The 72,089-nt window shown below is 34.5% G+C and overlaps 1 protein-coding gene and 1 pseudogene across 1 annotated transcript; both read right to left on the bottom strand.

Moving 5' to 3' along the window:
- Window positions 1-22,741: 22,741 nt before the first annotated feature.
- LOC107648065 (transcription factor bHLH14-like) lies at window positions 22,742-24,817 on the bottom strand. The gene has a single exon (XM_016352084.3). It carries the CDS (start codon window positions 24,480-24,482, stop codon window positions 23,001-23,003), a length of 1,482 nt encoding a protein of 493 aa, XP_016207570.1. The 5' UTR covers window positions 24,483-24,817; the 3' UTR covers window positions 22,742-23,000.
- Window positions 24,818-48,110: 23,293 nt separating this feature from the next.
- Window positions 48,111-48,842, bottom strand: LOC110263710 (putative E3 ubiquitin-protein ligase RHC2A; annotated as a pseudogene).
- Window positions 48,843-72,089: the final 23,247 nt, after the last annotated feature.

Genomic DNA, 72,089 nt, shown 5'->3' with positions numbered 1-72,089 from the left:
GGCTACCTTCCATCCTTCCAGTGAAAACTATGCTCACGCGCTCTGTCACAGCACGGCTAATCACCGGTTGGTTCTCGATCCGGTTGGAATAGGATTTACTATCCTTTTGCGTCTGTCACTAACGCCCAGCCTTCAGGAGTTTGAAGCTCGTCACAGTCATTCAATCCTTGAATCCTACTCGGAATACCACAGACAAGGTTTAGACTTTCCGGATTCTCATGAATGCCGCCATCAGTTCTAGCTTATACCACGAAGATTCTGATTAAGGAATCTAAGAGATACTCATTCAATCGGATATAGAACGGAGGTGGTTGTCAGGCACACGTTCGTGGTTTGAGGAGGGTGATGAATGTCACAGATCATCACCTTTATCACAGTTAAGCGCGAATGAACATCTTAGCTAGGAACAAGCGTGTTTGAATGGAAAACAGAAATACTTGCATTAATTCATCGAGACACAGCAGAGCTCCTCACCCCCAACAATGGGGTTTAGAGACTCATGCCGTCAGAGAATACAAAGTTTAGATCTAAAAATGTCATGAGATACAAAATAAGTCTCTAAAAGTTGTTTAAATACTAAACTAGTAGCCTAGGGTTACAAAATATGAGTAGACTATGATGGATGATGCAGAGATCCACTTCTGGGGCCCACTTGGTGTGTGCTGGGCTGAGACTTAAGCAATTCACGTGCAGAGGCCATTTGTGGAGTTGAACGCCAGTTTTTATGCCAGTTTGGGCGTTCAACTCCAGCTTTTGATCCTTTTCTGGCGCTGGACGCCAGAATTGGGCAGAGAACTGGCGTTGAACGCCAGTTTACGTCATCTATCCTTGTGCAAAGTATGGACTATTATATATTGCTGGAAAGCCCTGGATGTCTACTTTCCAACGCAATTGGAAGCATGCCATTTCGAGTTCTGTAACTCCAGAAAATCCACTTTGAGTGCAGGGAGGTCAGAATCCAACAGCATCAGCAGTCCTTTTTCAGCCTAAATCAGATTTTTGCTCAGCTCCTTCAATTTCAGCCAGAAAAATACCTGAAATTACAGAAAAATACACAACTCATAGTAAAGTCCAGAAATATGAATTTTTCCTAAAAACTAATAAAAATAGACTAAAAACTAACTAAAACATACTCAAAACTATATGAAATTATCCCCAAAAAGCGTATAAAATATCCGCTCATCACAACACCAAACTTAAACTGTTGCTTGTCCTCAAGCAACTAGACAAATAAAATAGAAGACTAATAGGTTGAGAAGCAATAATATCTCAGAGTTTTTTTTTTGCATGAAGCTCAGATTCTAATTAGATGAGCGGGGCTAGTAGCTTTTTGCTTCCGAACAGTTTTGGCATCTCACTTTATCCATTAAAGCTCAGAGTGATTGGCATGTATAGGAACTCAGAATTTAGATAGTGCTATTGATTCTCCTAGTTCAGTGTGATGATTCTTGAACACAGCTTCTTTATGAGTCTTGGCTGTGGCCCTAAGCACTTTGTTTTCCAGTATTACCACCGGATACATAAATGCCACAGACACATAACTGGGTGAACCTTTTCAGATTGTGACTCAGCTTTGCTAAAGTCCCCAATTAGAGGTGTCCAGAGTTCTTAAGCACACTCTTCTTTTTGCTTTGGACCTTGACTTTAACCGCTCAGTCTCAAGTTTTCACTTGACACCTTCACGCCACAAGCACATGGTTAGGGACAGCTTGGTTTAGCCGCTTAGACCAGGATTTTATTCCTTTAGGCCCTCCTATCCACTGATGCTTAAAGCCTTGGGATCCTTTTTATTTGCCCTTGCCTTTTGGTTTTAAGGGTTATTGGCTGTTTGCTCTTGCCTCTTGGTTTTAAGAGCTTTTGGCTTTTTCTGCTTGCTTTTTCTTTTTCTTTCTAAATTAATTTTTTTTTTTTTGCAAGCTTTGTTCTTTGCTGCTTTTTCTTACTTCAAGAATCATTTTTATGATTTTTCAGATTATCAATAACATGTCTCATGTTCATCATTCTTTCAAGAGCCAACATATTTAACAGTCTTAAACAACAAATTCAAAAGACATATGCACTGTTCAAGCATTCATTCAGAAGACAGAAAGCGTTGCCACCACATGTTACTAATTAGAATTTTTCTTATTAACAACTCGAAATTTTATTGCCTCTTATTCAAAAGATCTACTATTTTATTCATGTTTGCTGATGATGAGAAAACTAGACTATAACTTAATTGGGGATAAAATCAAACTAGATACTAATTACTACTAATGATCATGTAATGAAGACACAAACATAGATAAGCACTTAACATAGAGAAAACGAAAAACAGAGAAAGTAAGAACAAGGAACGAGTCCACCTTAGTGATGATGGCATTTCCTTCTTGAGGCACCAATGATGTTCTTGAGCTCTTTTATGTCTCTTCCTTGCCTTTGTGGCTTGATTCCTAGTGATTTTTGGTATTTCTATCCTCAGTTGCTTCCAATAATTATGTGGAGGGAAGTGCATCCCCTGAGGTATCCCTTGATTTGCAGCCACATGTTCTACCACTGAGCTATAGATCCTTCACATAATTGTTTTACCACACCAAACTTAGAATGTTGCTCGCCCTCGAGCAAAAGAAGAGGGAATAGATGAAAAAGAAGATGTGGAAAGAAAAAACTAGGATTATGAGGAGGGAAGATGGGGATCCTGTGGGGTCCACAGATCTTGAAATGATCCTGTGAGGTCTACAGATCTTGAGGTGTCAAGGCATTTACATCCCTGCACCAATTTGGGCATGCAAAATGCCCTTGCACACAACTCTGGGCGTTCAGCGCCAGGTTGGTGCCCATTTTGGGCGTTCAATGCCCATTTACTAGCCATTTCTGGCGTTGAACGCCAGAACCATGCTTGTTCTGGGCGTTCAGCGCCAGGATGTTGCCCATTTTGGGCGTTCAGCGCCAGAACCATGCTCTGTTCTGGCGTTGAACGCCAGACAGGTGCTTCCTCCAAGGTGTGATTTTTCTTCTGCTGTTTTTTTTTTATTCCGTTTTCAATTTTTACTATTTGTTTTGTGACTCCACATGATCATGAACCTAATAAAACATGAAAAACCATGAAAGTAAATAAAAATTGGGTTGCCTCCCAACACGCGCTTCTTTAATGTCCTTAGCTGGACCTTGCTGAGCTTTTAATCTAGCTTCAGCCTTGAGCATTCTTGCTCAATGTTGCCTTCTAGATAATGCTTGATTCTCTGTCCATTGACAATGAACGTCTTATCAGAATCAATATCTTGAAGCTCCACATAACCATATGGTGATACACTTGTAATCACATATGGTCCCCTCCACCGGGATTTCAGTTTCCCGGGGAATAGCCTGAGTCTAGAGTTAAACAACAGAACCTTTTGTCCTGGTTCAAAGATTCTAGATGACAGCTTTCTGTCATGCCATTTTTTTTATTTTTCTTTATAAAGCTTGGCATTTTCGAAAGCTGTGAATCTGAATTCCTCTAGCTCATTTAGCTGGAGCAATCGTTTTTCTCCTGCTAATTTGGCATCAAACTTTAGGAATCTGGTTGCCCAGTAGGCCTTATGTTCCAGTTCCACGGGCAGGTGACATGCCTTACCATACACGAGTTGGTATGGAGAGGTCCCTATAGGGGTTTTGAATGCTGTTCTGTAAGCCCACAGAGCATCATCCAAGCTCCGTGCCCAATCCTTTCTACGGGTATTTACTGTCCATTCTAGGATTCTCTTTAATTCTCTGTTAGAGACTTCAGCTTGCCCATTGGTTTGTGGATGATATGGAGTGGCCACCTTGTGGCGAATTCCATACCGAACCATGGCAGAGTAAAGCTGTTTATTGCAGAAGTGAGTGCCCCCATCACTGATTAACACTCTAGGGACACCAAACCTGCTAAAGATATGTTTCTGGAGGAACTTCAGCACTGTTTTAGTATCATTGGTGGGTGTGGCAATAGCCTCAACCCATTTTGATACATAGTCAACTGCCACCAGAATATAAGTGTTTGAATATGATGGTGGGAAAGGTCCCATGAAGTCAATTCCCCATACGTCAAACAACTCAATTTCCAAGATTCCTTGTTGAGGCATGGCATAACCATGAGGCAGATTACCAGCTCTTTGGCAACTGTCACAATTACGTACAAACTCTCGGGAATCTTTATAGAGTGTGGGCCAATAGAAGCCACATTGGAGGACCTTGGTGGCTGTTCGCTCACCTCCGAAATGGCCTCCATATTGAGATCCGTGGCAATGCCACAGGATCCTCTGTGCTTCTTCTCTAGGCACACACCTACGGATAATTCCGTCTGCACATCTCTTAAAGAGATAAGGTTCATCCCACAAGTAGTACTTTGCATCAGTAATTAATTTCTTCTTTTGTATCCTGTTGTACTCCTTGGGTATGAACCTTGCAGCTTTATAGTTTGCAATATCGGCAAACCATGGTGCTTCCTGAATGGCGAATAAATGCTCATCAGGAAACGTCTCAGAGATCTCAAGAGAAGGGAGGGACGTCCCTTCCACTGGCTCTATCCGGGACAGATGATCAGCCACTTGGTTCTCTGTCCCTTTTCTGTCTCTTATTTCTATATCAAACTCTTGCAGAAGCAATACCCATCTGATGAGCCTGGGTTTTGAATCCTGCTTTGTGAGTAGATATTTAAGAGCAGCATGGTCAGTATACACAATCACTTTTGATCCTACTAAGTATGATCTGAACTTGTCAATGGCGTAAACCACTGCAAGTAGTTCTTTTTCTGTGGTTGTGTAATTTTTCTGGGCATCATTTAGAACGCGACTGGCATAATAAATGACATGCAGAAGCTTGTCATGCCTCTATCCCAATACTGCACCAATGGCATGATCACTGGCATCACACATTAGCTCAAATGGTAATGTCCAGTCTGGTGCAGAAATGACTGGTGCTGTGACCAGCTTAGCTTTCAGCGTTTCAAACGCCTGCAGGCACTCTGTGTCAAACACAAATGGCGTGTCAGCAGCTAGCAGATTGCTTAGAGGTTTTGCGATTTTTGAAAAATCCTTTATAAACCTCCTATAGAATCCTGCATGCCCCAGAAAGCTTCTGATTGCCTTAACATTGGCAGGTGGTGGTAATTTTTCAATTACCTCTATTTTTGCTTGATCCACCTCTATTCCCTTGTTTGAGATTTTATGCCCAAGAACAATTCCTTCAGTCACCATGAAGTGACACTTTTCCCAGTTTAAAACTAGGTTGGTTTCTTGGCATCTTTTCAGAACAAGTTTCAGGTGATCAAGACAAGAGCTGAATGAGTCTCCATATACTGAGAAGTCATCCATGAAGACTTCCAGAAATTTTTCCACCATGTCAGAGAAAATAGAGAGCATGCATCTCTGGAAGGTTGCAGGCGCATTACATAGCCCAAAGGGCATCCTTCTATAAGCAAACACTCCAGATGGACATGTGAATGTTGTTTTCTCTTGATCCTGGGGATCCACTGCAATCTGGTTATAGCCTGAATAGCCATCCAAAAAGCAGTAATAATCATGACCTGCTAGTCTTTCTAGCATCTGGTCTATGAATGGTAAAGGAAAATGATCCTTTCTGGTGGCTGTATTGAGCCTTCTGTAGTCAATACACATGCGCCACCCTGTAACTGTTCTTGTAGGAACCAGTTCATTTTTTTCATTATGAATCACTGTCATGCCTCCCTTTTTTGGGACGACTTGAACAGGGCTCACCCAGGGGCTATCAGAAATGGGATAAATAATCCCAGCCTCCAATAATTTGGTGACCTCTTTCTGCACCACTTCCTTCATGGCTGGATTTAACCGCCTCTGTGGTTGAACCACTGGTTTGGCATTATCCTCCAATAAGATTTTGTGCATGCATCTAGCTGGGCTTATGCCCTTAAGGTCTCCTATGGACCACCCAAGAGCTGTCTTGTGTGTCCTTAGCACTTGAATAAGTGCTTCCTCTTCCTGTGAATTTAAAGCAGAGCTTATGATCACTGGAAAAGTGTCACCTTCTCCCAGAAATGCATATTTCAAGGATGGTGGTAGTGGCTTGAGTTCGAGTTTAGGAGGTTTTTCCTCTTTCAGAAGAAAGTTCAGAGGCTCTTTCATGTCCTCTGAATCCTCTAAATCAGGCTGAACATCTTTAAAGATGTCTTCCAACTCTGATTCGAGACTCTCAGCCATGTGATCTCTTCTACCAAAGAGTCAATGAGATCAACTTTCATGCAGTCTGTTGATGTGTCTGGATGCTGCATGGCTTTGACAGCGTTCAACTTGAACTCATCATCATTGACTCTCAGGGTTATTTCCCCCTGTTGGACGTCAATGAGGGATCGTCCAGTTGCTAGGAAGGGTCTTCCTAGAATGAGAGTAGCATTCTTGTGCTCCTCCATTTCCAGCACAACAAAGTCAGTGGGAAAGGCGAATGGCCCAACTCTGACAATCATGTCTTCAATCATGCCTGATGGGTATTTAGTGGAACCATCAGCAAGTTGGAGACATATCCGGGTTGGTTTAACTTCTTCAGTTAAACCAAGCTTTCTGATAGTGGATGCAGGTATTAGGTTGATGCTTGCCCCAAGATCGCATAAAGCTGTCTTGGTGCAATCACCTTCTAGTATGCATGGTATCAGAAAACTCCCAGGGTCTTTAAGCTTTTCAGGAAAGCTTTTCAGGATGACTGCACTGCATTCTTCAGTGAGGAGAACTCTTTCTGTTTCTCTCCACTCCTTTTTATGACTCAAGATCTCTTTCATGAACTTGGCATAAGAAGGTATTTGCTCAAGTGCCTCTGCAAATGGAATCTTTATTTCAAGAGTCCTTAGATAATCTGCAAAGCGAGCAAATTGCTTATCCTGCTCTTCTTTCCGGAGTTTTTGAGGATAAGGTATCTTGGCTTTATATTCCTCAACCTTAGTGGTTAAAGAAGCCTTTTTAGAGGGGTTGTTATCAGCACTTGTGTGTGTCTGATCCCTCACTGGCAACTGAGTGCCAGAGTCAGAAGCTGGAGTGATGTTAGACGCCAGCTCACTGTCTGTTCCTGGCGCCTGAACGCCAGAAATGTGCCCATTTTGGGCGTTCAACGCTGGATTCTGCCCCCATTTGGGCGTTCAACGCCAGATTCTTGCCCATTTCTGGCGTTGAACGCCAATTCTGCCTTGTTTCTGGCATTGAACGCCAGTTTTGGGCATGGTCTGGGCGTTCAGCGCTAGCCTTCCACCTATTTTCTGGCGTTTTAGCGCCAGAATTATTTTTCCCTGGGCTCTTACTGTCCTCAGGTGAATCTTTGATGGGTTGCTCATTTCTTGAATTTTTGATGCCTTGAGGTGGGGTATTTAATGTTTTCCCACTTCTTAATTGAACTGCTTGGCATTCTTCTGCTATTTGCCTTGATAGCTGCTGCTTTGTTTGCTTAAACTGTTCGTCCATATGTATATTAGCTATCCTTGTCTCCTGTAGCCTGTCCTTGAATTCAGCTAGCTGCTTTGTTAGAAAATCCAATTGCTGATTGAATTCAGCAGCTTGTTTTACAGTACTGAATTCAGCAGTTACTGTTTTAACCTCTTCATTCATGGAAGGGTTGCTGCTTAGGTACAGATGCTGATTCCTGGCAACTGTATCAATGAGCTCTTGAGTCTCTTCAATTGTCTTTCTCATATGGATAGATCCACCAGCTGAGTAATCTAGAGACATCTGAGCTCCTTCTGCAAGCCCATAGTAGAAGATGTCTAACTGAACCCACTCTGAAAACATTTCAGAAGGGCATTTTTGTAGCATCTCTCTGTATCTCTCCCAGGCATCATAAAGAGATTCATTATCTCCTTGTTTAAAGCCTTGGATGTCCAGCCTTAGCTGTGTCATCCTTTTTGGAGGAAAATACTGATTCAGGAATTTTTCTGTCAGCTGTTTCCATGTTCTTATGCTGGCCTTAGGTTGGTTATTTAACCACCTCTTAGCTTGATCTTTTACAGCAAATGGAAACAGTAATAGTCTGTAGACATCCTGATCTATTTCCTTATCATGCACTGTGTCAGCAATTTGTAAAAATTATGCCAGAAACTCTGTAGGTTCTTCCTGTGGAAGACCGGAATACTGACAACTTTGCTGCACCATGATAATGAGCTGAGGATTCAACTCAAAGCTACTAACTCCAATGGAGGGTATGCAGATGCTACTCCCATATGAAGCAGTAGAGGGGTTAGAATATGACCCCAGAGTCCTCCTGGACTGTTCATTTCCACTTATGTCCATGATGGATAAAGGGATATAACTTGGATTGATTTACCTTTTTATTTATTTTATTTTATTTATTTATTATTTTTTTTATTTCGAAAATAAAATAAATTAAAATAAAATAAATAAAAATAGGTGAAGATTTTCGAAAAAATGAGGAGAGAGAAAGTGGTTAGGAAGTTTTGAAAAAGATATGATTTGGAAAAGATTTTAAATTTTTAAAAAAAATCTGAAAATTTTTTTTTTATTTAATTTTCGAAAATTTGTTTTGAAAGTAGAGAGAAAAGATATTTTTGAATTTAGTGAGGAAAGAGAAAAACAATAGGATAGCACAAGATTTAAAATTTTTAGATCTAGTGCTCCTTGTTTTCGAAAAATTTGGAGAGAAAACACCAAGGAACACCAAACTTAAAAATTTTAAGATCAAGACCAAATCAAAATTTTCGAAAATCAAAGGAAATCAACAGGAAAACACCAAACTTAAAGTTTGGCACAAAATTTAATAGAGAAAATATTATTTATGAAAAAGAAGGTTTTGAAAAGAATATAAAAGACTCTAACCCAATTACCAAGAACACAGATTAACGCTCTAGCCAAATGAGTTATGGAAATTTTCAAAAATTTTAAGAAAAATCAACAAGAAAACACCAAACTTAAAGTTTGGCACAGGATTTAATAGAAAAATGATTTTTGAAGAAGGTTTTAAAAATATGATAGCCAATTACCATGAACATAAACACCACGTTCTAACTAACTGAGCTATAAATTTAAAGTGTTTTAACAAGGGATAAATAATAAAAGACTCTAAACCAAAAAAAAGAGAATTTTTTTCTAATCTAAGCAACAAAATAATCCGTCAGTTGTTCAAACACGAACAATCCCCGGCAACGGCGCCAAAAACTTGGTGCACGAATTGTGAATCACACTTTTCACAATGCGTACCACTAACCAGCAAGTGCACTGGGTCGTCCAAGTAATACCTCACGTGAGTAAGGGTCGAATCCCACGGAGATTGTTGGTTTGAAGCAATCTATGGTTATCTTGTAAATCTTAGTCAGGAAGTCAATTATGTTTATCAGTTGAATTGCGAATAACCAAGAGAGCATAAATTAAAGGTTACTTGTTGTGCAGTAATGGAGAATATGTTGGAGTTTTGGAGATGCTTTGTTTTCTGAATCTCTGCTTTCCTCTGTCTTCTTGTTCATGCACGCACGTCCTCCTATGGCAAGCTGTGTGTTGGTGGATCACCGTTGTCAATGGCTACCTTCCATCCTTCCAGTGAAAACTATGCTCACGCGCTCTGTCACAGCACGGCTAATCACCGGTTGGTTCTCGATCCGGTTGGAATAGGATTTACTATCCTTTTGCGTCTGTCACTAACGCCCAGCCTTCAGGAGTTTGAAGCTCGTCACAGTCATTCAATCCTTGAATCCTACTCGGAATACCACAGACAAGGTTTAGACTTTTCGGATTCTCATGAATGCCACCATCAGTTCTAGCTTATACCACGAAGATTCTGATTAAGGAATCTAAGAGATACTCATTCAATCGGATATAGAACGGAGGTGGTTGTCAGGCACACGTTCGTGGTTTGAGGAGGGTGATGAATGTCACAGATCATCACCTTTATCACAGTTAAGCGCGAATGAACATCTTAGCTAGGAACAAGCGTGTTTGAATGGAAAACAGAAATACTTGCATTAATTCATCGAGACACAGCAGAGCTCCTCACCCCCAACAATGGGGTTTAGAGACTCATGCCGTCAGAGAATACAAAGTTTAGATCTAAAAATGTCATGAGATACAAAATAAGTCTCTAAAAGTTGTTTAAATACTAAACTAGTAGCCTAGGGTTACAAAATATGAGTAGACTATGATGGATGATGCAGAGATCCACTTCTGGGGCCCACTTGGTGTGTGCTGGGCTGAGACTTAAGCAATTCACGTGCAGAGGCCATTTGTGGAGTTGAACGCCAGTTTTTATGCCAGTTTGGGCGTTCAACTCCAGCTTTTGATCCTTTTCTGGCGCTGGACGCCAGAATTGGGCAGAGAACTGGCGTTGAACGCCAGTTTACGTCATTTATCCTTGTGCAAAGTATGGACTATTATATATTTCTGGAAAGCCCTGGATGTCTACTTTCCAACGCAATTCGAAGTATGCCATTTCAAGTTCTGTAACTCCAGAAAATCCACTTTGAGTGCAGGGAGGTCAGAATCCAACAGCATCAGCAGTCCTTTTTCAGCCTAAATCAGATTTTTGCTCAGCTCCTTCAATTTCAGCCAGAAAAATACCTGAAATTACAGAAAAATACACAACTCATAGTAAAGTCCAGAAATATGAATTTTTCCTAAAAACTAATAAAAATAGACTAAAAACTAACTAAAACATACTCAAAACTATATGAAATTATCCCCAAAAAGCGTATAAAATATCCGCTCATCATTCATCAATGAACTAAGTAATCTGGATCAACTGATATTACCTCAGAAGAGACAGGATCCTGGAAAGTTCATAATACCCTGTACCATAGGCACCATGATCTTTAAGGCTCTATGTGACCTTGGTTCAGGAATAAACCTCATGCCCCTCTTTGTAATAGAGAAACTGGGAATCTATGGGGTGCAAGCTGCTAATATCTCACTAGAGATGGCAGACAGCTCAAGAAAATAGGCTTATGGACAAGTAGAAGATGTATTAGTAAAGGTTGAGGGCCTTTACATACCTACTGATTTCATAGTCCTGGATACTGGAAAGGAAGAGGATGAATCCATCATCCTAGGAAGACCTTTCCTGGCCACAGCAAGAGCTGTGATTGATGTTGACAGAGGTGAAATAGTCCTTCAATGGAATGAGAACTCCCTTGTGTTTAAAACTCAAGGATCTCCCTCTGCAACCATGGAGAGGAAGCAGAAAAAGCTTCTCTCAAAGCAGAGTCAACCAGAGCCCCCACAGTCAAACTCTAAGTTTGGTGTTGGGAGGCCACAACCAAACTCTAAGTTTGGTGTTGAACTCCCATATCCAAACTCTAAGTTTGGTGTTGGAGAGTCTCAACAAAGCTCTGCACATCTGTGAGGCTCCATGAGAGCCCACTGTCAAGCTATTGACATTAAAGAAGCGCTTGTTGGGAGGCAACCCAATTTTTATCTAACTATACTTTTTCTTAGTTATATGTCTTTGTAGGTTCATGATCATGGGAAGTCACAAAATAAATATAAAAATTGAAAACGGAATCAAAAACAGCAGAAGAAAAATCACACCCTGGAGGAGCATCTGTCTGGCGTTCAGCGCCAGAACAGAGCATGGTGCTGGCGCTGAACGCCCAAAATGGGCAGCTTCTGGGCGCTGAACGCCAGAACAGGCATGGTTCTGGCGTTCAACGCCAGAAATGGCATACAAATGGGCGTTGAACGCCCAAAATGGCCACCAACCTGGCGCTGAACGCCCAGAGTTGGGTACAAAGGCATTTTTACATGCCTAATGGGTGCAGGGATGTAAATCCTTGAACACCTCAGGATCTGTGGATCCCACAGGATCCACTCAGGATCTGTGGACCCCACAGGATCCCCACCTACCTCCACTCACTTCTTCTCACCACTTTCTTTCACACAACCCCATAAACACTCTCCCCCAAAAACCCTTCACCAATCACCTCAAACTCTCTTCCCCATCACCTCTTCACCACTCACATCCATCCACTCTTCCCCATAAACCTACCTCATAAACTCCACCTACCTTCAAAATTCAAAACCAATTTCCCACCCAAACCCACCCATATGGCCGAAATTTAACCCCCCCTTCCTTCCCTATATAAAAACCTCCATTCTTCATCAAATTCACACAACACACCCCTCTACACCCTTCTTGGCCGAAACCACATCTCCCTCTCCCTCTCCATATTTCTTCTTCTTCTTCTTCTATTCTTTTGTTTATTGCTCGAGGGAGAGTAATATTCTAAGTTTGGTGTGGTAAAAGCATAACTTTTTTGTTTTTCCATTACCATTGATGGCATCTAAGACCGGAGAATCCTCTAGAAGAGGGAAAGGGAAGACAAAAGCTTCCACATCTGAGTCATGGGAGATGGAAAGGTTCATCTCCAAAGCCCATCAAGACCACTTCTATGATGTTGTGGCCAAGAAGAAGGTGATCCCTGAGGTCCCTTTTAAACTCAAAAGAAATGAGTATCCGGAGATCCGACATGAAATTTAAAGAAGAGGTTGGGAAGTTCTAACAAATCCCATCCAACAAGTCGGCATCCTAATGGTTCAAGAGTTCTATGCCAATGCATGGATCACCAAGAACCATGATCAAAGTAAGAACCTGGATCCAAAGAACTATGTTACAATGGTTCGGGGGAAATACTTAGATTTTAGTCCGGAGAATGTGAGGTTGGCGTTCAACTTGCCATACATGGAAGAGAACGCACGCCCCTACACAAGGAGAGTCAACTTTGATCAAAGGTTGGACCAAGTCCTTATGGACATATGTGTAGAAGGAGCTCAATGGAAGGTTGACTCCAAAAGCAAGCCGGTTCAACTAAGAAGATTGGACCTCAAGCCTGCAGCTAGAGGATGGTTGGAGTTCATTCAATGCTCAATCATTCCCACTAGCAACCGGTCTGAAGTTACTATAGACCGGGCCATCATGATCCATAGCATCATGATTGGAGAAGAGGTGGAAGTTCATGAGATTATACCTCAAGAACTCTACAAGGTGGCTGACAAGTCCTCCACCATGGCAAGGTTAGCCTTTCCTCACCTCATTTGCCACCTATGCAATTCAGCTGGGATTGACATAGAGGGAGATATCCTCATTAAAGAGGACAAGCCCATCACTAAGAAAAAGATGGAGCAAGCAAGAGAGCCCAGTCATGGAGCTCAAGAGGCGCAAGAAGCTCATTTCCATGAGATCCCTGAGATGCCTCAAATGCACTTTCCTCCACAAAACTATTGGGAGCAAATCAACACCTCCCTAGGAGAATTGAGTTCCAATATGGGACAACTAAGGGTAGAACATCAAGAGCACTCCATCATGCTTCATGAAATAAGAGAAGATCAAAAAGCAATGAGGGAGGAGCAACAAAGAAAAGGAAGAGACATAGAAGAGCTTAAGGACATCATTGGTTCCTCAAGAAGGAAACGCCACCATCACTAAGGTGGATTCATTCCTTGTTCTTATTTCTCCTGTTTTCGTTTTCTATGTTATGTGCTTGTCTGTGTTTGTGTCTTCATTACATGATCATTAGTAGTAGTAACTATGTCTAAAAGTTATGAATGTCCTGTGAATCCATCACCTCTCTTAAATAAAAAACTGTTTTAATTCAAAAGAACAAGAAGTACATGAGTTTCGAATTTATCCTTGAACTTAGCTTAATTATATTGATGTGGTGACAATACTTCTTGTTTTCTGAATGTATGCTTGAACAGTGCATATGTCTTTTGAAGTTGTTGTTTAAGAATGTTAAATATGTTGGCTCTTGAAAGAATGATGACTAGGAGACATGTTATTTGATAATCTGAAAAATCATAAAAATGATTCTTGAAGCAAGAAAAAGCAGCAAAGAACAAAGCTTGCAGAAAAAAAAAATAAAAGTAGGCGAAAAAAAATAGAAAGAAAAAGAAAAAAAGCAAGCAGAAAAAGCCAAAAGCTCTTAAAACCAAGAGGCAAGAGCAAAAAGCCAATAACCCTTAAAACCAAAAGGCAAGGGCAAATAAAAATGATCCCAAGGCTTTGAGCATCAGTGGATAGGAGGGCTTAAAGGAATAAAATCCTGGTCTAAGCGGCTAAACCAAGCTGTCCCTATCCATGTGCTTGTGGCGTGTAGGTGTCAAGTGAAAACTTGAGACTGAGCGGTTAAAGTCAAGGTCCAAAGCAAAAAAAGAGTGTGCTTAAGAACCCTGGACACCTCTAATTGGGGACTTTAGCAAAGCTGAGTCACAATCTGAAAAGGTTCACCCAATTATGTGTCTGTGGCATTTATGTATCCGGTGGTAATACTGGAAAACAAAGTGCTTAGGGCCACGGCCAAGACTCATAAAGAAGCTGTGTTCAAGAATCATCATACTGAACTAGGAGAGTCAATAACAATATTCGAAATCTGAAGTTCCTATAGATGCCAATCATTCTAAACTTCAATGGATAAAGTGAGATGCCAAAACTATTCAAGAGGCAAAAAGCTATAAGTCCCGCTCATATGATTGAAGCTCTGTTTCATTGATAGTTTGGAATTTATAGTATATTCTCTTCTTTTTATCCTATTTGATTTTCAGTTGCTTGGGGACAAGCAACAATTTAAGTTTGGTGTTGTGATGAGCGGATAATTTATACGCTTTTTGGCATTGTTTTTAGTATGTTTTTAGTAGGATCTAGTTACTTTTAGGGATGTTTTCATTAGTTTTTATGTTAAATTCACATTTCTGGACTTTACTATGAGTTTGTGTGTTTTTCTGTGATTTCAGGTATTTTCTGGCTGAAATTGAGGGACTTGAGCAAAAATCAGATTCAGAGGTTGAAGAAGGACTGCTGATGCTGTTGGATTCTGACCTCCCTGCACTCAAAGTGGATTTTCTGGAGCTACAGAACTCGAAATGGAGCGCTTCTAATTGCGTTGGAAAGTAGACATCCAGGGCTTTCCAGCAATATATAATAGTCCATACTTTGGCCAAGAATAGACGACGTAAACTGGCGTTCAACGTCAGCTTTCTGCCCAAATCTGGCGTCCAGTGCCAGATAAGGATCCAAAACCAGAGTTGAACGCCCAAACTGGCACAAGAACTAGCGTTCAACTCCACAAATGGCCTCTGCACGTGCAACACTCAGGCTCAGCCCAAACACACACCAAGTGGGCCCAGGAAGTGGATTTATGCATCAATTACTTACTCATGTAAACCCTAGTAGCTAGTTTATTATAAATAGGACCTCTTACTATTGTATTAGACATCTTTGGATTACCTTATGATCCTTTGATCACGTTTTAGGGGGGCTGGCCATCTCGGCCATGCCTGGACCTTCACTTATGTATTTTTAACGGTAGAGTTTCTACACTCCATAGATTAAGGTGTGGAGCTCTGCTGTTCCTCAAAGATTAATGCAAAGTACTACTGTTTTCTATTCAATTCTTCTTATTTCGCTTCTAAGATATCCATTCGCACCCAAGAACGTGATGAAGGTGATGATTATGTGTGACGCTCATCATCCTTCTCCCTTATGAACGCGTGCCTGACAAACACTTCCGTTCTACATGAAATAAGCTAGAATGAATATCTCTTAGATCTCCTAACCAGAATCTTCGTGGCGTAAGCTAGAATGATGGCGGCATTCAAGAGAATCCGGAAAGTCTAAACCTTGTCTGTGGTATTCCGAGTAGGATTCAATGATTGAATGACTGTGACGAGCTCCTAACTCGCGATTGCAGGGCGTTAGTGACAGACGCAAAAGGATAGTAAATCCTATTCCAGCATGATCGAGAGCCGACAGATGAATAGCCATGCCGTGACAGGGTGCGTGAGCATATTATTCACTGAGAGGATAAGATGAAGCCATTGACAAGGGTGATGCCTCCAGACGATTAGCCGTGCCGTGACAGGGCATTGGATCATTTTCCCGAGAGATGACCGAAAGTAGCCATTGACAGTGGTGATGTATCACATAAAGCCAGCCATGGAAAGGAGTAAGACTGATTGGATGAAGATAGCAGGAAAGCAGAGGTTCAGAGGAACGAAAGCATCTCCATTCGCTTATCTGAAATTCCTACCAATGAATTACATAAGTATCTCTATCCCTATTCTATTATATAATATTCGAAAACTCCATTATCACTTTATATCCGCCTGACTGAGATTTGCAAGGTGACCATAGCTTGCTTCATACCGACAATCTCCGTGGGATTCGACCCTTACTCACGTAAGGTATTACTTGGACGACCCAGTGCACTTGCTGGTTAGTTGTATCGAAGTTGTGACAAATTATGAATGTGTAATCACGATTACGCGTACCAAGTTGCTCACGTGCCAGGAATAGTTTGAGCCTGTACATCACAATTTTGTGCACCAGGCGTCATATGTTCACGAGGTGTATCGTATGAGTGAGGTGTTCAACGTTTACAAGGAGGGGTTTCTCCCACCTATCCCTGAAGGACTATGGCCTCCATATGCTGGGCCTACCATCATTCCTGACCCTAATATGCGGCGTGCAAAGGAAGGTCGTCCAAAGGCAACCAGGATCCGTGGAAGTATGGATCAGTCTCAGGAGAACCAGCCGAAGCGATGTGGACTATGCCGTCAGCCTGGGCATACGCGGAGGAACTGTCACCAGCGAAGACAGAGTGGTGGAGGGGATGCGTAGATCTCATGTCGTGTATTATGCAGTCTATGATGTTTCAGTTGCATCAGGGTCTAGATAATGTTAGTAATGTATGGTTGGTTAAGTCTGTGACTGTCAACATGTTTATCTATTGCAAAAATTTCAGATGAATAAATTCCTGTTATTTTACCTATTAATGTATCGTTCATATTGTGCATTATAATATAAACCGTAGAGCTACATATCAAAGAAGCTGAAACCGGTCAAACTGATTGGTCAAAAGAAAAATAACGTTTAACATAAGTCTGAAAGCCATAAACACTAAGTAGCATGCTCAATACATAAAATAACAAAGTCCCTAACGGACAGGAACATATAACATAACTAATCAGAATCCTCGATGGTGTCACTGTCATCATCGTCGAACTGGCCAAGCAGGTGACCTCCGGTACCACACAAAGGAGGACGCCTCACACGCCTAGGTCTGTGATCTGCCGCTGGTGCTGAGGGCTGTGCGGGAACGGCGCTGAAAGCAGAGGCAGGTGTCCCTCCTAACGCAAACCATGGGTCAGACGGAGAAACTGCAGGCTCGTTGAGGTCCACTGCCAACTGAGCCTGAACATCGTCACTCCTGGGCTGCTGATCAGCAAACTGGGCATGCTCCTCAGGCATCAGTGGCCTATAATGGGTATCATCATCATCCCTAAGCATGTCTGCTATGTCCATGTAGAACTCGGACTGAGTAACAGGATCATCAATGTCTATCCCGACAGCCGCGGTAGTAAACTCAGAAAAAGCATGTGGGCTAACGTTCCCAAACAGCTGAGAGCTAGTACCCACCTCGAACGTCGGCCGATCCATAGCTGATGCTGATCCAACTACCTCCTCACCGGGCACGTGATGACTGCCGTCCCCCTGCTCGGATGGTCCTCTGTCAGGCGCACCTCGACGGTTAGGCCGCGCAGGTGGCCGTCTGCCTCTACGTCGAGGAACACGGTAGTCCACTGCATCCCCAGGCTCAGCTCCAGGAACATCCTCCTCCAAACGGTCCGCAAACTCCCTCCACTTGCGATCGGTGGTCCGGGTCCCTATACGGCGGCACCGATCGACTCGTCTGTTATCTGGTCTGTCATAAACGTGCACTCTAGGAGGTGCCTGCGACGACCCTCTGTGACACGCCTCCTCAGTCAGCACAATTGGCCTCGGATCCTGAAATGCTACATCTGGGGATAGGAACCTGTGCGCCACACGGCACCACCACTCCAGGTACTCTGCTGATGGACCAGGGTCGATGACTCGATCGACCCATATGACTGACCGAAGCCTGTCCTCCCAATGCTGGTGCCACTCCTGATAATATGAAGGAAACCACCGGTCCCCACCCCTACCATCCTTCGAATGTAGCCAATCTATGTTCAGAGCTGGCTCTGGGAGATGCTGAACACCGCCGAACTGGGGTAGAACCCTATCGACCTGGTGCCACTCGATCGCAGCAAAATATATCAGGCTAGTGACGGCCGTCCATAGCCGTCGGTGCTCGTCAGCTAGTATCTCCGGATGAATGACAGCACCAACATCAACAGAAGAATAAGGCTCCCACACAAACTGCATAGAAACAGTAAGAGTTTGCTGAGACAGTGACATTTAACAAAAACTAGTACAGGTATCAGTAATAAATAAATGACTCACATCGTGGGCACGCAGCCGATCCAGTGCAAGGCGTGCGGAAAGTAATCTCTGTGCCCCTGCATCGTTCCTTGGCACAAACTCATCCCACCTACAATTTTAATTGAAATGATGTCAAAACAAACCATAACACATGATGTATTTAAAATTTATTAACGGATAATACTAAACCCTACCTGGAAGCAAGAGGAAACCGGAACCAGTCAAAACCAGTGGGCCTCAGAGTGGGAAACCTCCAGAAAATCCAAGACTGTAGTAGCTGTAGCGGCCCAGCCAAGTTAACGACGTTCCTGTTTGTACCACGACAAAGACACCTATACAACCATGCCAGTGCAGCGGAGCCCCAGCTATATCTGCCCAAGTCGTCCAACGATGCCAAATAAGGCAACCAGCGAAGGTGAACCCTGTTTGCGTTCTTGTCCGCAAACAGCTGAGACGACAACAGCATCAGGATATAAGCGCGTGCGTATACACGCACGGTCTCATCAGTAGCATCTGCAGGGAGAACCCGGAACCTCTCGTGGAACCATGTGTAGCACACTGTCATCTGCTTGACTTTACTCTGTGGAGGTAACTCCCCGAACAACTCCCGAAACCACACCCATGCTGGTCTACCGTGTTCCATCAGATTCTCAAACTCAGTCAAGCACCCACTAACGGGCACACCATCAATCGGCAAACCCAGCTGATACGCAACATCCTGTAAAGTAATGGTGCACTCACCAAACGACATATGGAACGTGTGGGTCTCCGGACGCCACCGCTCAATAAATGCGCTAAGGAGAGACTCATCAACCCAGAACCACTGACTGTTTAGCCTAGCCAGATGATACAAGCCGGCAGTCTCCAGATACGGTATAATCCGGTCATGTAAGGGCATATTCTGCTGCCTCCTAACGGCGCTAATAACCCTACTAGGCTGCAAAACGTGGGTAACAAAATCCCTTAACATACAACCATTACAAACAACATCAAACATAATTTTCGTAAAAATTATTAGACTCGTCACATTAAATTCATTGATTCTCTTAGTGTGTAATACACTGTGAAGCTACGAATACTATGCACTCATTATAACAATATAAATACAGGAAAAAAATATTATTCAATAAAATATTTACATTTATAACAAAATATTTTAGAAAAATACTATTAACCAGACTTACAACATAAATAAGCATAATAAAATATGCATTATTCAGTAGACAATATTAATAAATGCCTCACATTTGGATTGACAGTAACCATAATAATATCAATATTTATGTAAATAACATTAATCAGAATAACAATACAAATAAACATAATAAAATATTTTTACTAACAATATCCCTAATAATATCAATTGCTATATTAGTATGAATTTTAATAACAATAATAACGACAGTAACAGTAACTAACCTCTTCATCGATATATCCTGCCACGTGAGCGACGCCATTTAGTCGGTACAAGCGATCCTCACCCTCCATTGGCTCCACCACCCACTTCTCCTTTAAACCTCCAAAGTTTTGCCAAATCCTCTCAACACAACAACAACTTCCTTTTTTCTTGTTCTTTACCAAATGATCCGTCCTATCCTTCCACGGATTACTTATATAGCCACACACACATAAACCGTGGTGACCCACAGGGTTTTATGTGCAAACAACTTTCTTCATAAACCGTGGTGTGCACGCAATTTCTCCTTAGTAAACCGTGGTGACCTACCACGGTTTACACTCTATTTTTTTCAACCTTAATCCGCTGTGGGTCTCCACGGTTTACGCACGTTTTGAAACCGTGGTGGGTTGCCACGGTTTACATAGAAATGGCTTTTTGCACATGCAGGTAACAAGAACCAGTTTTGCACATTCAGGTAAACGTTTTCTCTAATCTATTTATTTAAGTAACTTGCCCTTTTTATAAGTTAAAAATAAAAAAGTAACTTACGAACCTATTCAAATGGATTCTTAGTTTTTGTTTTCCATTATAAATGTAATGTTTCTCTAATTCTTCTTAAAAAAATTTGTCTTTTAGTTTCTTTTTAAGAGTCCAAACAATTAATTTCCTTGATTATTTAGCTAATACTATTTAATTATTATATTCAAATTTTGTGAAATGTGCAAAATTTTTATCTACGATCTAGGTTTTTTTATAAGTGTTAAAAACTTAAAATGTATGGAAATTTAAAAAAAAAAAATCAAAGCTGATGATAGAACATACAATAGTTTTGATCTTTTTGGGGCAGAATCCAAAATTCAATCCCAAGAAGGACAGCATAGAACATATAGAATTGGTGAATTGTTAAAAAAAATGCTATATATGTGCGTGTAAAGGATTAACACCTAATTAATTATAAGATATTTAGGTGTATTTATACGTATTAATATATTTTTAAAATATATTTTATATTTTAATATAATTTATATAAATAATTAATTTGATAATTAATTTTTTTATAATTTAATACGAATGATTTTTAAGAAAAACAGAATAATTTAAAATATAATTTATACAAATAATAAATTTTTATATATATTTAATACAAATAATTTTTAAAAAAGACAGAATAATAATTTAGTACCTATATTAATATTTGATTAGTATTTATTTACGTTAAAAATATATACACAGTCACGCGTGTTCATTATTTATTTGTTGTCATACAAAATTTTAATAGATATAAAAGTATATTTTTTTTTGTGATTAGATATAAAAATATATAAATACACATAAAATATATTTTCACCTTTTCAGCGTATTTTTTTCAAAGCTGTGACATTAGAATTTTTTATTTTTAATATTGGAGTGGTAGTGGTATTTTTTTAAAATGTGAATGGTTGGGGTATTATTCTCAAATGTGGAATCATTTAATTAGAGAAATATAAATTGGATTGTCCGATTTCTAAAGATACACAAATCGGACCGTCCGATTTATAAAGATACACAAATCGAACCGTCTAATTTGTAAAGGTACAGAAATCGAACCGTTCGATTTGTGTTAAAAAAATTAAAAAATTTGAGTTACAAAAATTGGACCCTCCAATTTATATATTTTCTACAATTTTAAAAAACACCTAAAATTACAATGTTAAAGTATATCACAACTTTTACTTCCATAAGACCGTCCAATTTGTGAGAGGTACACAAATCGAACCGTCCGATTTGTGTTAAAAAAAAATTAAAAATTTTGAGTTACAAAAATCGGACCCTCCAATTTATATATTTTCCGTAATTTTAAAAAACACCTAAAATTACAATGTTAAAGTATATCACGACTTTTACTTCCATAACCAAAAAAAATTAGCGGTGACATGATTATGAGCCAGATGTTTTTATTTTTGTCTCTAATTATTTTAAAAAATTCCAACTTTATTCCTTAACATAACCCTAATCTCTCTCTCTCTCTCTTGTTGTTGTCATCGCCTCCACCTCTCTTCTTCGCGTCTGCCTCTTTTCCTCCTTGCATCTCCATTGCCCGTCGTGTTTTTCATATCCGCACTGCCTCAACTTCGCTGCATCCACCTCCGCTGGCTCAACCTTCACTTTCTCCCTCTCACCTTCATTTCTTTTTCTTTTTAATCCCTTTTTCAATTTTTTTTCTTTTGAAAATAACTTTTGAATTGATTATTGAAATAGAATTGTTAAAAATAATTTGGTTTTAGACTAATGTTTCTTGTGCATTATCACCGAACATAATAAAAAAATACCGTTTCTTTATGTATAAAGACAATAAGCAAACACTGCATATAATAACAACACTACATAACATGGCAGACCATAAACACTGGAATAATAGAGACAAGAAAGAATATGGTCATTTACAAAACACTCATGGCAAGCGAAGCAATACAGAGGATACTCATGCGATCTCAACTCATCAATCAATAAATTCTTAAAATTGAGGTGTAGAAAAAAATGGAGTATTATTTAAGTATTCATTTAATGAATATTGAATAGTTATTTATTATAGAAAGCCGCAATCTCAAATTGAACAATCTTATCTCATTTTTCAGACATTGAATTGAATTTGTCCTTAAAAGCTTGTTGCTTAAGTTTCTTTTGCCATTAGTATAACTTTAATTTTCTGTCATGCATTTAATAAGTCAACCAGTTCTCTCAAGAGTATTAGTCACGTGTTCAGTACACATGTTTAATTTGCATGACGACGATCACAGTAGTACAGTTTATATATCAAAATTTTCTAGGGGTTGGTTTCAGTTTACAAAAAATGTTTGGTAACCAAAGAAAATCAGCCAAAAACAGCCATAGTTTGTCTTATTTAGTATTCATTAATTGTTACGACAATTAATAAATATTAAATAAGACAAATTATTACTGTTTTTTATTAATTTTTCTTTGTTACCCAACATTTCCGCAGTTTATATACATTCACTCATGACCTTTAAACACCATTTCCAAGGGAAAAGAATGAAAAACTGCATAGAGATCAAACCAGATTAGATATTTGAGACATAATAATTACGTAATTAAGTGAAAGAAATAAAATCCAAGCATTCGTCATACGATATCCAAAACGAACCACACCCAAAATGAAATAAATGGTTAAAAAGAAGAAGGATAAACATTGAAGATGTCTAGTAGCTAGAAAGATCATTATTACAATTTAGACGTACAAGTAGGTAGGTAGGTAGGTAGAGACAAAACTAAATAATAATGACCATAATCATGAAGAACACGAGGGCCAAGGCCGCAACAGAAAAGGCAACAAAACATAAGACAAAACGAAGCAGAGAAGTAGGTAGACGTGATCGATGAGTTCTGAATATTGTGATGATACTTTCTTGTTTGCTTACTGATTATGATGATCCAATAATCTGCTTAGAATGGCAGATTTAAGCGCTTGTTCAGTTCTCATCGTGATCCCTTCTGGAAGCTTCACAAGAACGTGTTGGAGCATGATGCTGCTCTCGTTGACGCACCAAATGCTTCCATGCTGCACTTGAAACTCCAATTCCCGCAATGCATTCAACAGTTTCGCACCAGGGTGGGTCCCACTCTCCGACTGAACCCTCACCATCGCCGCCTCTTCTCCTATCATCTTCACCTCCACCTCCACCTCGACCTGCACCTCTGCCGCCTCATTCTCGTTATTGTTTTGGTCCACGGAGGAGGTTGTGGTGGTGCTCTGGTTGTCCATGCTGTCGCCAGTTTCAACCTTCACCTTCTTATTATTGTTGTTGATCGATGACTCCTTCTGAACCTGAGTCTCTAACTCTTCGATCTTTGCCTTCAGCTCGTTGATGTAAGACACCGCGTCGGAAAGCAAAGAAGCCTTGTCCATCCTTGACACGTTTGGAACCACCGCCCTCAGAGCATAGAACCGGTGGTTGAGCTTCTCCCTCCGCTGCCGCTCTGCCTCCACGTGGTTCAGCGGGGTTTCACGCCCTATCCCTGGTTTCCTCCCTCTCTTCTTCGGCAACCTCTTCTCTGCTGCCGCCATTGGTGCACCACAGTCCGAGTCTGAATGCTCCGAATCCACGAAGGACGATTGACGCGATGATCCAAACTTCCCCATTGACGAGTGATCCTTATTCTTTTTCTTGTTGTTGAGTGCCTCCGTTTCCTTTCTCTTTCTGACGGCATCTTCTTCGTGTGAGTTTTCTTCTTCTTGAACGCCGGCGATAATGCCAATGTCAGCGAAGGAGATGTTCTGGTCGTCGAAGAACTGTATAGGATTGAGTTGCTGGTGTTGCGATCCAAAGAGGGACTTGGTTTGTTGAAGGAGAGTCCAGTTTTCAGTGATGAGATCGTAGGAACCCATTTCAAGAACGCCATCTGTGGTTGGAATGTGTACGAGAGTTCGAATGCCATGCATGTAAGCTTCTTTAGCTCTGTCACAGTCGCAGAATTGAAGGTCCCCGTTGAGCCAGATGGGAGACCCCGAACCAAAGGCCTTCCCGGGTAGCGAAGAATATGAAGCTTCGCCCATAGGAAAGGTGCGTGTCAAAGACATCACGTAGAACCATTCTCCGTCATTGTTATTGTTGCTGTTGTTGAACTTTCTGCATCTGTCCGTCGCTGAAATGGGGTAATGAGGAATAAGTCTCGGGGAGGAGGCGTCTTTGGCGCCTTGGAAATGGCCGTCTCCCCAGGAGAGGAAGAGATTGCCATTGTCGTCGTTGGTTGTGTGCCAGAAGATGCCATAGACCCACCATTCTGGTAACTGGTTTTGGAGTAGGAAGTGAAGCTTTTGCTGAAGGGTTGGTGTGTTTTCTTGTGGGATAGACACCAGAGAAGATGATGAGGAGGGAGAGATTATCATGTCCTCCATAATTTGATTTGATTTGATGGCTTCTTACAACAAATCAGCAACAAGCGTTTAGAATGTTTGGAACAGAATGCGAAAAATTACAGAAAGCAGCAAATTAAAATGAAGGTGGCTGGTTGAGAGTGGAGAGAAGATTATAAGAAGGGAAGAGGTAGAAGGAGAGTAAAGTAGGGTAGATCATCAAAGGGTAGGTTTCATCCATGTCAATGGCGGCAATTGGGTCCAATTGGGTGTCACTATTGGCCACCACAAGCACGTGAAAGGAAAGCGAGGCGCTTGAGTATGGGTATGGGTATGGGTGTATGTGTATGTGCATGTGTATGTGTATGTGTATGTGTATGTGTATGTGAGCGAGTGACATACCATCGATCGACAGGTTACCCGGCCAAGTTATATATTATTATTGCCTTGTAGGGTATCACTGTCTTACATGAATCAATGAAATAGCCATGTTTACAATTATGTTCATGCCATGTATAGTAGTAAATGTGGGATACATACAATAATTAAGGAGTTAAATCAAGTATTTACTTCTCCCGCTATTACTATGTCGCATTAACTGCCTTGTCCTTTTTCGTATCAGAGTACGACTATGATGGGAATTAACAACCGGAGTCCGGATACCACTTTCATGGCGTTATACATCGGAATCAAACCTTCTATCTTTTGTGCTTCAATTTGCTCCACTACTTCAGGTAACCACAATCAATTACAAATTTACAACTATATATCAACAAAAGTAAAAATTCATATGTAATTATTTTCACATAAAAAATTAGGGTAATGTTAGGTAGACAAAAAACAGACAGAATTTGTGTTATTTAGTATTAATTAATTATTATAACAATTAATGAATGTTAAATAAGACAAATTATGGCTGTTTTTGGCTGATTTTCTTTGGTTACCAAACATTTTCAAAAAATTAATAGTTAAAAAATATTAAATAATTTGATTTAATGTATATAACTAAATTATCTTCTAATAATACTCAGTTACAAGATAATTATATGCTGGTTTTTCATTTATAATGCCCAATTTTCACTTATGTATGTTTCAATAATATAATTTCATCACGCCAGGTCATACTAGTTTATTCAGGTTTTAGTTTTTGCCTTTTTGGTGACTATTATTCAGGTTTTAATGACTAGCCAGGAATTGGATCAAAAGTAGTCACATTAGGAGTAGGAGGGAATTCAGTCGTTTAGTTATTTTTACTACTCTTCCTATTTTATCTTCAAAGCAAGAACCTCGTTACGTTTTCATGGGTTTATTAACTCTTAATTTAACATTTTGTTACTGTAATGCTAGCAAAACAATACGGTCCTGTTATACATTATTTTTTGTATTCTTTTTTGTTTTATATATATATATATATATATATATATATATATATATATATATTATCATTGTTCTTTTTATTGATGTTGTTGTTGTCTTTTTTTTTTATTTTTTTCATCTTTTTTCTTCTAGTGGTTATTACAGTATTTTTTAATTTTTAAATATTTTTTATTCTTATTAAGAGAATGAAATAAGAAAAATGATGAAAAAGTAAAAAAAGAAGAAGATAAAAAGAAAAGATAATGATGATGAATAAGAAGAGGAGAAAAATTTTTGAATTGTATAGAATTTATAAAAAAAATAATACCATAACACATGAAGTTTCTTAATTTTCAAACCAAAATTTATTAACCATGACATAGGTTTTTGTTGAAATTGTGAAGCAAGAATTATAAGAATGTGAAGAAGATGATGATCATGATAATAACGCAGGAAGAAAAATTTTGAATTGTGTAAAATTGTCAAAAAAATAACACCAAAATATTTTAACCGTGCACAAAAAATTTCTTAATTTTTTCTTAATTGTGACATAGGAATTTTTTAATTATGGCACATAAATTTTTTAACCGTGTCATTTTTAACTAAACGATGTACTTTTTTTATCATTGGACTAGTTGGGTGGTATTAAACTCATATATAAGACGTCTCTGGCTATTCCTGTATTATTTACAACAAATTATTTTTCAGTTTAAAAATATATTTGAATGTATTTCATTAGTTGAATGAGTTAAGGTTTTAAACTTGTAATTTTTTAAAAATTTCTTGTGTCATTTACCAAAAGTTTTTGTGTCGTTTCTTATTAAATAATATGTTTTTATTATCACTAAATTGATTGTGTGATATTGAACTAATATATAAGAAATTTAGCTACTCTTGTGTTATTTGTAATAATTTGATGCGTCTTTTGAGTTTAAAATAAATTTAAACATATTTTATTGGTTGAGCAAGTTGGTTTTAGACGTGTGATCTTTTGAAGATTTTTTTTGTGTCATTCGCTAAAAATTGATGTGTTATTCATAACAAATTTCTATGTCATTCATAAAAAAGTTCAAAGGTGGTGGTGATGGTGGTGAAGTATATTTTTTGTCCCTAAAATTTATTAAAAGTTTCAATTTTACTCTTAAATTTTAATTTTGTCCCAAAAATTTTTTATTTGTATCAAATTTATCTTGAAACGTTAACCGCGTTTAAATTGTTACCAGTCGTTAGTGACATGGCAAAAATCATGTTTAATGTGAAAAAAAAAAGTAAAATCTCCAAAACACTCCTATATGAGTTAAACAATTTGTCTTCCTTTATTCAAAACTCTTTCTGAGATTTCTTTTCCTCTCATTAGCAACGAAGAGGAAGAAAAGTGGAAGAACAAAGGCAGTTGAACAAACTTGGAGGGAGCACTCGCTGCGCCATTCCTTTCAACTGCTATGACGACGTTGCAGAAGAACTTTGGTGGTGACGCCGTTGAAGCTAGCCTAGCGACGTTTCTGGGAGAGAAATGTTGAGTAACCTATGACGCCATTCATTTTTTGACGCGGGAGCAGAGACTTTTATTGCCGGTGAGGAGTAGAGAGCAACAAAGATAAGGAGAACGATGATTGCAAGACTAGGGAGAGCTAGCCACTGGTCAACAACAAAATACTGATGGACGGCGACGCAAGCATTGTGAAAAAGAGAGCTAGCTGCCATTCTGATCAAGGATTCTCTTCAGGTAGGCCACGATTTTATTATTAAAATTGCAATGTTTGAATGATTAGGGTTTGCTTTTTTCATTTTTACCACATTCTGATTGCTATTTAGGGTATTTGTGTAATGAGGAACTGTGGGTTTCAGTTTATCTAAAAATGCAATATTTGTATGTTCTATTTTTTTATTTAATAAATTACTCTATTCTAGAAAACTTTTTTATGATGGCAGAAATAGATGATTTTTGTATTAAGGTTCATCATAGGGGTAGATTTTGTAGTGATAAGAGTAAACTTAAGTATGTTAATGCACTACAAGAATTACGGTAGATAGCGACGGAAATTTTGCGGCAGTTTTATAAAACCGCCGCAAAAGGACAACTTGCGGCGCATATAGCGGCGGTTAGGGGGTTGGGGCTGCAATCAGGCCTTCATTTAGCGGCGGATTTTCTCAAACCGCCACTATATTTTAATCAGGTTTGCATTTAGCGGCGTCTTTTTGAAACCGCCGCTATATGTACCACCAGGTGAGTTCTTGTTTTACATTTTGCGGCGGTTTTGTTTAAACTACCGCAAAATGCGTATTACCACATATTTCAATGTTTTCTTTATTAATAACCATCTGGGTAAAATCTAGTTAAGTAAAGACTACTATCTTAAGCTACATATGTTTAAATCATTGTTACTTAAACTCGTAACACTTTTTCTATATTCGTTTTACGTAAAAAAAAAATTCACAAGTTAAATAAGCTATATATGTTAACTCATGTGAACAAATTTACCAATAAGATTTTCTTGTTTACTTTATTGGCATTTAAATTTGCATTCAAACATGGATGTAAAAGAAGAAAATAAAATCATACTTTGAATTTATAAAGTTAAAATAAAGTTCTAGAGAGCATAAATCAAAGTTACACCTCATTGAAGTTATGCCTTACTAAACCTAAATCAAGAAACTCTAAAAGTAGATAAACATGTACAACTGCGACCCAAATCATTAAATTAAGGGAATCAATGTAACTCTTATAATAAAATATCAAAATTTCTCTCCAACATCGTATTGACCTGGCGAAAAATACTCTGTCAAGAATCTATGGGCTTCACATTTTACAGGATCTGATATTTCATCTCCATACCACCTTTTGTTCAGATCAAAGCACCTTTTTTAATATGTATATCATCTTGTGTTTGTTGGTCTTCTAAAGTTTCATTGTCTTCTTTCGGAACCTTATTGAGATCAAACTGCATGGATTTGTCAACTGCAACAGATAAGATATCATCTAAATTGTCTTCTGAATCAAACTCTTCTCCATCTAGACTGTCAGAAACTATTTCTCCAGAATATTCAGCTAAGACTGAAAATATCAACATGCACAAAACAAAATGAGTATACATATAAGAAACTGAGAATTCCGAAGTCATTAAATACTGACTTAGAAAAAAAACCAAATGACAATATGCTAAGACAATTTTAAAACTAAACACAAATTTTCGACAATTACCATCTCTCTTGTTAGTAGTTTGGGAAAATTTCTTAAACAGAAGCTCTGTAGCAATTGTTGTGCTTGCAGAGGATGACAAAAAGTCCTCAGTTTTCACCACCGTCATGTTATGTTCACTAGTGTTTTCAAAACGTAACACTAGTGAAATTATATTGAATAATAGATAGCAAGATTATCAAAAATGCAGCCCTAAGAAAAACAACAACTGAAACAGCATTAAGGATTTAACGTAAACTAACTTTTCTGTATTAAAATCGTTGAAAGAAATGAAAAATCTACTTTTACTCATGAAAATTCACAATAACATAAATATTTAACTACAAATAAAAACTACACAAGTATAAAGTAACCAAAGAAAACAATGTACAATGTTGAGTTTATTTAACTTAGTTTATGACAAAAAGATTCTTTTTAAATTACATTAAAATGCTTCATATAAGCATCACGTGACATCATCGAAATTCTCTGAAGCATTTTCTATGAGGTCTTCTATATCATCCTCCCTTGTCAACAGTAAATCTCCAATGTCACCTTCCGCTGACATGTTCAACCCTGGCTGTGGAGAAAATCGAACTTCAGCTTCTTCATTCTCTTCTCCCATGTCATACAAATCCCGTGGTTTCACATGAACCACAACACTCTATTCCTTAACTACTTCATCATCCACATAGTATACAAGCTGAGCTTCCGATGCCAATATGTACGGTTCATCTTCTTCTCGATTACCAGTGTGTATCAGACGAGAGAAATTAACGCTGGTAAGCCCCCAAATGGTCTTGTTTGATGCCTCTACTGGTAGTGATATCAGCCCAAACACATTTGAACAAAACCACTGTGAAGGAACAGCTATAATTCAATTTAATTATATCTACAATTTTCCTGTAATACAGAACACCACCAACAGCCACTTTATTATCATGCATGCTTGCATAAATTCTTGTATTAGATGATACATATACTCCACTATTTTGTGTTTTCAGCCCGTTCTCCTTTGTGATAGTTCTAAACTTGTACCCGTTAACATTGTACGCCCCAAAATATCTTGCCTGAATCATGGGACCGCACGCAAGCAACTTCAAGTCTTTCGAATGAAGCGTACTTTCCATAGGAACCTGGAACCACATAACATTCATGCTTTATATTAAAATTGGTTTTCATATAGTACTAATTCCAGGCTAAAAACACATCGGTTAGGTTAGTATTCTGTCAACCTCATGCTTGAACCACCGAGAAAATTCTGCATGGACGACACTATCTATCTTAGCTTGCGACCTTGTCTGATGATGCAAGCTTCGCTTTGTCTTTTCCCTAAATGTACTTTATGGGAGAAAAGAAAATTAGTCCAACTAGTCATTGGGAGAAAAGAGTTATATTGGTGTTTTAGAAATACATGTGTATACTTACTCAACAAACGGAACCACGGCATCGCAGTTGACTAGTACATGATGATGAGCTTGATGTTTTTCTATTGGAGTGAGTTCAAAATGCGAAACAGCCCCTAATGCCTTTCCAATAGCTGGGAACATACTTTCCCCTGAATTATGAAGAACATCAATGGGCTCATCATCAACTCGCCCTGGTCGGTTGATTCTAGTCTCAATATTATCCAAATATCTAGAACAGAAAGTCAGGATTTTCTCAGATAAATAGTCTTCTGCAATTGAGCCTTCTGATTATGCCCTATTACGAACATATTGCTTTAGACGTCCTAAATACCTTTTTTTTATAAATACAATAAAATGCTTAGTATATACACAATTAATTCAACTGAGTGTACTAAAGGGGTTTATCAACAAGCTAACCTTTCTATTGGATACATCCACCAACAAAACTAGAAAATGGATTAATACAGACAGATTTACAGACGGATTTAGTCTTTATTACAGATGGATTTTTGGTTACCGACGGATTTTGTCCCTCTGTAAAAGCCCCGTCGGAAATTATTTACTGACGGATTTTTTTTCCGTCAGAAAATTACAGACGGATTTTTACCAGTTACTGACGGATTTTTCCTCTGTAAATTTTCTATCCATTTTCCAAAGGCGACGAACTTTCCGACGTATTTTCCGTCTGTAATTACAGACGAATTTTCCGTCTATAATTACAGACAGATTTTCTGACGGATTTTTCATCTGTAATTACAGAAAGATTTTCTGACGGATTTTCCATCTATAATTTGAACCTTGAAAAATCATCTCACACTATGATTACAGACAGAAAACCCGTCTGTAAATCCGTCGGTAGAGTAAAATAGAAATTTTTTTAAATTTTTTTATTGCAAAATGAATACTTTAGGTTTATTTTTTAAATTTCCTCCATCAAACACACTGTAAATTGAAAAAAAAAGAGGCCAAAAATCATATAGATAAATATAATATTCATTACATGATACCTATAAAATTAGATGTTATTTTTCAACATCATTGGCCAATATCTCACTATCTCAATAAAAAGATACCCAAAAAAATAAACCATTGACAGAACTATAACTATTTACATTACTCATTGACACTACTAGTTCCTTCATTTTCAACAATTTAAACAAACAAGATTTTATATTGATCCTATTCCTTTTAGATTGCATGATGGTGACTTGCTCAGAGCCATTAACAAATACACCTCCTAGATCTCCTTGTGGTTGTGTGGCCACTTCAAGTTAAACTCCACATCAGCATTGCAATATACAAGTTCTTCCCTTTGGTTTTCAAGCTAGTTGAGGAAATTGCAGCCAGTCTTTTGTTGAGTCGTAACCAGGTTCGCATTGTTGGAGCTAATGCAGCAAATCATCAACTAGAGAAAACCACTGTTCTCTTAAATTTGGTGCCTCAAGGAGTTAAGTTTGATGATACAACAGCATTCTTGATATACAAGAAATTCTCACTGATGCTTTCTTTTTTGGCACAAGAAATTCTGGCACAAAGAGTCAATATTATTAACGCAGAGAGAGTATTATTAACGCATCCGAATCTTAGTGATTAAATTAATGTGTTATGTACCTCCTCCAAAGGCTATATCAATTGATAGAATTCCCACATGCTGCACAAAAGGTTTATAATCTGATCCTCCACCACCTAATCTTCCAATCACATACTGATCACTGGCCAATTTGTTGAAACTAAAAGCATAGTAAATTGCATGCTTCTACTTTACTAATTTTTTGACAGTTGCAATATGCTTACCAAAGGAGAGATGCCAGAACTAGTCCAAGCTTCATAAAGGCTCTGTGATGAGTTATCTGGGTCTGTGACCTAAATACGAGTCAATATTTAACAATAGTTCCAGGTGCAGATTTCTGTGAATCAGTTGCTCCAATTAGTTTTTGGCCATAAGTTATGACTCCTTCTCCTTCCCAAACATGTTTCATGAATTCAAGGGAAAATCATACTAGCCTAGAAACAATAACAGGGCCAGAGCTTATATGACAGAGCTTAATTGAAGATGGTGACAGGATAATTTTGACTAACCAAAAATGCAGTCTCATTATATGACCTTAGAACAGTAACCACAGCCAAATCAACGATCATCAACGACTCCAGGAGCCTCTAATTTTCTAGATTCAGGCCAAATCAAATACAGAATTTTCACTACTCAACAACAATTCAGCAAAGCTAGCAGCAGAAAATTCAATAATCACATATCTCCAATTTTAGAATTCATATTCAGAATATAAAATTGCAAAATTAGAGTCTACAATAGCAAAAGCTTCAAAATCAGCAAGGAATCCAAAACTTACAGAAGAAGTTCACATCAAAGGAGAAGAAGGAGACTCGTCAGATTTCAATTTTACATTTTAACCTCAACAACAAACAAAATCAATAGAGCTGGCAGATCGAGCAATAATTCAACATTCATCTTTGTCTATTTATGCAAAAAACGAAGAAGAAGCAACAGATTTGGCTGAAGAAGAAGAATTAGCTTTCAATTTTGAATTTCAACCAGTATAATCAAGAGCAATTTCAGTTCGAGTAGGATTCCAAAATTCAATTCCAAAACTGCAATCAAAATTAGCTCTCATTCCAGAACACACAAGAAAAGAACACCTGGATCTAGTGATCTACATTTGGCGCATTTGGAGGAAACGGCTCGGGCCGAGCTGAGGAGGAAGTTGCTATCCAGGGCGGCGGAGTAGCAGTGGAGGGGTTGAATAATGTATTACATCAATTTCCTAAACCTGCAAAATTTAGACCAACAATTGATAACTAAAAAAAGTTCTGAATAGGAAACAAAAAGACAGCACGATTTAAGGCAATAAATAGCTCTTACCATTCAAAAGACAAGTTTTCTCCCCGGTATCTTTGTACTGACGGAGACATTGGTTTAGACGAAAAAGATAAGGCAAGACAAGCACTAAAGGGATTGCAACAGAGTGACTGCCACACACAGATGAAGATTATATACATCGATTACAAGTACAACATGAAAATGAAGATGAAGATGAAGATGAAAACTAAAATGAATTAGTGTATTAATCAAGTCCTATTTAGAGGATTCACATACTCATTAAGAATTGAACAAATGTTGTGCCTTGTGCGGCAAAAGAGGTCAATGTTATCCTGCAACTGTTTATCAAAGAACACTATCATTATTGCAGCATGGATTCAGAAAACAACATTATATACATCACATGAGAATGTAAACAAAGGTCACATGAAAAGAAAATAAATCCAAAAGCATAAAACCACTTGCAGAGAATGTAAACAAAAGTCACATGAAAGGAAAATAAATCCAAAAGCATAAAACCACTTGCATATAAATTCATGCTTAATTCATATTACACAAATAACAAGTATTTAGTCTTTTCCCATAGTAATTTCTAATAAGCTTAAGCTCTAATAACAGCTATATATTAGAATCAAGGAGAGAGAGAGAGAGAGAGAGAGAGAGAGAGAGAGAGAGAGAGAGAGAGAGAGAGAGAGAGAGAGAGAGATAGAGAGAGTTCATGGCTCAGGTTTTCCATGAAAAACAACTTTTGACGCCATATGTGAATGTGATGATTTCTTTTACTTAACATTTTCATCTTTCCTAAACATGATATCAATCAATTATCTATGAAAAAAAACCTAGGTTGGTGAAATGCCACAAATTTATATTTTAGACACTGAACTAGTTAGTAACATGGCTTAAGATTATAAAGATTTGCAAAGAGCTGCAACTATTTATAATCAGCAATAAAATAATAGAATGGTTCGGTTGAGTAGTTCACCTTGTAACTAGACAAATTGTTTGTGATTTGATTAAATGCTTGAGCATTCTGCTCCATGAGTTTCCTCAAAGGACCACAAATTCCTGATAGTACACAAGGAAGAAAGCACTTGATGAAATAAGGATAATGATCCCCCGTGACATTAAAAGCTGGGGTCAGGGCAAGAATCTGATATTACATAACCAAGTACAATAAATAAGTAAATAAAGAATAACCAAACCAAAAGAATAGTTTCTTATTGTACGAAAAAATAAGGACGAAGTAAGAATATCTTAGCATTTCATTCACCTGATACAAACTAAAGGCTTACCAGAAAGTTGTCTGAATATAAAAGATTACTGAATAGTAACTACAGTGAATTACACCGTAGAACACCATGAAGATATTGAATCGATAAAGAATGAGTAATATTAACAATGTGAACTATGGTATTGCAATAGAGTGACTGCCACACACAGATGAAGATTATATACATCGATTACAATGAAGAAGAAAATAAAAAATAGAGAGAAGAGAATACCAGTTTCAGAGGCTATGAGGAATAAGAGAATCAAGCATGGAAGTAAGAAGGAAGATTTTGCCATTCTAAAAGTAATTAGTTGTGGCTTTGGCATGAGTTTGAGTGAAGTAAAGAAAGATGAATGAGGATTGGGTAGTGTAAAGTGGATGGGATGGTGTTACTATATATATATAGTTCAACAACGGTGAAGCTACTTTGTGGTTGTGGATACCCAACAACTAGATAGTGAATCACAACAAGCAATTTGTTTTAGTTTTTCATGTCCCAGCCTTGGATATTTATAAGGAAAGGAAAAATGGACCATAGTTCAAAAAGACTAACTACAGTTAGAAAATGTCAAAAAACTCACGACAATGAAGTCACGGTTACAAAAGACTACAAAAGCTCAAGCACTAGTTTTTACATGGTGCTCCTTACTCCAAAGAACCACAAATTAAAATATTAGTAAATTTGTATATTATTAAGCGTACCAACATAAGCATTTATTATCATGGCATGCAATTGTGTCATTCAATCCATGTAGTTAAACCCCAATTAGTGAAGAAAAAATAACTCACAAAAGAAGGATTTGATCCATTGTAAGCAAGAACAAGAACAGCTCCTTCACCCCTGTAAACCCAGTTAGCTGCATCTTCTTCCCTTAGAGTTTCCTCCATCAGTTTTCACCTGGAAAAAAACTCTCATTTTTAGTTCAGGCATTTTATCAAACATCAAGAAGACACCCAATGAAAAGCTTCAAAAAAACCAAACTTGAGTTCAATTTGAAGAAGGAAACTTGTGAAAAAACAAAACGGTACCTCTGATTTGTCAGCGAAATACAGAGACAAATCCATACACATTTAACAATCAAAGCCTTTCTTAATGATGATGACGAAACTACTTTTTCCGAACAATCAAAGCCGGCATCCACTTCGTTCCAGACAGAAAACCCTTTCTTAATATCATAAAATTCATAGTCTGCATGTATTTAAGGACAAGGTATAATATATGTAGCTATAGTAATATAAGAATCTAAAAAGCAAATAAAAACTTTAAGAAACTCATCAGTCATCATCATGATATATATACCTTTAATAGTTGAAATTGGTTCGATGGAGAGAGTTTCATAAAAAGGAAGTGAAGGGTAACACTCCATGTCTTGTCTTGAAAACTCGTGTGCCCAACATTCCAGTGGTGGATATTCGTTACTGTTTCCACTGAAATATAGACTGAACATAAATAAATGCAGCATAGTGGCAAATAATTCACACAAAAAAAAGTATATATAGAGTGTTGTAACAATTTAATCTAATTAGATTACCTGGAATAATAGTAATAATCATAATCATATAAGGAAAATTGAATGGGAAGTGGGAAAGGATATTCATCTATTTGTTGAGGGTTGAAGAAGTAGTTGCAACAAGCCATGGAGATGATGATGAGTGATGAGGGAGAGAATTGATGAAGCGAGGGATATAGTAAGTGAGTGAGGGATATGAAGAGAAGTTGGCAATATATATACGTATAATGATGAAAAGAGACAAATCCATACACATTTAACAAGAAAATAGTTTATCACCTTGAGAAATGCTACAATTCATATCCAAAAAATTTGGAGAGGTAAGTTGTCTTCTCATAACTTTCTGTCTTCACATAAATTTAGAGAGGTAAGCTATCTTCACAGAACTACTAAATAATTAATAAAGGAGAGAACATTTAAGATAAATAAGGATACATAAATTGAACTAGGCAAAGCAATTACAACTAGATGCGAATACAATATACCTCTAGTACACATATCTGCGCAACATTATCACAAACTGCCTAGAAACCAGAACTGCATCCAAAAGAAAGAAGCCCTTGTCAGTGCAACAGCAATTTCTAATCCATATTGATTTAGGCACCACCTAACTGAGCATCAATTCAAGACGTCTCACCTTTACCAGATTTGCCCACAATGGATGCAGCAAGTACAACCTATATAGGTGAAAAAAATTCAGAACATAAATTCAAAGTTGTATAAGATAATTCAAGCAAATAGAAAGAAAGACTGAAGTATTCCCCAACCCAGTTAAATGCATCATTTTGCAAAGGAATCCAGCACTGCCCCAACCTCACAATTTTGGCTACGCTCAATGGGCAAGTAACTTGCATATAATCTAATTCATCACCAATTTTGTACGAAATAGAATTTACAGCAACATATCATAGCTAAATTTGAGGAGAAAGGGAAATAACACCGGGTATCATAAGCTAAATCAGAAGATCCAACAGTAATCTTGAAGAACATTCAAATACAAACCTCACCATGAATAGATCTCAATTATAAGGCAAGTGTGTACAATTACACAACACGAAGTCCATGTAAATGTATCATAGATTCAAATTACATGCACATATCAAAATTGTAGCTGATAGAGAAGCCTAAAATAAATATCGAAGTACGGGATTGTGAGGAAACAAAAGGATTGCCATGTCTGCGTTCGATCTTTGAAATGACGGAAGTGATTATTGTCTCAAATTGAATCTGACAAGAAAACAAAGTCCGTAACAGTGTTAGGAGCCATGAGATCAGATCGTGAGACGAGAAGAATGTGCAGTGAGGGAAAGTGAATGAAGAACTCGAAGAGAGAATACAGAAAAAAAAAGAGAAATAGAGGTTACCGGAATGCGATCTGAAATTCAGAAGCGCAGATCTAAATGGAGGGGACTGAAACACAGCTCAAACAGAAGCAGAAAAATGGAGCTCGTAAGTGATGGAGCTTCTTCGTGGACGGAGCGATGGGGAGAGCGGCGGCGGTGAAAGAAGCTCCTGCGATGGGGAGAGCGTGGATGGAGAGAGGAAGAAGCTTCTGCTAAACTTGTGTGGAGTGTGAATGGATCGAGAGAGGGTAAGATCTGAGCTAGGGTTAATGTAATATTTTTGACGGAAAATTTAAATTACAGATGAAAAATCCGTCTGTAATAATTTGATAAAACGCAACATTTTGTCTATTTAATTACAGACGGCAAATCCGTCTGTAACTATTTTTCACGGAAAAAAATTAATTTTTTCGACGAAATTATAGACGGATTCTCTTTTCCGTCTGTAATTTATACTAATCCATTTTTTTGTTTTTCGACAAAAAATCCCTCTGAAATTCCCTCTGTATTTCCGTGGGATAAAATTCGTTGGAAATATCCGTCTGTAATAACTAGTTTTCTAGTAGTGCGATAATGTACTGGTCCACCAAGAGTAACCTCATCAACGAGATGCACCGTGAGGTGAACCATGACGGTGAAGATGGATGGAGGAAAAATTATTTCCATCTGATACAGGGTTTGCACAACATGATTCTGAAACTCAGCAAGCTGCATAGGGTTTATGGCTTTCCCACAAAGTTCTCAGAAAAATGATGACAAATTTGTAATCACATTGGACACCAGACTCAGAAGTGCATTCTTCACCAAAATTGGGAGTAATTGTTCCATCAGAATATGGCATTCATGACTTTTCAACCCAAATAACTTGCGTTGTCGCAAATCAACACAACGAGCAATATTGCTAGAGTAGTAACTATCTGGAAAGACCACATTCTGCAAAGTCTTCAGGAATACATCCTTCTATGAATTCGACATCGCAAATATTGCAGAAGGATATTTATCACCTTCCCCTAGCCATAATTCAGGCCTTATGCCCATGCATTGTAAATCTCTACGAGCTTTAAGATTGTCTTTTGATTTGCCGCTATCGTTTAGGATAGTGAAGACCACATTGTCACACACATTTTTTTCTATATGCATCACATCGAGGTTATGACGCAACATCTGATCCTTCCAGTACGAGAGGTCAAAGAAAACACTCTTCTTTTTCCAATGCGAGTCATCTTCATCATCCGCATCCTGGCCATTACGTCTTTTTTTGGATGTCATAGTAGAACTCTTCCCAAATGAAACGTGCACATTAGACTGTTGTCTCAATACATCTGTTCCGAATAACTTCTTTGGTGGATCTCTACCTTCGACCGGCCCGTCAAATCTATTCCGGTCTAGTCTGTATTTGTCTCCCTGATTCAAAAAGCAACAATAGCCCATGAAACACCATTTTTTACTGTCTTTCAGCCGATGTGGCTTAGCATCTAAGTTACACGTAGGACAGGCTTACCCACTGTGCGTATTCCAGCCAGATAGGTTTCCCAATCTTGAAAAGTCACTGATAGTCCACATTAGTGCCGCACACATCTTGAAAGTGTTTCCCTGTTTGGCATCATACGTTTCAACGCCATCCCATAATTGCTTCAACTCATCTATCAAAGGCTGCAAGTAAACATCTATCTCGTTACTTGGCATTTTCGGCCCGGGAATAAGCGTGGATAGAATGAAAGATGTCAGTTTCATGCAAAGCCAGGGTGGAAGATTATACGGAATAAGAATCACAGGCCAGATGGAATATTTTGTGCTCATATTCCCAAAGGGATTAAATCCATTGCTCGCCAAGACTAGGCGAACATTGCGCGGATCCGTCAAAAAATTAGTATACTTTGCATCAAACTTTTTCCATGCTTCAACATCCCTTGGATGCCTAAGGAAACCATCATTATTACACGCCTGTTTATGCCGTAACATATCACTTGATGTCTTGCTGCACATGAATAACCGTTGCAACCGTGGTATGAGAGGAAAGTAATGAAGAGTCTTGGCTGCTATAGGTTTTCCATTTCTCTTCACAGGTACGTTGAGCCTAACAATAGAGCCCTTTTTAGTCTTCTGCTTCCATCTTGAACACCCACATTTCTTGCACCTAGTCAAGTTCTCATCATCACCTCGGTACAGCATACAATCATTTGGACAAGCATCTATCTTGGTATATTCAATACCCAACTTTCTTATTGTCTTCCTGGCTTCATACACTTTCTTTGGAAGTTTTGCTTGTTCGAATGTGCCCTGCAGTAAGTCAAGAATCATGGACATTGCCTTGTCACTGACACTGCACATACACTTGATATGATAAAGCTTCACTAAGAATGATAACTTGGAGTGCTTTGAGCATCCGGGATATAACTCCTGCTCTCCATCTGATAGTAGATCGTTAAAATCCCGCACCGCGCGACTTGGATCTTCATATAAGTACGGTAACACGTTTTCATCATCTTCTGCATGTTCGATTGTTGTGATGTCCTCACTCCCATGTTGCATCGTGAAATTGAATGCCTCGTTGACCATTTGGTGCATTTGATTCACTTGGGATATCAGATTTTCATCCACTCGTCCCAATCTGGATCTCTCTTCAACCGGCTTCTCACCATGACGCAGTCAAATAGTATATCCAGGGGGAAATGATCGTAATAACAGATGATCGTATGCATCCTCTATTGTTTGCATAAGTTGAAACCCGCATTTAGGACATGGACACTTTATCATGCCATCGGAGGATGCATTCGCAAACACAAAGTCTAAAAAATTGTTCAATTCTTGCCTATATTCCACACTATTCCGTGACTTTGAAATCCAGGTTTTATCAATATCTAGTATAGTATCAAAATATATCGAACTAATTAATAGTGGCATAAGAAAAGTGAGAAAACAAACTTGTAAAAATTTTCCTCCATCAGAATTATTACGATTTAGTTTTAGCTAGCAACTTAGGTTTAGCGAATTATAGTTGATATGAAATTTAGTGAGGTTTGCACAATATAAAAAATATCTTTCCTTCACTTACTACTATTTTCATAAGAAAAATTGTGACGAATAATACTTAAATAAAATACAACCACATATAGCCTTATTAGCACTTTTTATAGTTTTGGCATTGTTATTATTTAAATTTTTGTCAATGTACTTTAAACTGAAGAATGTGTAACTAATGTCTTTATTAAATATTTTAGGGTAAAGTATACTTTTTGTCCTTAAAGTTTGGCAAAAATTTTAAAAATACCCCTAAGTTTTATTTTGTTTCAATTTTGTCCCAAAAGTTTTCGATTTGCATCAAATATACCCTCGACGGCTAAATTTTCAAAAAAATTTAAGACCAATCTAACAATAATGCATGAAAATTATGCTTGATTTGCTTGTATTGAGGACTGTTCTTATGAAATTGTTGTTGAATTGGTCTTAAATTTTTTTAAAAATTATCCGTCAGGGATATATTTGATGCAAATCGAAAACTTTTGGGATAAAATTGGAACAAAATAAAACTTAGGAGTATTTTTAAAACTTTTATCAAACTTTAGGGACAAAAAATATACTTTACCCAATATTTTATTACTTCGACTTGTTTTAACTAAATTATTGTTTAGGTGTCATGCAATTTGGTCAAACTTGTTTTTATTTTATGTTAACTAATATTGAAAAAATTAAATATTAAAATCCAATAATGATTCTATTGTTATTTTAAAAGAAATTATAAATTCAAATCAATAAATTATATTTTATTGTCAGTCACTTTCTAATTTAGAATAAAAGATTCCCTACGATTCCAATTTAGATTTCTCAATTATTAGTTGATTATCAGATATTATATATTTTTTTATTCTATACCATTTTTAAATATACTTTAACATATGTTAAATAACATAAAAAAAAAAAGGTGATTCATCTCCATCATTATATATAACGTATATTTTAAATAAGTTAGTAGTTAGAGATTTAATTTTACTATAAAACTAAAAAAATATAAAGAACTTAAACTAATAGAAATATAATAAAATTCTTGCCCACAAAACAAAAAATATAACCACTAATAGAAAAAATAATCACAGAAGATTAGAAATTCCAAACGCGTTGCCTTTCGTGAATTTCATTTTAACTTTGGACCTTTTAATCATCGTCACGATATCTATTTTGGTTGAAAATGATACTAAATATGCGGGTTGATAAAAAAAGATCAAACGAGTATAATTACTTTTTTGACCTTTATTTGTTATATTTTTTTACAATTTCCTTCGTTTGAAATAATCATTAAAATTCAGCGTTTAAAAAGTTAATGCTTTTATTTATATTTTCAAATTAAAAATCTAAATTTAACAGTTGAAATTAAAATTAAAAAAAAAATAAATCAGCTTAGGTTATCTGTTATGTGTAAACAAAAAATAGTGTGAGAAAAACCAAAAAATTGACTGATAATTACATTTTTGACCAAATTTTAAGATGATAGTTATAGTTATCATTGTTTAGTAATTGGAATAAGATGAAAAAGTGAAAATTGGACACCAAACTCTCTTATTCTCTTTATATATTGTTATAGAAATGGTTTGAGAAAGAAAAAATTGAACAAAGTCAATATTCAATGGATTTTTATAATTTGCAAAAATTATTATACCATAATTAGTTGTAGTTGGTTTTATATTAAATAAAAAGATAAACTTAACCATAAGAAACCACTTCAATGCATCAAAAAAAATTTTACACATGTAATAAGACATAACTTATTCTTTAGAAACAGTGTTAATTATTGTTGCAGATATTTTTTTTATTTACATATATTTTTAAAAAATAAAATTAAAATAGTTCATCAGAAATAATATTTTTTTGTTAAATTAAATTTAGACATAATTCCATTTCTCTTCAAATTATTATCATACTATTTTAATCATAGTTATAAAAACCGAATCGGACCGGCCAGTTCAACTGAGTTAACCAGATAACGATCACTAGAACGATTCGATTCGTCTAAAAAACTGTATAACAAAAAATCGGTAAAAAATCGGTCAAACTGGTGGTTAACCGGTGAACCAGCAGAATCGGTCGATTTTTTTAGGTCTTGCGGTTTGATAAATCCCCCAAAACAGCGCTGTTTTAATTTTTATAAAAAAAATCCCCTAAACCTATTGGACTACTCGAAAGCTCCGCACTCCTCCAGGCCCCCACCCACCTCCTATCCTCTCTGAAAATTAAAAGGATAAACAAAAAAACCCTAGCCCCCATCCCCGTACCACAGCCACCGCCCACCACAACCACCGCAGCCCCCACAGCCCTGCAACACCGCGTCGTTGTCATTGTCGAGCGCGCTCTCTCTGTGTTCGTCGGCGTCATCTGGACATCGCAAGCAGGGTTGAAGATTCCTCACCGTCGCCGTTGTCGAGCTCTATCTTCTCCTCGCCGTCGCCGCTAAGTTTTCTCTTATCCTCACCGTCACCGCCGAGTTTTCTCTTCTCCTCGCCGTCACCGTCGAGCTCTCTCTTTGTCGCCGTCAAGCTCACTCTCTGTCTCTCTGTCCCTTCCTCTGATTAGCTTAAACACTGCTTCTTGAGTTTGTTTTTTCTAGTTTTGTTGATCTGTTGTTAATAATATTGAATTACTGATTGAGTTACTGGGGTAGTTCACTGATATTGAGTTGCTGAGATTTCGTTAATTTCTGATTATTCTGAGTTGCTGAGATTGCCATAATAATATTATTGATTATTTTTCTGATGTCTCTCTGTCCCTTCCTCTGGTCAGAATTCAGCATTAAGCACTGTTTGTTGAATTTGATTTTAACTTTTTGCTTGGTTTATTCTGTTGATTTGTTGTTAATAATACTGTTTGAGTTGCTGGGTTAGGTTACTGATTCTGAATGGTTGAAATTTTGTTAATTTTGTTAAATTTTATATGCTATTGTGAACATGTTTTTTAGTTGTATATTTTTTTTGGTTAAAAATTTAATTTATCAAGGGGCGTTTATTATGATTTAGACTGAAATTAGAAAAAGTATAAAATGAGGTTTGAAATAGTACATACATGAGACGCAGAAAAACAATGTTACTTACCTGGTTGAAGATCCATATAACTGGCTGTTAGTGTAAAAATTAAGGCCTTCAAAAAACTGGAAAACAAAAAAAACAGATTCATCGTGTGAAATCAAAACAATTTAATTTGAAACAGTTTAAAGTAGCATATAAATAAATCTTTAGAGAGAAACACAAAAAGAGGAGAACCAGATATGTGAGTGATGCTTTAGAAATAATTTGTGCTGAACTTGTGTAAACTGATTTTATTGCTTATCAGTAAAGTTTATTTAATTGAAATGGCACGTTTATATATCTTTGATAAGCACAGATTTTTATAACTGATTAGTTCAACAAACATTTGAAATTAAACCGATATTTTCTACTTTTTTGTTAACCTAACAGTTTAAGTCCATATAAATTATGCAAGTGGTTCAATTTAATTTTTTAAAGAAGCAATAGTTAACTTGTTTAAGTTAATCCCGTAACTTCGTAACAGATTTGGGGCGACAATAAAAGAATAGGGATACATTGCAAAATACAAATTTAAGGTGATTTGAAAATACAAAAAAATATTTGAAATGATTAATGTTAAATCCATAGGTCAAATATTGTTGTGATCTCCTCCTAATTCTAAGCATTTTCTGTTTTCTCCATACGCTCCAACTTTTCTATAACTCTCAAACTCTGATATAAGCTGCAGGTCATTCTCATCAAGTGAGAGACTTCTCCCTTTCAAACCCTAACATGAGTTCAACCCTTTCTCTTCGAGAGTTTTTTCCATTGCATATTAAATAGAAGATTGTCTTTCTATATGTTCTCAAGCTTCCTGCATTTTGGTACACAGTACAACTAAGGAGTCAGAGACCCCTTTCACTGTGCTGCACAAAACATTCACTTTTTTATCAATTTAAATTAGCCTATAATGGTTGTGGCATTTCTTCAAATTAGAAGTCTTATGCTTGTTAGTTGGTCTTGGTTAATGACAATGTCAACTAATTGCAGCGGGTCTTTCACTATGAGGATGATGTTGGAGGAAAAATAAAGCGCGGAATTATGAAGAGGATAGGAAAGAATTGGAAGGATACCAGGCACAACTTGTATCATAAGTGTTACAAAGAAATAAGGACTTATGAGGAAAATCTTGAGCATCGCTCGAAAGGAATAGAAGAAAATGAATGGAAAAACTTCCTTGACTATCGCCAGAAGGAAGAAACAAAGGTAAGCCTTGGTATTTTTTATTATTTCCATAAGAACATACATGTGTATATATATTACACCCCTTACATTTTATATTCAACATCTCTTTCTCATTTACATTTGTTCTGTTATTTGTTCATAGAAAAAGTGTAAACAGAACGCTTTAAATCGGAGTAAGCAACTTTACACACATACTGGAGACTCGAAAACATTGACAAGAAAAAAAGACGAAGTGGTAATAAGTAATTATTTGCATTAAGATTTTGATTAATCTTACTGAATATGTTGTTGTTGTTTACATAATTGTGTCGATATCAATTATATAGGAGAAAGAGCAAGGAAGGCCCGTTGGTAGAGGAGAGTTGTTTATCATGACTCATAAGAAAAAAAATAGCTCGTATATCCATCCCGATGCGCGTGTTGTTAGTATAAGTCATGTTTGAAATTTTCAAGTAACTTAGCTTACTGTATATATTATGCTACTGTTAACTCATGCCTTTTTCAATGTGTTGTATATTTGTAGGAAGCAATTGCGAATGTTGAGAGGCAAGATAAATCCTCTAAGCACCTTTCACAAAATATTCGCTAGCACAAGTTCTCGGAAAGGAGCACCTAGGACGTGTTCGTGCCCTAGGTGCTGGACCATGTCCCACCCAAGTCTTTGGTAACACTGCTGGACAACCGTTGGGTTCTGCAGAGCCCAATGAAGAGTACGAGTGGAGGATTGCAGAATTGACGACTAAGCTAGAAGAAGAGTAGGTGAAGAGACAGTCGATATATAAGGTCTTGGGATATCTAGTCCAACAACAAGAAGGCAATTTGCCAGCTGAGGTTGTTGCAGAGCTGGCCTTTTTGGGCAGTACATCGGACTCGTCACGCGCAGGGCCATTTTCATCTGGCAATCACGACCCGCAATAAAAATTTTAAATTTCAATTAATGTTCTTAGATACTTTTGCATTTAAATTGGTTTAGTGCTTTATGCTTATTTTCTTCAAGTTAAGCATTCTTACTTTATTTTGGATGGTGTTATGACAATCTAATTATATATGTTATGTCTGCATATATTTAATTTGGTTTGTTATGTTATTTGGCTATTTTACTTGGTTGCAATTTTTTTAAATTAATTGAAAATAAAAAAATTAAAGTTTAATAAACAGACGTTTTCAAAACAGAAAAAATAATAAAAAAAAACCTAAAAGTTTAATGGGAATTTTGAATTTGGCGGTGGTTTTTAACCGCCACAAAACAGGCATATTGTCCATTTTCTGATATTTAGCAGCGGTTATCACCCGCCACAAAACGGCTTATTTTCAAATCACTGGCATTTAGCGGCAGTTTGCAAAATTGGAGATATCATTTTTCACCCTCATACTACAGCGGGTAATAACCGTCACAAAACTAATTCACATTTTGCAACGGTTATTTCAACGGTTGAAAAAAACCACCGCTAACCGTTTGCCCGCGCCCCAGCTTCTGGTGTTTAATTAATTGACGCGAAATAGTGATGGTGAAGTGACAATGGTTCACTAGTGCGATAGAGATAAATAGAGTGTTATGAAGGCTTATGATGTGGTTTCATGGCTTAGGTATCTTGCTTATGGAGTGTCATGGAGGCTTACGAAAAAGAAGAATAAGAAAAAGATGAAGAAGAAGAAGAAGAAGAAATACTAGGGTTCAGATTGGGATTTTTACCCTTTTCTTCCTTTAATATAATTTTTAAAAGAAAAAATAAAAAAAAATAATTAAAATAAACATTTTTAGCTAACTAAGATACTTATTCAGTTATTTGCTATATCAGACACACTCTATGCCACGTCATTAACATCTGTTAAAAATTTAAACGATGTTAATGTTTAGGGGGTAGATTTGATGTAAATAAAAAATTTCTAGAGCAAAATTGAGACAAATTAAAATTTAGGAGTAAAATTAAAATTTTTAGTAAATTTTAAGGATAAAAAATATACTTTACTACTCTAATAACAATAATAACAATAATAATAATAATAATAATAATAATAATAATAATAATAATAATAATAATAATAATAATAATAATAATAGGGGAGGAGGAGGAGGAATGACAATAACGAAGGAGGAAGATGAGAAAAAAAAAGGAGGAAAAGAAGAAAAAGAAGAAGCATCATTACAAAAAATTATCAAAATGGCGACCGATTTTAGTGACCGAAAAAATTGGTTGCTAATAACGACTAATAATTAGCGACCGATAGATATAGGATTTCTAGGACCATGAAAAAGTTTATCGCTAAATTCATTCAGCGACAGATCTTATCGACCAATAAGAACATTCACTAATAGAAACCGATTTAGCGACCAATACTATTTTTCTTCGACCAAAATAAAGTTGGTCACTAAAACAGTCACTAGTTTTTTAATTTAACGACCAATTTAACAACCAAAATAGAAAAGTTAGTATTTAGTTCTTTTGGTCACAAAATCAGTCGCTATTTTTAACTCGATTTTGCAACCATCAGAGAAATAGGCAGAAAATTCGTTGGTCGCTAAGTCGCTTGCTATTTTTAACAGGCCAGAAACTTGCAACCTGGCCTGACCTGTTATAAAATAATTCCAAACCCAAATTGATTTAAAAGCCTAATTCTATTAATAGGCTAAATCTAGACGCACAAAATTGCCTGACAGGCCTGTCAAGCCCACCAGAACCTATTAAAATAAAAATAAATACAAAAACAATTTTATAATTAAAATAGTTATTAAAAATTTTTAATTTGTTATACTTTATTATAAGTATTTTTTATATTATAAATACTTTACAAATTTTATATATTATTATAAAGATTGAATTTAGTATATTGTATATAAATATTTTTTTTAAATTTTTTATTTTGATAAAACATTATATATATATATATATATATATATATATATATATATATATATATATATATCTTTTATCAGGCTTCAAGTCAGATCAGATTCAATAATAATAAATCAGATTTAGTACTTAAAATAAAGTTTATAACAAACTATATATTGGACTCAAATTAGTTAAATACATTATAAATCTAATCTATTAAAAATAAATTATGGCTTGACCTAATTTATTTTTACCCTTACACAATTTTTTTTCTACTTCTATTCCCTTTCTAACAATTTGATAAGCTCGAAGATACATAGCTTTTCCCTAACTCAATTTCTTCCTTTGTTTTTTTTTTTTAAATCTCCACCATACTTTATATATTTACAAAAAAATAAATTACCAAAATTGACCATGAAAGATTATAACATAGACAAATATGACTATAAATGAATTAAAACTAACTTGTAATCGTGATAGATGGGGTTTATAGACAAAACTATCCAAACCCTAAAAATCTATCAAAAATCTCTAAATTGTCCCTCTATTTTAACCTAATCACTCTCAAACTATAATCCCACTTCGTCTCCAACGATAATGGCACGACAGGATTTGAGAATATCCTCTCAGCACCTCTCCTCCACTAGAGAATCTCCCAACCGGAAAGCCTCCAAATGGTCAACCCAACATTCTAATCATTGGTCAACGCAACTGAGTGCCCCTGAAGTTCCCATCTCAAAAACCTCTTTGCAAACTGTATAGTGAGATTCCAAATCCAAGTACTTCTCATCGATTTCGATTGTCGGTAAGGAATCAATGGCGGCTTTGAAGCCGAAGGGTGCTCATAACACTCTATACAGTTGATCTTGATCTGAGATAGCTGTTCTAGAAGACGATCAAACCCGGATCCCAGCAAAAACTCCAACATGCATGTCGGCAAGGATCTCAGGCCCAAACCGTTGTCGTCGTCATCGAACCTGCGTACCTCCCCTCTGCTGCCGTTGTTGTTTTTGTGAGACTCAGAGGATACGTTGCCACCACAGAGGACGATGACGGGGTTGAAAGGGGAGCGGTTACCGCCGTTGCGGCGGGTCCATCGGAGGGCATGGCGGTTGATGGTAGAGTTGTTGTTGTGATTTATGACGTTGTTGTTTTGTTCAGAGGAGGAGTTGGGGCGCTGGTCAATCATGTACATGGCTGCTGTAGGAAATTTGCAGCGGTGGGAGTCAAGGTTGACGGAGACTGGCGGAGGCTTGATCTCCTCAACGAAACTACCGTTGCAGTCAGGACAAGCTGCATTGTTATGCCTCTATACTAAAGTAGAGTTTAAGAGTGATTAGGTTAGAATAGAGGGATAATTTAGGACATTTTTTTTTATAGATTTTTAGGGTTTTTTATAGTTTTGTCTATGAAACCCCATCTTTCATGGTTACAAGTTAATTTTAATTCTTTTATAGTCAGATTTATCAGTGTTATAATCTTTCATTATCAGTTTTGGTACTTTACTCCTTACAAAAAAATGTCCAAACTATCAAATAATCAGGTGGCTCAGATTGTTAGACATTTGTTTTCATTAAATCTTAAATTTGAGTCCCATTGAAAGAGAGAGAAAGAGAGAGCATCTTTTGATATGGACAAATTGTCCAAATTAAAATTCAGATCTAGAGCTAAAATGGAGCAACGCTTCGTACTAAATTCGTCATCTACGTTTGGGTGTAATTTTATTTAAGTTCTTAAAGCTTAAAGTATTTTATTTGAATCTAAAAAAGTTTCATTTAGCTTCAATGTAGTCCCACCGTGAGGTCAAAGTTAAATAATAATTAACGGCATGTCTTACATGACAGCAGTACAAGAACAAAGTCGATAATTTAGAGAATAAGTACAAGCTCCAGAGGCACAAAATCAACCGTAGATGCATCAATACATTTATTTATCATTTTTCTTAAAATTTAAATAAAATATTTTCTATAGAACTAAGGAGAATGATAAATAAATGTATTGATGCATCTATGGTTGATTTTGTGTCTTTGAAGTTTGTACTTGTTCTTCACGTTATCGATCTTGTTCTTGTACTGCTGTCATGTAGGATATTCCGTTAATTATTTAATTTTGACTTCACGGTGGGACTATATTGAAGCTAAATGAAACTTTTTTAGATTCAAATAGGGCACTTTAAACCTTAAGAACCAAAATAGAATTACATTTGAAAAACCAATTTAATATTTTACCCTACATTTTTTTTATCTAATGCTAAGGAGATAATAATTTAAAGTTATTTTATTTAATTTAATATCGATAATTTTATATATGTTAACATCTAAAATTATATACTTATTACATTTAATATTATGTATTTATATATTTCAGAGGTAATTAATAATGTAAAGTAAAGTAACTTTAGAGTTTGATAAGTTTATATATTTATACATTTTTAATAAGTTTAATTATTTTTTTGATTTTTATAGTTTTATTAAATTTATAATTAAATCTCTATATTTTTTTATAATTAAATTCTTACACTACTTTTAATTTTATAATTAAGTTATTTTTATATAAAAAATATTAAAATTAATAAAATATTTCTTTTAAAATATATATATATATATATATATATATATATAATCAAATTTTTAATTAAGTTTGTAATTATAGAGATTTTTAATTTATAAAAAAATATTCAATTAATTTTTATATTTTTACAATAAAAATATTTTATTATAAAATTAAAAATAATATAAAAATTTAATTATATATATAAAAGACTTAATTATAAATTTAATGAAATTATAAGATGAACATAATAATTAAACTTTTCTAATAGGATGGCTGCTAGCTAGTGGTGTGTGTTGAGGCATCGAAGGCATTATTAACACTTGTCATAGAAGATATATATTTTTATGGCTTTATGCTAGCTATTATTGGCATTGCATGTTATGTTGTGATCAATGAATAAATGTTCTTAAATTTCATAACAATTTTTCTCCATCACAACAATGATTTGAGAGTGACGTAGAAGATCGCCTTTATATGCTTTATTTTAAGCGTTTCAATGAGTACATTTGGGTGTGTTTTTCGTATTAAAGAGCTATGCATTTTTAGATCTTGCGTTATTTTGTCTATATTAGTTGTGCTTCTAGAGTGACAAAGAAATTTAAAAAAAAAAGACAACTAATTAATTAATGCTTTTACAAAAGAGAAAATACTTTTTTAATATCTAAATTGATATAAAAATAGAAAAGATTAAATAAGTAGAAATGTAAAATTAATGAAAATCACAGCCTGATAACATTTAATTTAAACGTATAAATAAATTGGCAAAAATATTATATATATATATATAGTCAGGTATATAATCAATTATTATATTTATATATTTATATATAAATATATATATATTCGTTATTTTATATACTTTTAATATATAATTTATATTTTAATATATATTATATAAAATTGATGATTTATTTAATAATTAATTTTTAGTATATACGTAATATAGGCAGTGGCGGAGCTTAAAACAAAATTTTAGGGGGCCAGATAGAACATAAAAGATAATTGTCAAGATGTTTTTGATATAGACTCCGTTTAAGATAAGTTTGTCTAATCCCATCTCTTTGATTTGGGTGATATTGCCAAATTTAAAGTCGTTTTCCAGGGTCTTGTTCCAAAGAATTAAGGTCAAACTCATCAGATGCAACTCTTTGAACTTTTGGAGGTTGTATCTCACTTTTTTCGTGATTCATTAAAGTAGAAAAATTATCTACAGGTGTTGATATTGTAAAAGTTATATGTTCTCCTTAAATATTAGCCTTTCTCTTAAAAAATGCATCAATTCTTTGATTTTTCATGATTATTTTATATAAAAATTTGAATATATATCCTATAAAATATGTAAAAAAGAAGTTAGAATGATAAATATTAAAATTTATAATGTTTATTGAATTTTTTTTATCAATTTATACAAATACAATAATATCAATACTTATTGAATATTCTAATATTTTTTATAATATAAAAAATTAAATTAGATAAACAGTAAAATGTAAAATGTAAAATGTAAAATGTAAAATAATACTAAATTACATAAATAAAAAATACCTAATTTTTTATATTTGAACTCAAAGGTAGAGAAAGTGTTGCTTATTGAATAGAGAAGAGTTGCGAAATACGAATACACTTAGTTAAGTCCAAATCTAACATGTTTTGAATATTTAAAATTAAAAATTATTATGCAATAAAAACAAAAGATGAAGATTGAACTTTGGTATTTTAAGTCATAGTAAAGTATTTAAGCCAATTGAACTAATTTTTTATTTTTTGAAGAAGTATTATTAATTTTTTACTAAAAGTTTGGGGACCATGGTCATGGCCCCCTTGTCTTAACTAAACTCCGCCCCTGAATATAGGTGATAAATTAAATATAAATGCAAAGTACAAGAAGGTTTTTTCTGCTTAATTACTAATGCATCGTATTAGAACTAACCTTGACGTCGAAGAAATTGGATCTAACTAGGTTTATAGTTTTAGTCCAGCTATACATTCAAGGGTTTCTAATAATTAAATTTAATCAAATTGGTTTAAATTTAACAAAAATCACTTTTATTACAACACACGTGTGTTTTAATAATTTAACATATATTTTTTTTGTCTTCGTTTTCGCGTTCTTTTTTTTCGCGTTCTTCATTTTTCTTCGCTTTTCTCTTTCTTCATCTTCGTATTCCTTTTTCTTCTTCTTCGCATTCTTTTTTTTTCTTCGTCTTCTTCCTTCTTCTTCTCCACGTGTTTTCTCTCAATTGTCATTTTTTTATTACTGCTGTTGTTGCTGCGCTTTTTCTTTTTCTCTTTTTAATTGAGGTTCATTTGGATCCAGAAATGAATTTGATGTGTTTTTGTTGATGATTGAGTCTTTTTGACTGCTTATTTAAAATTGAACTAATTTCGGTTCATTTGTGAATTCTTGAGGTTCACTTGATGCTGCTGATAAGTATTGACCAAATTTTTTATTCCTTAAGTAATTTTGGTTCATTTCTTAGTTTAATTGAGTTTTATTTGGATACAGAAATAAATTGTATGTGTTTTTGTTGATAATTGAGTCTTTTTGACTGCTTATTCAAAATTGAACTAATTTTGGTTCATTTATGTGTTAATTGAGATTCATCTGATATTGTTGATAAGTATTGAGTAAACTTTTTATTCCTTAGGTAATTTTGGTTCATTTCTTAGTTTATTTGAGGTTCATTTGGATCTAGAAATAAATACGATCTGTTTTTGTTGATGATTGAGTCTTTTTTACTACTTGTTCAAAAATAAATTGAATGAAATAGAATGGAATCTAATGCAATTGAATAAAGTGATAATAAATAATTTCATTCTTCTTTACTAAAAAATTTGGTCAATACTTATCAGTAACATCAAGTGAACCTCAATTAGAACACAACTGAACCAAAATAAACTAAGAAATGAATCAAAATTATTTAATGATGGCATTAGAGAAAATCATAACCAATAAAGATGTTTGCAAAATATTGGTGTTATTGGTGATGACAATAATGAAAGAAAAAGATAACGAAAAAAGAAAAAGAAGAAGAAGACGCAATATCGAGGGAGGAGGAAGAGGAGAAGGAGGAGAACATGCATGTGCAAATTTGGAAGAAGAAGAAGAAGAAGAAGATTTGTCGTTTACCTTAAAAGTGGAAAGTTGTTTACATTTAAAAGTCAGTTACATAGCGCGTAAATGTAAAGAAAATTATAACAACTTAGTTAGACTTGGTTAATAAAATTACTTGGATGCAGAGCATTATTATTTTTTGTTTTAGTTACTTGGGGCTTGTTTGGGTGAGTTTTTAAAAAAATATCTTTATTTTTAGTTATCTTTTTTTAAAAGATCTTATAAAAAAAGTAAAAGTAATTTTATGTTTGGATATCTCATACAAAAAGATCTTTTTATCTATTAATTATGTTTGGGTATAACAATATAAAAGTACTTTTTTATTTATTTATTACATGAAAAAAAAATTTTTAAAGAAAAAGATCTTTTAAAAAAAGATGTAAATTGTAATTTCTCAAAAAAAATATTTTTTTTCAATTTTTCTAGTGCTTTTACTTTTACTGCTAGAAATTTGCCAAACATACTAAAAAATACAAAAAGATATTTTTTCATTGAAAAAATATCTTTTTTATTAAGATAATAACGCCCAAACAAACACTTAGTTATTTCCATGCTGGTACAAATATAACTCAATGCATCCATTTTTAATAGGGCTAGCAATGGATAGGGTGGGGTAGGGTTTGGGCTCTACCCTAACCCTACCCGTGGGTTGAAAATTTTTTAAAAACTCTACCCTATTCTATCCGTGGGTTGAGAATTTCTCAACCCTAACCCTACCTGAACCCTAAAATTCTAAACCCCTATCCTACCCGACCCTACTCGAAGAAAAATAAAAAAATTTAAGCAAATATAAAATTCAATCATTCTAAATTTCATACATATTAATAAAATAGAAAATAAAATACTAAGTTCAAATTAAAATTAAAAACAATAAGATCTTAAAGAAATCTAACATAAAATTACAAATAATATGATCATCAACTTACTTAGTGGTTATTTCAAGTTTTTATAAGAGAAAGATTGTGAGTTTAACACTTACTTTCTTCACTACATACATCATTTTTACATATATATTATATAATATATTAAGGATACGGGTAGAGTAAGGTAGAATATACCCTAAACTCGTACTCTACCCTATCTACAGCGAGTCGGGTAGACAACCCTACTCGAATGAATTAGTTAAAATTGAATAGCTGCGAGTAAAGTATATATTGCCAGTTGTAAGTCCTAATAATAAATTCAATTAAGATAATATTATTTTTATTCGTAAACCCAATCCAACTACTTGACCAATACATTCCCAATTTGAATGCCTGATCTTTGCTTCCTAGTCATAGTTCCCACGCTGTGTTGAAGATGTGATAGAATACTAATTATTTTTATGAAATATAATGTACAATACATCGAGAAGTAATATTTATGAAATATTAGTTAATGGTCGACTAATTAGTTTACTTATCATCATTTAAGTAAGTATTAAAAATTCGAATATGTTTTATATATGTAATAATTTATTGGCCAACGACAAATTTTTAAATGAATCTCAAAAAAAAAAAAAAGTATGAGGTGCCAATGTAATTAGTGTACAATGTGTACAATGGAAATATTTTTAAAATTAATATTTAATGATAATTAAATTAATTAATTACAAAATTATTTCTAATTTTAAATACAAAGCAAATAAAAATTCCAAATACAAAGTAAATAAGAATTCCAAACAGTCACGAACACTTTCAACCGGTCTCTCTCTCTCCTCTCTCTCCCTCTCCATCCTCTCTCATCCGCTGCGCCGCCACAGACACCAGCCGCCGTAGCCCTCAACATCCACCGCTGTGCCGCCGCGTGACCTGAAGTTTTCCTCAGCGCTGATCAGAACTGCAGCGCCCAACCTCCTTCACGCGCGTCTTTCCCCCCGCTGGCAGCAGCGGCTTCGGTCGGCCCCGGTCTTGCACCGTTCACCCATTGCGCGTGCTCGGCTTTCGGCGCCGGCCTGTCTCCGCGCCAGTAACATGCACAGTGTATGTGTGCGTCCTGCGTCCGCCTGGCTCCTGTCTCCTTCGTCAGCCAGTTGAAGGCATGACTGTTTGACGGATCATGGTTGCATTGGTGTTACGGCCCCCTCATATCTACAGTCGTCGTCTTCTCCTCATTTGTTCAAGCTTTTTTTTCCTTTCTTTTTTCATTTTTCATTTTATGGTTACATCAAATCATAAGAATCATGTGTCAAATTATATATATATATTTTTTTAATAAAAATCAAATTGTTGGATGATCATAGTTGCTTCTTCTGTTTATTCATCTCCTTCTTCTACTATTTTAATGGTCAATTTAGGATGGTCATTTTAGTAGGTATGCGTATAGTTATTTTAAATTTTATGTAGATGATTATTTTGACTAGATTGGATTTAATTATATATAATTAAAATATGTTGGATGTTCAATTCATTAGGTAAGCAGATGATTATTTTTATTCTTAAATGGATGGTTATTTTTACTAAGGGTGAGTGGCGTGTGGCAAGCTAAGCAGTGAAGATGAAGTGAGATGATTATTGATGAAGGTAGGGGTGACCATCGGTTGAAAAAGAAGAGGGTATTGAAGTGAAATGTTTTTGTAAATTAGAATTTTGGATGGTTATTTTTATGAAATAGTTAATTGAAGTTTTTGAAATTTTAAAATTTAAAATTTGAAATTTGATGTGTATGAGAGTTTTTAAATTTAGAATAATTTGTGGAGGAATTTTTATTATTTATCTCTATTGGGCTAAATAACTAGCTCATTATATACATTATTAAGATTTCTCATTGTCTCTCTAGTAGAATTTAAAATTTAAAATCTTGCTTCAAAATTTTTAAATTATAAAAACTTAAATAAATTTTTAATTAAGAGAATTATAATAATTAATTAAATCTTATATTTAATTATATTGTATATAGATAGATACAGAATTAGATTATCTAAATTTTGGATTTTACTTTAGAGGATAATGTGTGATATTTTAGTTTTAAATAATTTTAATTTTATCTATGAAATAAATAATAAAAAATTATAATTTATCGTCTAAAATGAGAATTTAAAATTTAGAAGATCTAAATTCGATAGATATATATTCACGGTAAAAAGAGTCACAACCTTACTCTAATTGACTTCAAGCAATCAAAATCAATGCATCGATAGACAGACAATTCAGGAAATTAATTCAGTGCTACTAAATTCCTCACAACTATAATAAATTGATTGTGACGGGTAGCGTTGATATTTAGATTATCGAATGTTGGTTGGCTTCTTCTTCGTACCCTCCTCTTCCAATTCATTTCCTTCTAAATAATTTAGCTTTTAATATACGAGGTAACATATTTTATATGGTGAAGGTTTGTGAAAAAAACGAGTTAACTAAAAATTATGTAATATATATTACTTTTTTAATATAAAAAAATTTGAAATTGTAACTTTGCAATTGTGCTTCATAATATAAAATTTCATGTAACCAATTTAAGTTGGTTAAGTGGTCAACTCATTCGTCTGCTTAAACAAGTATTGAAAATTTAAATCCCATCTTGTACATGCAGCAATTTATTGGTTAATGACAAACTCTTAAATAAAACTCAAATCTGTGACGGATTAGCTAGTCATTGGCCTGTCAGGTTGAAGGATATCGTAAAAAACCAAATTAAAATATACAATTTCATGTTATTATTACCATTATTCTAAAATGGTAACATTGTGATTTGTGACTTTTATATTGAGCTATCATCGTGCATATATAGTTAAAATAATATTTAGTTGACAATAATAAAAAAATTTAAATAACTGAAATTTATCTTATTTAATATTCATTAATTATTACTAAAATAATTATATAATTTTAGATGTAATAAATATATAATTACAAATATTATATATAAATTATAAATATATTATATAAAATAACTTTAGATATTATTTTTTTATTATTTTCCATATAGTTATATATATATATATATATATAGTCATTGAATGTTTTTATAGTGAGAAATAATTATTAATTTCATTATTTTCACACACACACACACAGAGGCAGCCGTTGGCATACATAATTTTTTGTTTCACTTATATGAATTAATATTTGAATTTTAATTATAAATCTAACATTTAGCATTACTTTAACATACTAGTTTTATTAGAGAGAATATTTTTTTCATTTGAGATTTGAGAATGAATATAGATAACATGATGCATTAATATGGATATATTATTATCTTCCTTTATTTGTTATACACTGATAATAAAAAATATTTATACTACTGCTGATCATTTAATAAATTTTTTGGGGCAAATAGTATAAATAGATAAAGAATGAATTAATTTTACCTAATTGCAATATCTTTTAAAATGGTTATATTTTGTTTTTGTATTTACTCTATATAAATCACTATAAAAATATAGAAATTTTAAAATTTATACATAAATTACTATATTAAGATGTGGAAGTTTACGTAAAAACTAACCATCATTATATATAAAGCTCTACAGGATGCATGTAATCATTTACATGTAATAAAGAAAGAGTTATATTTTTAAAAGCTATATTTCATACTAAAATTCAAAAACAAAATTCAAAATATAATTTAAAATGACAAGTGTAGACTTTTATTTTTAAATAAAAATATATAAATGTATAAAAAATATTTTTTTATTTTGTAAGATGAATTGTTATGTAATAAAATTTAAGTTTAATTATTCTGTTGGTCTCTATGTTAAAATATTAATTTTAATTACAAAATATAAAATATTTAAATTATAAAAAATTACAAATATTATTATGCTCTCTTCTATCATTTAATAAAATAATAAAATAATAATGATAATTCCAAAACACCAATCACATTTTTGTTATACCAAAAATTCAATTTCTGGAATTTGTAGTCATAATAAAGTGGCAACCTAATTGCTCAGATATTTATTTCGTTTGGTAAAAGACAAAATTATTTGAAAACAAAGAGATGTACGGATTTTTGGCCTCATGCAGCCGTAAGATGAATGGGTGTCCTCGCATGCATAATGCAATGTTCAATTCTAAACTTATCGCTATATCATTTATGGCTTATCCTCACAAATATTGAATCATTTTACATGCTTCTTTTTCAATTGAGAAAGTATAACGCTTTTCGCTTGGAGAAGGTAAATAATAGGTTAAACAAAAAAGTTAATTTTAATTTAAAAATTAAATTTTAAATTATTTAGATATAATTTTTATTTTGAATTTGACTTTTAATTAATCATTACAAACCTTTTTTTCACACCTGCACTGCACCCCACCTCTGCTCTCCACAACTACCGCGAGGAGTGTTACGGGCCAGCAACTTTTATGTTTCGTAACCATCAATTGGCCATCAATAGTATTTTGGTGAGAGATCACTCACTTTTCTTTTGATGGTTAAGTGCTGGCCACAAAACACAAAAGTTACTAGTCCCCTAGACTTTCTCCAACTTCCGCCGTCTCTTGCGAATCATTGCACTCATTCTGGCTTTCTTGTGTGTCTGCAACTGCTGCACGCATCCATGCTTCGTCGCCCCTCTCTAACTACCGCACTTAGTCCAGCCTCGTCGCACCTCTATGGTGCTGTAAGTAACCTAACTTTGTCCTCTATTGCATATGCGAATGTTTATTTTTCATGCAAATGAGATGTTTGTTCTTAATGTCAATAAGATGTTTGTTCTTCGTGCAAATGAGATATTTGTTCTTAATATAAAAAGGGTTATTTGTACTCGGAGTTGGTGACGGTGGAAAATATCGGCGCTTGGGAGCTTTCTCGCTGACAAGAGGATTGCGTGCTGGGGTAGGTAATGGATGGTTGGCTGCGGTGAAAAGGAAATTTGGATTAGAAGGAGTGTAATTAGATCAAAGTGAAATTAAGTAAAAGTTGTGGGTTTAAAGTGAAAGTAAAATTAGATAGTTAGTGAACCTAAAATGTGATCCGTTGATTACGTTGTTCGCATTTTTTTTATTGTTCACCCAACGGGATTGATTTCTTCGTGAAGAATTAATTAATAAGCAAGCCTGTATTTATAAGCTTTTTGATGCTTCAAATTAAAATTCACCTAATACGTCAATATAGTAGTAAAAGAAAAATAGTGAAAGTTAATTATCTGTATGTGTCAATGATCAACTATCTAATAACAATGCACATCAGTGTCCGTACTTATTGAATCCCATAAACTATTAACCCCACAGGCTGCAAGAGCATGTAGATATATGTACCTCTACCATGCCAGACATGGATTTGATGTTACCAAATGCCAATGGAAGGACTTCAAAATGAAACCTTATACATCAGTCAGTGTGTTCATGCCTTCCAAATCACATCATTCGTTATAAGCAGCAACTACATCATCTTCCACCTATTTTCGCTAGTGTGTTCATGTCCAAATCAATCTAATCAAACTGCAAATTGCATAGACTGGATTGAATTTCAAATCTACTTTTTAATCCGAATCGCACTAACTGGCTGCACCTAAGATAAAAATTACTTAATCTCCTAGATTCTTCTTTGGGATTGGAAAACACATACAGAGGCTACAGATAGAGTGCTTTAGATTAGGGTTTGAGTCTTAGCTTGTCTTAGAACCTTAAGCATCTTAACAAATTAATCTCTTAATTAATGTTATACAAATTAAAATGATTATTATTTGGGAAAGTATGAGGAGCCAATGAAATATTTATACAATGTGTACAATGGAAGTTTAGGGAGTATTAGAGATATAATCATTAGTGTTACCTTTTTCTGGGAAGTAAAGAGAAAAGTGCGTGCGCATGGGAAGAGGGAGGGAGAAGGCAACATAAGGTAACATGTAATCGTGTCTAAAAGAGGGTTGTCAGGTTGAGACAAAATGTAGAGCAACATGTTATATTGTTAATTGTTATAGTGACTCAATGAATTAGAAAAGTTCTGTTATTAATGCATGCTACATATTGAGATATAGAGAGATAGCTCTCTTGCATTTGCATGTGGTGTATAATAAGGTTCTGCCCTGTGGGGAGTGGGGACTACTGCTAGTTTATTTATATACCTAACAAATGCAACAAAACCATAGAGCATTTATATATTCACTTCTTTTAACTACAATTGCAAATAATAATATCTCCTCTGCTCCTTAATTTGAGACCCTTTCCTTTCCCTTTCACTTCCCATCCACAAGATGTCATCAATAATTATGCAACAATGGTCCCGAATTTATTATCATCTCTGTCTTCTGTGTATTCAATTCGCTGAAATTTAATCTACCCTTTCAGATTTTGAGACACTTCTTACTTCTACCACCTAATGTCAATTTTCTTTCTTATATCCATCCATTTCACTATACCCTACGAATCGTTTAATTAATTTTGTGCTGCCCCTAATTTTATTTTAATTCCTTTAATATCTCAGCTGCATCAATTTTTAGATTCTCTGCTTGTTACGTTTCATAACAAGAAACAGGTATACTGAGATTCCCAAATTAAATCTATAGTTAAAACTTAAATGCACTGTAATAAAGCACAAAGCTTAGACACTATAATAATCAGTAGGTGTTTAGGTGTACGTCCACATATACTTTTTCTCCCTTCTCTTTTCTTCTGTTTTCACTTTTCATCACAATCTCTCTCTCTCTCTCTCTCTCTCTCTCTCTTTTAAGTAAAAAACATAAAGATAAATGCTCAAAATATTTCTTAAAATATTACTACATATGTTGATCTTTAAAAGATTTAATATCTTTATTTAGTCCCTAAAATATACAAATATGATTTATGTTAGTTATTTCACCATGTTTTTTGTTAATTCTACAAATCCAATATGATATGGCCTGTCAATTGATGTACATTCCATATAAATTGATCATGTTATGATAAAGATTTTTTTTTAAAAATAAATAGTGAAGATTTATCTTTACATAATAAAAAAATAAATAAAGATATAACGTGTAATGTACATTCTTTTAAAAAAAAATTAGCTACTCAGTCAACTTTAATCTTCATAAAAAAAGTTCTATATAAATACCCTTATTTAGAAATTCATGTATTATATCTCATTTTAGTGGATTAATATCTTTTTTTTTTCTTTTTAATTCGGTCATAAGTGGAGCAAGATGATGCGTTTGTATAAAAAAAATAAGATAGAAACAAGAACATAATAACATAAAAATTATTTTTGGTAAATAAAATATAGACACAAATATTATAAATTATAAATTTTAATTAAATTAGTAAATTTGTATTTTTTTTTACAAGAATAACACAAAGATATTTAATAAGAGATGTAATATTTTTTATTTTTTCTTTCATTATTTTTATTATTTTTTTATAATTATATTTTTATTATTATATTTTTGTTCTTAAATTTTGTATGAAAAAAATAAATATAAATTGAATTTTTTATAATAATTTATTCTATCTTATATTTTTGTTCATCAAACAAAATATAAAATCTTTTTTTTTTTTTTTATGTCTTTTATATTATATTTTTAGTATTCTATCTTATTTCATTATTTAAACTAAACAAAGCCAAATTTAGAAACCACACTACAAAGTTCTTCAATTACAAGTTACAACCCAGTTATTGCGAAAATAAAGTCTCTCAATCTTTTTGTTTCGCTTAAGAAGGTAAATTGTAATTTTTTACTATATATTTTATAGGTAAAATTAAGAGAAAACATAAGAAAAAAATTAAAAAATTTAAAATTATACTTTACTCCCTCAATTAAAAAAAATTGAAGGAATTTATTCCCTAAAATCATTTTTGATATTCCAATTGTACCAATTACGTTCCTGAAATTAATAAAAGTGCACCATGTTAGTCCCGAACTCATTTTCTATTAACGGCATGATGACATGACTTGATAACGTGGACTGTTAGTTATACGTATCACTCCATGGTTTGGCCATGTATTGACTAGTGACACGTGGCACATGCTGATGTGGACGGTTTGCCACGTGTCGCAACAATATTCATCCACGTATCATCTGCTATGTCATTATTGTAGATGCACTAAATCAGTCCTACGCTTTGTTTTAAGTGATTCATTTTAGTCTCTGAAATTGAATGTTATGCACCAAACTAGTCCCTTCACCAATTTTTTCTCATTTTTTTTTAAATTTCAAAAATTTCAATATTTTTAGATGCACTAATTTCAATTCTATTTTTTCAAATATCGTTTAAATACAAATGTTTTTATAAAATTTTTTAAGATTTTAGTTTTAATTGTATAATTTCTCTATAATAATTTAACATTGATAAATTTCATAATAGATAAGTATGTTATTATAAAAAAATAATTGTATAATTTATTAGACACATTTTTTAATCCAAAAATACATGTTTTTAACAAAAATTAAAATACACATTTTTTTATTCTTATGAAATATTCGTTTTTGATTGTGTAAATGAGTTAGATCGAAAGTCTTTCAAGCATGTTTATTATCATCTCTATTATCATCTCTAACCTCTTTTAATTTAGTCCATTTATATACAATAAAAAACATGTATTTCATACAAATTACAAAAAAATGTGTATTTTAATTGAGAGACCATTTTAGAATTTAACTCGACTTTGTCACTAGTACACAAGCCTCAACACCACTTGCCTCATTTTTTATTTTTTTTTGCTGGTCGTTTGAGTCTTTGGACAATGGTACATAAGTAAAGAAGAGTACACTGCCCGACAACAGAAAGAAAGTGAGATTATATAGGCCTAAAAACTTGCCTACATAATTGGGCCTCTTATTTTACCTGACCCTCCCCTGAGGAAAAACCCAAAAACATGGAGATATGTTTGAGAAGCCGGTGAAACCTGTCTTCTGCAGACCCAAACCTTTCTGTCTTTCCAAACTTTCTTTTCTCTTTTTAATTTCGAAAGTCATGCTCTTACTGACCCAAAAAATAAAATTCTAATTTTTCTTTTCAAAATTTTCATATCTCGAGGACAAAAAGTAAAAAATTTCTCATATCTTTGTTAGGATTATGGGGCTTATTTGGTAGTTTAACGGCCCTAAGCGTGATAGAAAAGAAGAGTTATGCTACACATACAAGTCTTTTTGGCTTACAAGTCTTACAAGTTGGGCCAAATCTAACAAAAACTACATTTACCCACTGGAGCGTGATAACACGCGCGTCACTCAACCATTTTCAAAGCGCGCTCTCACTCACCATTATGGAAGATACTTCTTCTTCTTCACGTTCCTCCTTCTCCTCCTCGTCTTCCTTTGTCTTCTTCTCCTTCTTTTTGCGTTTCTCCTTCTTTTTCTTCGTGTGTTTCATCTTCATCGTTTTTTTATTACTGTTGTTGTTGCTGCTGCATTTTTTTCTCCTCTCCTTTCTATTGATTTTTGCAACGTTATGTATTTTTTTTCTTCTTTGTTTGATTTTTTCTCTCAAGAAGAATTATAAGAAAACGAAATAAGAAGATGAGGAAGAAGAAGCAGTAGAAGATGAAGAGGAGGAAGAGGAAGAATTTTGAATTATACAAAACTTATCAGAATAAAAATACACTCAAAATTTTTTAAAATATACCCAAATATTTTCGTGTTACCCCCAAATATCTTCGTGTTACACCCAAATTTGCTGCAAATACAGAAAAATATTTTCTCTAATGCTGCGTTTTTTCTTCTTCTTTTTTTCCTTATTTCTTTCTTTCTTTTAATTAAATGAATGTAAGTTCATCCTCTTCCAAGTAATTCTGCAGCATTATGTGTTTTTTCTTCTTCTTTGTTTGATTTTTTTGTTTTTATTCTTGTTAAGAGAGTAAAACAAGAAGAAACTTGAGAAGGTAAAATAAAAAGAAAAAGATGAATAAGAAAAAAAAGAAGAAGATGGTGATGATGATAAGAAAAAAGAAGAAACAGTAGAAGATGAACATGAGGAATAGGAAGAGTTTTGAATTATGCAGAACTTATCAGAATAAAAATACATCCAAATTTGCTGCAAATACAGAAAAATATATTCTCTAATGCTGCATTTTTTTTCCTTATTTTTTTCTTATTTCTTTCTTTCTTTTAGTTAAATGAATATAAGTTCATCATCTTCCAAGTAATTCTGCAGCATTATGTGTTTCTTCTTCTTCTTTGTTTGATTTTTTTTTGTTTTTATTCTTGTTAAGAGAGAAAAACAAGAAGAAACTTGAAAATATAAAATAAAAAGGAAAAGATGAATAAGAAAAAAAAAAGAAGAAGATGGTGATGATGATGATGATAAAAAAAAAAAGAAGAAACAGTAGAAGATGAGAAAGAGGAAGAGGAAGAGTTTTGAATTATGCAGAACTTATCAGAATAAAATACACTTAAAAATTCTTAAAATATACCCAAATATCTTCGTGTTACACCCAAATATCTTCGTGCTACACCCAAATTTGCTGCAGAAAAATGTTTTCTCTAATGCTATATTTTTTCTTCTAAATTGAGCCACACCTTAGCCACTTGATTGGATTCAAAACAATAATCAATTTTGTTCTGGTTCAATTGACAATCTGAACCTGAATTATTATTATCTTCAACAACGAGATAACTGATGATGAAGGAGAAAGAGAAAAAAAGAAAAGAGGAGAAGAAATTTCAATAAAAAAAGGGTTAAGTATTTTTTTCGTCCTTAAGGTCTTTGAGTCAAAATCAAAATCGTCCCCGACCTTTTTTTTCTTATTAAAATCATCCTCAACGTTACAAAACGTTATAAAATCATTATTTTCTATCTCAATTTTAATATTTTGACCAAATTACCCTTAACAATTAATAAAAATAATAAAAAACAAAAATAAAAACAAAAAATCCTCCCCCCACCCCCGATGTCTCTTCCCTTCCCATCCCCTTCCTTCTGCTCTTTTCGGACTCCCCCTTCCTCTTCCTTTCCCACCCAAAAAATTCCAATTCTTCTTCTCTCCTTCAGCAATAGCAACAACTAAATTCAGCAACAACAACAACCACAGAAATTAAAAAGAATTAAAAAATTGATGTTTATGTTCTTCAAAAAAAAGGAAAAACAAAAAAAAGGAGGAACGAAGATGAATCCAAAACCCCCTAAAACAGCCAAACACACCCACTTGAACAATCGGTAAAGTAGAAAACAGCTAACAAACGCTCTAAAAGAGCGCCGCATTCTGCCAGTCCCCAACCCACGCTCTCTCTGCTAATGGAGAACCTGCAGTATGCGGAGGAGCTGGTTCGGGAGTTCCTCATCTTCCGAGGCTTCACCAACACTCTCCAATCCTACGACTCTGAGCTCCGAACCAATCTTGGAAAGGGCTTCCACATCGATAAGATCATCGACCTCATCTTCTCCCTCTACGTTCCCAAACTCCAAGTTGATAGGATCGTTGCCCTCGTCTCCTTTCTACGCTCTCCAAAATCCACACTTCTCTTCTCCGCTTCTACGTCGTTCACGCCTTGCAACGCTCACAGGATTGGACTCGCTGGTTCGGTGCGTTTTGCTGTCAACGGAGACGGTGACGTGGGACTGGGCGGCAAGGTTGTGGACCTCGTTGGGGAGAAGAAGGTGGAGAAGGAGGCGGGGGCGAAGATGGTATGGTGGCGAAAAGAGAGAGAAGAAGAATTGGGGTTGTGGTTGGGAGGGGGGTTTCGAAGAAAGGGGTAGGAGGAAGGGTAGGAAGAAGGGGATGAGAGGGAAGAAACTGAAGAGATACAGGGTTTGGGTTTGGGTTTGGGTTCGGATGGGGGTGGGGGAGGGGGGTTATTTTGTTTTTTTTTATTATTTTAATTAATTATAAAAGGGTAATTTGGTCAAGATAATAAAATTGAAGTAGTAAAGGACGATTTTATAACGTTTTGTAACATTAAGGATGATTTTAATAACAAAAAAAGGTCGGGGACGAATTTGATTTTCGCCCCAGACCTTAAGGACGAAAAAAGTACTTAACCCATAAAAAAAAAGAAGGAGGAAGAGGAGGAGGAGGAAGAGGTGGTGTTGATGACGACGATAATGAGAAAGAAAAATTACAAAGAAGAAGAAGAAGAGGCACAGAAAAAGAAGAAGATGCACGGAGAAAGAAGAAGAAGAAGAAGAGGCACGGAGAAAAACGTGAAAACGCGTGAATATAAATGACTTGTATGGGAAAACGCTTGTATGTAGAGAATAACTCAACTTAGAAATACGACAACTACAGTCTACATGGCAGTACTGGACTCTCTAGTGTCTAATAAACATAATATCCCTTCAATTCTGCGATATCTTTAAAATTTAATTATTCTGCAAGTCTTTATAATTTTATTGAACTTTTAATTAAGTTTTTATATATTTTTTAATTAAATTTTTATATTATATAATTTTTTTAATTTAATCTCTATTAATATTAAATATCCAAAAAATATTAATAAATTATAAAATTACTTATATACTCTTATTTTTCACCTATAATAAATTTATATTTTTTTAAAATTTGTCCTTTTCTCAATTTTCTTCTTTTACTTTCTCCCAGACTTTCACACACACACAACAGAAGTGTAATGAGTAGGAATTAAATTATGTGGCTTAGAATGAAAAGTGCGAGGGAGAAGAGCGTGGCAGAGGATTTGCCATCTCAAAGAGGAAGCTTTCTTATTTGTTCTGCGAGAACTAAAGAATGTCGTTTTGGTTTCATAATGCACCGTTTTGAAGCAGAGTACCAAAACGACGAAAAAGAACCAGGTGAGCTGGTTAATTGACGAAACAAGTGAAAGTGTGAAACACTGAACCGATGCTTCCCTTTCCTCAAGGCATGAAAATGACAAAATGTTTCATGTCGTTTTATCTAGAAAATTTTGTAAGAGTTATTCCTTCTTTCAGTTTTGTATTAACTTAAAACAAAATAATAATGAATGTATATTTGGTTACAACAAATAATAATGATAATCAGTGCACATTTATTTTTTTTCTTTTTTAATTTTTATCATAAGATTTTACTTTTGTATTGACAATCATAGTCAAACAACTTTAAAATCCAAAGGGACATGAATTGCTGGACATGTTTGATAATAAGATTCAAATTTACATCAATATTCATAATAATCCAACATGTTTTTATTGAACTACGAAACTATTACAAAAGTCATTCATATAACCAATGAATTGGTTGAAGAATAAAAAATGATATGTAAACAACTATCTATAGCTTAGTAACTACAAATTACAACAATGATGTGATTTACAAACTTAGTAAAAGGGACATCTTTGAGCTGTGACACCTTGAGCAGTTGGACATGAAGAAGCTAAAGCACAACCAGCATCCACTTCACTCCCCACCAGTTTAAGTTAACATTTTCCATCCCTAAACACAAGTAAAGCAGCATTCCCATGAATGCTAATCCGGCATCAAGTCCCCCGGACAACCCTGAGAGGAATCCACTGTTTGTTTGGGAAGGTTTTGTGTGCTAGCCATACTAATAAAGGAGCAATAGCACCAGCCAAGAAGAACCAGTTTATGGCTGAATAGTGTCCAAGATCTCCAAAGATTCTGTGAGGACCTATCAAACCCCATATGTCAGATGCATCATAGAATACATAATCAGTGGGGCAAGTCCATGGACTATTTACTGGAAGCAATTCTCTATCACATATGTCTGGAATAGTGCTCATGAGCCACCATGCTATTGTTAAATGGACCAAAGCGGATATAGTGGTGCCAAGTATCTATCAGAACAATGCAACAACACCCAAAACCATTCGGAATTGGAAGGAAAAAAGAAGAGATAGTTGCATAAACTTTGCACCTACCTCATGTGGACTAAGATAACTAAGATATTCTTACATAGGAACAAATTTACAGAATATCGTATCAAGGCAAATTTACAATGAAAGTGGGTTTCATTTATTTTATTTATTTCTTTTTTGCAAATATGTTTGAGAATAAATTCTTAGACTTGTGTTTATGCAAGAAATTCTCAAACAATTAAGTGGATATGCAGCAGGTGCCAATTTGATAACATCAATATCAAGGTTGAACAAAAAGAGTTTGAACATTCAAGAAATCAATATAGAAATCGAGGAGGGATTTTCATGTAATGGTCAAGCTTGAAGTCTTGCAAAAAAGAAATTCCCAGTTTCATACTTCCATTCCGATATGTCTTGAACAAAATGTTTGCAATGGGATATCCTCGATAGATGTATCCAATTATGTATTATGTGATAACATTTAAAGCCGGAGCCTTCATCAGGAGTCAAAACAAAATTGTTATCTATTTGATATTACAAAGGTAAAAAGATTATGAGACAACACCTATACTTTAAGTTTTCAAATTGAACCATTTTAAATACAATTATTTAGCAGGTTATATTGTCATCTAATTGTAGCGTAAGTGCAATTTGCCACAAGTTTTGTCAATTCAGCATTATGATAGCATAGGGAATTGTCATAAATGATCATAAATGCCTCTTATACCTGATTTAATTTGTTGTAGCTCTAATGATTCCAATTGGAAAAGTAATGATAGAGCAACAACACACGCTAACACCACACCCCACCATGGAAGCTGGAGTTGATCGTTATAATATCTGCATATTTTCTCATCAGCTTATTGTGTATATCAATCTTCTTCTCTTGGAACGCACACTTGCTTAGTTGTAATATGTCCCTGCTCCATTAAAAGACATACTTCAATCACATTGACAGACCCATAGTTACAAAAGTTCATGAAAATTAAAAGGTAAATCAAATGATGGCAGATAAGCAATGAAGCGACGGACGCTGATGCCGCCATGGACGACGATACCAACCGACGGAGGAGAAACGCAACTGCATAGGAACTTCAGAAAACAAGTTAGAGCTAGCTAGGGTTTTCTAACTTTGGGACAAAATGCTAAGAGTTGTTTTGGTATTTTAAAAAAATGGAAGTATGCTCAATTAGCTATTTTAACCCAATCATGAGAATATTCGATTTTTTAATAAAATATTCTGTTATCTGAAACGATTTTGTCATTATATGGACTAAATTGAAAAAAAATTAACATTTAAGGACTTAATTGAAAAGAAGAAAAAGAATAGGGACCTAATTAAAAAAATCGATAAAAATATAGAAATTGCAAAGTAATTAAACATATCTTTAAATTAAATGGAATGAAAAATATAACCAATTTAGATTGATCGAGTAGTCAATTCATTCGTCTGCGTAAGTGTCGGAAATTTAAATTTTATCATTTTTAATTAGTTGCATGATCAATTTACTTATCTAAAATTTAAAGAACATATCATAATATTTTTTTGGCGAACATATCAGATTATTTGATTGAAAAGTTAAATTCAAATATATTATTAGGGGTGGCAAAGCTGGTCGGTCTGCTCCCAACCCGCCTCGTCCCGCCTAGGCCCGAGCCATAAACAGGGCAGGCTAGTCCGTCCCGCCAACTAAAGTGGGTACAAAATGCTAGCCCGCCCCGCTTTATGGCGGATTGGCGGGTCAGCGGACTCGCCCGCTTGACTCTTTTTTCTTTTGAAAAATAAAATTCATTAAAACTAATCAAAAAATAATAATTAAAAAATTAAATACAAATAAAAAATAGTCAAATTATAATATAAATTTTTTATTATCTTTTTTTTTTACTTTTAACTTCAATAAAATTGTTCAAAATAATATTTATCAATAGAACCATCTTTATTTTAAAAAATAAGTCACATAATTTAAGTATATATAAGAAATTGTAAAATAAAATAAATAAAGTTAATAACTAAAAAAAATAAAAAAATGAAAAAAATGTTTGAAAATTATATAATTATTAATTTTGTAGTAGTAATCACTTTTTTATTTAATAAAAAAAAAACTTTGGTCCGCGCGGACCGGCCCACCCCGCCCCGCTAAAACCCGCAAATTTGACGGTGTGGGTTTGGCGGGTTCCAAAATCTACCCCGACCCGCTTTTTTAGCGGGTTCGGCGGGTCGGTCCGACAGGTTCAACCCATTTTACCACTCCTAACTAGAGGACTGATTTATTACTGCCATATATGTCCAAAATCTTCATTTTCTCCTTAAAATTTTTAGATGATTTTAATGGATAAAAAATGTAAATAAACCAATTGAAACTGAATATTATGTAGATTCTTCAAATGAAAAAATGTTACGTGAATGTCTCTAATGAACGTGATTTATATATGTTGGTAGTAAATCAAATCAGATGCGATTTAGTAGGATTTCATGCAAATCGAATGGGTCTGATTCGATTTATGCATGTATTTTGTCAATCTAATAAATCGAATGTGCTCAATTCGATTTACTTAGTAATACGAGCTACACTATAAATCAAACCTAGCTGCTTAGATTTACTATCATTCTACCAAGAAATATAAATGGATACAGGCTAATTCAATTTATTAGGGTGCAAAACATATATAAATATCAGTTAAACGTGAATTCTATAGCATAAATCGAATCCATGCAATTATTTTGATACACCAACAATTATATCTATATGGAGTCAATGCTAAATCGAATTCAATGAGTTTGATAATACAAATCTATGAAAAAAATTTGATTTTATAAAGTTTAAAAATTTTTATTATGTAATAGGTTAGTAATTAGTACATTATAAATTTTTATAGTACTCATCATTACAATGTTTAATTTAAAAATTGTTATTAAAATTTTAGTTGTACTCGTTACAAAATGAATAATTACAATAAAAAAATTTAAAAATTATAACAATATATAAATATAAAATAAATTGACCGATTTAAAAATAAGACAATCTAATAATATTGAAAGCCAATTAATTTAAAAATGTAATTTAAAAAATAAATCTTTCACATACTTACATAATTATGAATTTATGATAAATACTTCCCAAAAATCTATTCTAATGCTTGACTTCTAAAGACTAAATTATTTATTTAAATAGTTTAATTTTTATCTGACCTAATATTTTTTTTACCAAAAATAGGGAGACTCGAATCCGCGACCTCTTAGATGAGTATGGAGAGACTATGTCATTTGAGTTATAACTCATTGGCTTTATCTAATCTAATATAATATAATAAAGTATGTTTAATAATAATAATAATAATAATAATAATAATAATAATAATAATAATAATAATAATAATAATAATAATAATAATTATAATTATTATTATTATTATCTTATTGTAAATAATTTTATAAAATGTGAAAATTTTTTAGAAGATTTTATGAGTACTATACAAATTTGTAAGTTAATCTATGTAAATCGGTTCAAGAAAATTTTTATAATACTCATGACATCTTTTAAGGAAGTTTTATAAAAAAAAATTATTGTAATTATTTATTTTATAAGGGATAAGTATTGTTTTGGTCCCTCACGTTGAGGGTCGGAATCGAACCCATCCCTGGTGTATATTTTGATTTAAAATCATCCTTAATGTTGTATTTGATTTTAAAATCGTCCTTTTAAATATTTTTCTTCTAAATGACAAAAATACCCCTTTTTTTCACCATTTCATTCTTCTTGTTCTTCTTCCTCCAGGGGAACAAATTCTGTTCTTGTTCTTCTTCTTCCAGAAGAAGAAATTCTTCCATTAACAAAACTCAAAACTTCAAATCTTAATACAGTTAACAAAATCCAATTACAAGAATTAAAAATACCCCTTTTTTCATTTCATTCTTCTTGTTCTTCTTCCTCCAGGAGAACAAATTCTGTTCTTATTCTTCTTCTTCCAGAAGATAGAAGAAATTCTTCCATTAACAAACTCAACTTCAAATCTTAATACAGCTAACAAAATCCAATTACAAGAATTAAAAATACTCAAATTCATCTCCAATTACAAAAATAAAAAATCTATCATTTTAATTACCAAGAACAATCAAATACAAGAAAAAAGAACAAAAATTAGAGAGAAACACAAAATTCAAAAACAAAAATACAACAGTAATCCAGAAATCCAAAAATTCAGAAATAAGAATAAAAACAAAACCAACAATAAAAATTAGGAAATTAGGGATTATAATGAACAACATCAAATTCTCCAAATCTAACAACAACAACATATTTAATTTCTTTTTAAAACAGAAATAATGAAACTTTATCTTATAAAAAGCATGGAGGTCGCCGTTGTTGCTCTTGGAGATCGCCATCGGGGTGGAGGTCGTCGTTGGCCGCTGCTGCTC

This window comes from Arachis ipaensis, chromosome B6 (assembly GCF_059453495.1).
Source record: "Arachis ipaensis isolate K30076 ecotype BB chromosome B6, ASM5945349v1, whole genome shotgun sequence".
In the NCBI taxonomy this organism is placed as follows: Eukaryota; Viridiplantae; Streptophyta; class Magnoliopsida; order Fabales; family Fabaceae; genus Arachis; species Arachis ipaensis.
This window is presented reverse-complemented; position numbering and strand designations above follow the sequence as displayed.

What these genes read in the sequence shown, in the direction of transcription:
- LOC107648065 (XM_016352084.3), bottom strand. Translation starts at nt 24,482, where the DNA reads ATGGAGGACATGATAATCTCTCCCTCCTCATCATCTTCTCTGGTGTCT.